Source organism: Miscanthus floridulus, chromosome 2 (genome assembly GCF_019320115.1).
Source record: "Miscanthus floridulus cultivar M001 chromosome 2, ASM1932011v1, whole genome shotgun sequence".
Taxonomy (NCBI): domain Eukaryota; kingdom Viridiplantae; phylum Streptophyta; class Magnoliopsida; order Poales; family Poaceae; genus Miscanthus; species Miscanthus floridulus.
In genome coordinates this window covers 21,781,727-21,852,445 of record NC_089581.1, presented here as the reverse complement: position 1 = coordinate 21,852,445, position 70,719 = coordinate 21,781,727, and the positions used below count along the sequence as shown (strand labels likewise).

The 70,719-nt window shown below is 47.3% G+C and overlaps 4 protein-coding genes across 5 annotated transcripts in view; all 4 read right to left on the bottom strand.

Annotated features, from left to right (window-relative positions):
- The window catches only part of LOC136519637 (putative 3,4-dihydroxy-2-butanone kinase), a 14,168-nt gene extending 4,456 nt beyond the window's left edge, over positions 1-9,712 (bottom strand). For both annotated transcript variants that reach the window (XM_066513028.1, XM_066513025.1), the window contains exons 1-11: positions 9,540-9,712; positions 9,387-9,460; positions 9,231-9,294; positions 8,950-9,062; positions 8,821-8,868; positions 8,566-8,637; positions 8,376-8,465; positions 7,096-7,269; positions 6,791-6,874; positions 6,128-6,183; positions 31-161 (exon numbers count right to left, since the gene is read on the bottom strand). In XM_066513028.1, coding sequence (XP_066369125.1) covers positions 31-161; positions 6,128-6,183; positions 6,791-6,874; positions 7,096-7,269; positions 8,376-8,465; positions 8,566-8,637; positions 8,821-8,868; positions 8,950-9,062; positions 9,231-9,294; positions 9,387-9,460; positions 9,540-9,678 — 1,045 coding nt within the window. In that variant the 5' untranslated portion in view covers positions 9,679-9,712. The remainder of the gene's footprint in view (positions 1-30; positions 162-6,127; positions 6,184-6,790; positions 6,875-7,095; positions 7,270-8,375; positions 8,466-8,565; positions 8,638-8,820; positions 8,869-8,949; positions 9,063-9,230; positions 9,295-9,386; positions 9,461-9,539) is intronic.
- A 17,943-nt stretch (positions 9,713-27,655) lies between these two features.
- On the bottom strand, positions 27,656-35,903 carry LOC136519613 (putative 3,4-dihydroxy-2-butanone kinase). Its single transcript, XM_066513004.1, has 20 exons — positions 35,751-35,903; positions 35,552-35,625; positions 35,405-35,468; positions 34,525-34,637; positions 34,389-34,436; positions 33,844-33,915; positions 33,671-33,760; positions 32,878-33,051; positions 32,647-32,730; positions 32,016-32,071; positions 30,995-31,125; positions 30,595-30,687; positions 29,883-29,947; positions 29,387-29,530; positions 29,260-29,303; positions 28,810-28,893; positions 28,645-28,712; positions 28,455-28,567; positions 28,285-28,380; positions 27,656-28,129 (listed from the first exon to the last, which is right to left on the bottom strand). Exons 1-20 carry the CDS (start codon positions 35,788-35,790, stop codon positions 27,998-28,000), a joined length of 1,785 nt encoding a protein of 594 aa, XP_066369101.1. The 5' UTR covers positions 35,791-35,903; the 3' UTR covers positions 27,656-27,997.
- Positions 35,904-40,187: 4,284 nt separating this feature from the next.
- Positions 40,188-44,182, bottom strand: LOC136519603 (uncharacterized). The gene is made up of 7 exons (XM_066512995.1): positions 43,358-44,182; positions 43,128-43,166; positions 42,948-43,018; positions 41,772-41,836; positions 41,603-41,692; positions 41,371-41,463; positions 40,188-41,005 (listed from the first exon to the last, which is right to left on the bottom strand). Exons 1-7 carry the CDS (start codon positions 43,774-43,776, stop codon positions 40,604-40,606), a joined length of 1,179 nt encoding a protein of 392 aa, XP_066369092.1. The 5' UTR covers positions 43,777-44,182; the 3' UTR covers positions 40,188-40,603.
- A 5,225-nt stretch (positions 44,183-49,407) lies between these two features.
- Positions 49,408-56,306, bottom strand: LOC136519598 (uncharacterized). Its single transcript, XM_066512983.1, has 8 exons — positions 55,766-56,306; positions 54,622-55,692; positions 52,319-53,597; positions 51,865-52,144; positions 51,051-51,158; positions 50,655-50,933; positions 50,104-50,247; positions 49,408-49,980 (listed from the first exon to the last, which is right to left on the bottom strand). The coding sequence occupies exons 2-8, from the start codon at positions 55,652-55,654 to the stop codon at positions 49,792-49,794; spliced, it is 3,312 nt and encodes a 1,103-aa protein (XP_066369080.1). The 5' UTR covers positions 55,655-55,692; positions 55,766-56,306; the 3' UTR covers positions 49,408-49,791.
- Between the last annotated feature and the right edge of the window lie 14,413 nt (positions 56,307-70,719).

Sequence of the window (70,719 nt, the reverse complement as noted above, 5' to 3'; positions counted from 1 at the left end):
TCAAACATATTGAAAAAACATATATGCTACCTTGCATGTCAAGTGAAGTCATAAAAGATCCAGTGTAGACTCTGTCAGTAGCAATATCATATTCCAGTTGCAACTCGCACACAGTCTTTCTAGTGGCAATCATCAACTCCATGATAGGAGTAGCACCTAATCTGTAAATTAAATGGAATCATAGATGCATGTTGCACTCATTTACATAATCCATTAACTCAAGGGAACGCTTGAAACGGTTGGAAGCAACAGTATGATGCATATGGAACAATCAAACAAACTCAGACCCTCATTTGAAGAAAGAATAGCAAATGCTTGCTCTGTTCCAAATTGTAGGTCATTTTTGTTTTGCCCTAAGTCAAACTTATTTAACTTCAACAAGTTTATAGAAAAATATATGAACATCTACCATACAAAATAAATGCTCTATCAAGACATATTTCATGGTAAGTTAAAAAAAAGAATTATTGCATGCCTCGCTTCGTAGTACTCGTAAAGGAGCTCGCTTTGCTATCATGCCGATTATGGGGTGGATCTATGGAACTAATTTGATGGTGTAGATGCTGTTGTATTTTCCTATAAATTTGGTCAAAGTTACAGAAGTTTTTTTTTTTTCGAACTACGCAGGAGAGCTGCGCGTCATTTCATTAAGGTAGAAATAAAATACACGAGTCTAAGTAGACCCTACTCAAGTACAAAACACCACCAACACACACCCATTCACTTAACTAAAACAGGCGTGCCACAAACTAAATTCTTGTCGACCAGACAAAAACCGCCTGCCTTATACCCCCACGGCCGGCTCCCTGACCAAGAGTTCCTGGAGCTTTCTTGCTCCAGCCCTGCACCAAAGATTGCCCTCAGTGCTGACAGCCCTAAGAACCTCCTGGATGCTTGGCGTGGCATTTTCAAACACACATGAGTTACGGTGCTTCCACACCTCCCAGGCTATCAAAATTATCAGGGAGTTGAGACCCTTCCGTTCCGCCTTGGGCACTGACGATATTGCCTTCCACCACCATTTAGAGAAACGAGATGCTGTAGGTTCTGGCGATAGAGAACTGAGACCCAAGTATTGGAAGATTCGAGCCCATAATTGACGAGTGAATACACAACCAACCAGGATATGATGAATAGTCTCCTCAGCCTGATCACACAAAGGGCAAGCCTCAGGATGGGGCAATCCCCTCTTCGCAAGGCGATCGGCCGTCCAACACCGATTGTGGAAAACCAACCAGATAAAAAATTTGCAACGAGGAGGCGCCCAGCTTTTCCAAATTCTTCTCCAAGGACCAAACCTGATGGCTCCCACAAAGAAGGCAGCATAAGCTGATTTACTTGTGTATAAACCAGATTGGGCTAGCTTCCAAGTAAATTGATCTGGAACCTGTTGCTGCAGAAAAATTCCATCCACCAAGTCCCAGAGTTGTAGGTACTCGACGAGGACTGGTACAGTGCGAGCTCCCCTGATGTCATCTACCCATTTTCTGTTCTGGAGTGCCTGAGCAACAGTACGCCTCTTGGCTGTACGTTTGGGGACAGCATTAAACAGGTTGGGGGCCAACTCAGCCAAGGTGTGACCGTTTAACCATCTATCTGTCCAGAACCGAATTTTCTCACCATTCCCTACTATGGCATCTACTGCAATATTGAAGAGGGCCTGAGCCTTGCGGGGGACTTGTACTGGAAGACCAGCCCATGGTCTTGATGGATCAGTTTTCTCAGCCCACAGCCATCGAATCCTTAAAGCGCAGCCAAGGAGTTCTAAGTTATGGATCCCAAGGCCACCATATTCAAGAGGCCGCTGCACCCTTTCCCAAGCGACCAAACAATTACCACCATTAGCCTGCTCCTGGCCTTTCCAAAGGAAGCCTCTCCTTTTCTTATCAATAGCCTTCAGAAACCATTTTGGCAGGTCCATGGCGATCGAAAGGTAAATGGGAACAGCTGTTAAAACTACTCGAACCATTACCAATCTTCCCGACCGATTCATTAATGAGGCTTTCCAGCCCGGCAAGTAATCTGCCACCTTGTCAATTATTGGTAGCAAATCCTCCTTGGTGGGTTTCCCAATTGTGAGAGGGAGCCCAAGATAGGTGCATGGAAATTCCTTGATGGTACAGGATAAGATATCAGCTGTAGTGGCCACTTCATCAACAGAGCAATGAATGGGAGAAATCGAGCTTTTGGACAGATTGGTTCGGAGTCCGGAAGCATGTCCAAAACGGTCCAGCAGCTCTTTCATCAAATACAAGTCATCACTTCTCGGCCTTAGGAAAACAACTGCATCATCAGCATAAAAAGAAACCCGATGCTGGACCTGCTGCATAGACAGTGGCTGCAACAATTGCTCCCGAGTAGCATACTCCATCAAGGAATTTAGGACATTCATGACAATAATGAAAAGCATGGGAGAGAGAGGATCTCCCTGCCTGAGACCTCGCCTATGAAAAATTGTCTCACCCGGCTCCCCATTCACCAAGACTTGAGTGGAGGAAGTTGACAGGAGCAGACATAAAAGATCCATCCACCGCTTCAAGATCAGAGTGATGCATAAATTGTGGATCAGAGTGGAGGAAGACCCAAGTCCTCAGATAGGCCTTTCTCCTGATGAGGCCGGCCCAGAGGTGACAGAGCCGATTCTTCTCGAGCCATTATTGGAGACTTTCCTGCACTGCGACACTCCTCCGGCGGCGAGCGGGGAGAACTCCGTCCTCCATGCCCACTCCGCTGGCCTACGTGACGACCCTTCTGGCCATCCTGGTGCTGGTGGGTCTGTTGCGCCGGCCCGGGCGGAGCTGATAAAGGCTCCTCTCCGGGTTTACTACCGGCATCGCCGCCGCACGAGGGCTTCCTCTCCGCCACCGGTGGCCGTTTCCCAGGGGGCGTCCGGTCTGTCTACTCCAATACAGAAGATCAGCATGGTTTGCAAGCCGGTGGACAAGCTGCTCCCCCAGCCGGTGATCCAAAAGCGAAGGAGGAAGACTCCCCCGCTTGGGTCCCTACCACGGCGGAGCCGGCGTGTCGCTGGCGCCAAGCCGTGCTCGCCAGGACCAGTAATCACAGAGGCACAGCAGAGAGTGATGCGGCATCTCGGCTTCGGGGAGCGAGATGTAATGGATCCATCAGCTCAGGATAGTTACAGTAAGCTCTTCAAGCCCTTCCTCTCTGACTCCCATATTTCTGCCATGGCTGCTATTTTTGGCTGGTCAGTTGGGGAAGGAGAGCGGGTGTGTTCCGTTGCTGTGCTGTAACTGGGAATGATCATTGGTCGATTTTCTTTGTTTTCACAATGAATCCTTCATCTATCCTAATTTGGAATGCACGCGGCCTCAATCAGAAGGCTCGTCGGAATTCAGTCCGGGACACCATCCTTTCTAGTAATGCAGATATTGTATGTCTCCAAGAAACAAAGGTTGCTGACTTATCTCAGCGTCTTTTTCTCTCGGTGTTTGGATCATCTTTCGATAATCATATTGCCCTTCCGGCCAATGGAACTAGAGGTGGTGTCTTAATTGCCTGGAAAGGGTGCTCTTGCCAAGCCATTGCTACCAGAGTGGACACCTATTCAGTTTCAGTCCTGTTTTCCGAGCAAGAAGGTCGCAATTGGTGGTTTACTGGGGTTTATGGGCCTCAAGGTGATGATGAGAAGGTTCTCTTCCTGCAGGAGCTCAGGGATATTCGCGCTCTTTGCAATGGGCCTTGGTTAGTAGCTGGGGACTTTAATCTCATTTATCAAGCCGCTGACAAAAACAATGCAAACTTAGATAGAGCAATGATGGGCAGATTCAGGCGCTTTCTGGATGATATGGAGGTAAAGGAGATTCCCCTGCTTGGTCGAAAATATACATGGTCAAATGAGAGGCAATCACCTACCTTGGTCAGGCTAGACAGAGCTTTCTGTTGTGTAGAATGGGACGGTATCTTTCCTGAATCTATTTTGCAAAGTACAACAGCAGGAGTATCTGATCACTGTCCACTCATCCTTGGCCTCAAAGTACTCACTGGTGGCAAACAGCGGTTTCATTTTGAAAGCTTTTGGACCAAGGTGCCTAGCTTTCAAGAAGCCGTTAAACAGAACTGGGAGGCTCCTGTGCAGTCAAATTGTGCAGTTGAGCGCCTATTTCTGAAGTTACAAAGGCTTAGCAAAGGGCTACAAAAATGGGGACAGAGGAAGGTGGGAAACATCAAACTCCAACTAAAAATGGCCAAGGAAATCCTCCATCGCCTAGAAATTGAACGAGATTCTAGGGAGTTAACTGGAAACGAGGAGTGGTTGCGGAAAAAGCTAAAGCTCCACTGTCTTGGTCTGGCTTCCCTAGAAAGAACAATTGCTCGGTTGCGATCTCGAATTTTATATCTCAAAGAAGGGGATGCCAATACATCTTTTTTCCATCAGCAAGCAAGGTTCAGGAAAAAGAAGAATTTTATCCCCAAACTGAAGGTTGGTGAGGAGATAGCAGTATCACAGGAGGATAAACAGGTTGCCGTCTTTAATTTCTATGAAAATCTTCTAGGAAAAGCGGAAGATAGAGATTACACTATTGACTTGGGTGAGATAGGCATACAGCAGCATGAACTTTTTCTTTTGGATGTTCCTTTCTCGGAAGAAGAGGTGTGGGCAACTATAAAAGACATGCCCATGGACAAGGCCCCAGGGCCAGATGGTTTCACTGGTAGATTTTATAAATCCTGCTGGAATGTTATCAAGGGTGATCTGCTAATGGCTCTTGATGCTATCTATCGAGGCCATGTGTTCAAATTCAGACTCCTGAACAGTGCCTTCATCACGTTATTGCCTAAGGTGCAGGATGCTGTCCAAGTAAAGGATTTTCGGCCTATAAGTTTGGTGCACAGCTTTGCCAAACTGGTGACTAAGATCATGGCGAACCGGTTGGCCCCTGTCCTACCAAATCTGGTATCCCCAAACCAGACTGCTTTTGTAAAGGGTAGGCGAATACATGATAACTTTATGTTTGTCCAGCAGATGGTTAAATGCCTGCACAAGAACAAGAAAAAAGAGGCTCATATTCTCCTCAAGCTTGATATTTCTAAGGCTTTTGATTCTGTTTCTTGGTCATTCTTGCTAGAAGTCTTGGGCCATGTGGGTTTTGGACAGCGGTGGATGGATCTTTTATGTCTGCTCCTGTCAACTTCCTCCACTCAAGTCTTGGTGAATGGGGAGCCGGGTGAGACAATTTTTCATAGGCGAGGTCTCAGGCAGGGAGATCCTCTCTCTCCCATGCTTTTCATTATTGTCATGAATGTCCTAAATTCCTTGATGGAGTATGCTACTCGGGAGCAATTGTTGCAGCCACTGTCTATGCAGCAGGTCCAGCATCGGGTTTCTTTTTATGCTGATGATGCAGTTGTTTTCCTAAGGCCGAGAAGTGATGACTTGTATTTGATGAAAGAGCTGCTGGACCGTTTTGGACATGCTTCCGGACTCCGAACCAATCTGTCCAAAAGCTCGATTTCTCCCATTCATTGCTCTGTTGATGAAGTGGCCACTACATCTGAGGACCCGGAGTGGAGGAAGTTGACAGAAGTTTGACTGAGGACAAAACCAAAATGACCAACAATTCGAAATGGAGGGAGTAGGTAGCATTGCCAGACTTCATATTACAACTCACACCAATTCAAGATCAGAGTGATGCATAAATTGTGGATCAGAGTGATGCATAAATTGTGTTGACGTAAAGCATAATTTTATTTGAAGTCCTTTTCGTAGAAGATCTTATGTTTTCTGCATGACATTTCTACAGCCGGTTATCGATCTTCATCTCCAAACAAAAGTTTGCTAAAGAAGAATAAGTGTATCTTTATCTGCACATCTTATGCCAATGCTACTATAAGAAAGTCAAGGGCATCAAGGTCCAGCCCCAGAATAGATGGGCCAAAGACCAAGTTGTGTCCTATTGCTCAAGACGCAGTGTCGATCTAGTTAAACATGATGTTCTTACAGAAGAATGTTTTAGCTGAATGATTTAATCATATTCTATGATTTGCATAGTACTCAAATTTATTGCTTCCAGTCTGAAGAAAGTAAAGTATTTACTAATCCTATATACTAAGTTGACAATTTTACTAAGGAGATGCAACAAAACAACATTAAATAGTGATATACCCATTAGTAAGGAGAATGACCCTGTCGCCTCTTGTAATAGGAACATATTGAGTTTCCTGTCAGAGTGGGCAGAAGTACATTTTAACAACACATTTAGTAGTTCTAAGTTCTAACAGCCAGTTGAACTAAAATTTTAAAAGATAAATTAACTAATAACATGAAATATCTACCATTACTTTTTTAAGTGTTAAGTCATCACTCATCAGTTTAGCTAGGACTAGTAAAACAATGTCTGTAAATAGGTGCAGCGGAAGAGATTAGGTGACACGAAGAATTGAATGATCGCAGAAGGCTGGACTGGACTGGAAGAGAAATGATTTTTCTTGACTAAATCAAGAACGTAGTATAGATGGGTAATAGCACAAAAATACGACAAGTTCCTTCTCAAGATCTCGCTCAGGAATTAACTGGAGCAGTTATCAACTGTCAGTGCAATTCCATTGAAGTGCTTTTTTAATGCATTTCGATCAAGAATACAGTCTGTGATATATACATGCATCAGTAAGTGAATGAATGAACCATATACAAATCACTTGATTTGAAGCACTAATTATATTAAACTAAAACTGGTGTTCCATATATTGTTTCTTCAAAATTTACATGATGAAAGAAACTGCAAGGTTAGCAGAATCAGGAAGACAAGTGGCAAAAGAGCTAGTATACCAGTGACAAGATCTGCTTAAGAACATGAGTCACCACTGCGTCAACAGGCTGAAGTTCAATGACAGCAGCACCAGGCTCTCCGTGCTAGAAACACAAAAGTACTATAGAATTAGTTAAAAGTACATGCAAATGCTTTAAACTGTAGGACAATAATAAGCCTTCTGTTTACTTAGAAATTTGAATAAATGGAAAATATTATGACAACACATAATCTCCAAGTATATAAATACTTAAGTACAGCTCTAAAGCCTGAATCCTTCAACTTATTTGTGACCTTACAGAAAAATATGTTGAAGTAAACTTACAATTCCAAGGCCAAGCTCCATTTGATGTGGACCTAAACGATCTGAGGTCCCCTGACCAGGCAGTGTACACACGGACAGAGCAACTCCCATTGTACCAACCAACTTAGATGCATGCCTTGCTTGTTCAGCTACCTCTTCAAGGGGCAAACCAGCAGCAGCAGCAGCTCCAGCTACCTGTGAACCAGATAGGCCAATATTACCCTTAATGAATCCAGGCAAACTTGTGAGAAATATTTCTCTCGAATGACGAGAAAAAACAAGGGAGAGGGCATAAGACCTATTCCCGATACACCCAACTCACACACCCACACCTAAAAACACTTACATACATGCCACGAGAAAAATACAAACAGACACAACCAAATGCTTGTGAGGAATCAATAGTTAACATCCCAATAATAAATAGTTGCAGAACAACAATGACAAAGCCTTAATTTGGTTTCAGAACAAGATCAAACGAAAACATAAAAAAGAGTTGTTCACAAGAATCCCAACCATGTGCACTGTAGCAGAAGATATATTTTGATCCATTTAGAACAGAAAGAAATCCAAGCAACTTAAGTTACAGTTAGGGATGAAACTAGATCAGAGATACTGAATACGGGTAGTAGTTCTTTTCTGGGATTGGAGACGAATACGGATAGTGTCAGATGCATCGGACATTGATATCTATGACATATATGTATCAGAAATCCAACTTTGAGTATTCGAATACAGATACGGTAGGAATATTAAATGTATGGATTCATAAACAGATTATCCAAGTAGGGCTTTAACCCTTTCAGGACAGACGGATATCGGGAAATATCCGTCCCGTGTCCATCCCTAGTTACAGTGCACTGTAACAGAAGATATATTTCAAACCACAACGACGAGCACTTGTCGCTCACTGATCTAGCATAAAAAAATCTGTACCTTCATGGCTTGACCAAAGTGATGAGTGATGGCCAAGCATCCAAATGACAGAATATGTAGCAAGCAGACAAGATAGCTATCTCAATGCAATGATCTAGATGCAAAAATAAGCAGGGAGTGCCACTATATTCTGTACTAAGAAAATTAATAGACAAATCGCATCATCAACAACAAATGCCTCTACTTGAATGTTTGTATAACACACATCAGAGACAACCTTCATTTCGATTATTTACAGGTAAATCAGAGAAGGCTCGATAGAAATCGAAGAAGAGAAGAAATGAAAATAATGGACCCACTATTTAACTGTTCAGCAATGAGAAAATGCCATACAACGAAAATAGGAGAGTGAATTAATGAATTACCTTATTCACAAGAATTGTCCCTGCAAGGCCTCTCCTGCCAGCTATGCCTTGAGTTGGTGGCAGAGCACAATCATCCCCAACGATAACCATCTGATGTTGTTGCAGGTACATATGAAAATGCATTCACCAGGTTTATCTAAAAACCAGTTTTATACAAATCAATATTTACAAGGCATAGAACATGTGCAACCTCCACTTTGTAGCCTTCAGATTTTGCTTCCTCAGCTGCTAGGCCAAAATTAAGCCGGTCGCCTGTGTAATTCTGTATTTAAGAAGGGTGATTCCATACTTAGTTTTAATGCACTAAGTAAGAGCTGCAGCACTCCACCAGCAAAAAATTCACAGGTGCCTTAACTGACATAGTCCTGTGGGTGTTCCTACTAAAGTCCCCCATCATCATTTAACATAAATTTGTGAAACTTGAAAGAGTTGTGAAGGCAAGTACCGTTACTACTAGAAGACAGCCCTTAGGACCTGTTACGGCTCGAATAGCCTGCAGCAGTAAAACACAGCATGAAAGCTTTGAAACCCATGCAACTTAAGTTCTTCATAAGTATTTTGTGAAGGAGCATACAGCCAAAATAGAGTTAACAGGTGGAGAAGTGAAAACATCTCCAGAAACAGCAGCAGTCAGCATTCCTTGACCCACAAACCCACCATGAGCTGGTTCGTGACCACTTCCACCTCCTGTGTACAAAAGACAAGTTAAACGATCCCATACTAGTTAATCATGTTTAGCTCGCAGATAACTGAAGTGTTGCCATTAAACTTGTTCGACATTTTACTCAAAAACTGAAATTAAAAGGGTCCCAAATGAAATTAAAGCCCATAAAAATTGCCAGGAAGCATAATTACCGCATATGACTGCAACCTTATCATAGGTCCCGACCTCGACATCGGAGCGGAGGACCACCTTGACCTGCATAGGGCACACACGAGTGCAAAATTAATCGCACAAACGAAAAAACTTTTGGGGCGCAAGCAGCGGCCGGCGGAATCGAGTCGCCTCACCTCGGGGAACCCATCCAGGTACTGCAACCCAGGGTACGTCTCCACTAAGCCCTCGATAAATTGCGTGACCACATCTGCGCCCTAAAACCCATCAGGCTCCCCAGAATATCGCGGGGACCGTCGAAACAACCCGAGAATTCTGCAACATCGTACCTTTGGGATCGTTGATGAGCTTCTTACCACAGGCCGCCATGGGTGCCCGGAAGCGCAGGCGCGTTGCGGGGCACGATGCTTTTTTGGTGCTCACCGGAGGGGAAGTGGAGTGGCGCTTGATGTCACTGTCAAGTGTCATCGGTGTCGCCGCGACTACAATGGTTGTGGGTTTTGGTTTGGACGTGCTTGTGTGATTACAACGCTGCCCCTATGGTGGCATTTTGTTCTCTTCTTCCCGCGAATGTGTCTGACGAAACTAATACACTTTGGCTTAGGACTATTATTTCTCACGAGTTGTTCTATCTCGTATAAACTACTGTCATGTTTCAAATCATATTCGACACATGGAGAGCATTGTTCTATCTCATATAAACAACTGTCATGGTTCCAAATCATATTCGACACATGGACGGCATAAGGACATTTGAGAAGTAACAAAAAAATATATAGATGAAAAAATCACTTTCATCCTTTAATACTCCCTTCGTAAAAAAAAATCAATTATGGGATCCGTGGCGGTCAACTTAACTTAATTTTGACTAAGTTTATAGTAAATAATATTAGCATTTATGTCTTAAAATAAATTCATGATGAAAATATATTCTATAACTAATCCAATTATACTTATTTTGTATAAAAAATGATAGTACTTTTTTATATAGCTTCAGTCAAAGTTTAAATAGGTTGACTCATCGATAAGTGAGAATTGTATTCTTTTGTGGATAGAGGGAGTATTAGATATAATCATATAGATATATTATCCTCCATCTTAGAATAGATCAATTTATAAAGTTGCCTGATTGTTTTATACTATCGCCAAGTTCGGCTTACCTCATATTTGGCTTGTTCGACTTCTTTTTTCAGCTAGAACAGTGTTTTTCTCCCACAACAATTCAATCGGAACAATGTTTTTCAGCCAGTTTTAATTAAGTTTAAGACCAGCGAACGGGGCCTATAAAAATATATTTCATGATTAATCTAATGATATATTATATATGGCGTAGTGTTTTTCTTAATCAAATTTAAAATGATTTGACTTAGGATAGCTAATAGCTCTAAGAGTTGTTTTTTTTTACTTAGAGTTGGTTAGTATTGGGATAGAGGAAGTAATAATACACATGCAGATGCTCACTAAACGCAAGGACAATCAAGCTTACGCGTCCATATAAATGCAAAACTTTTACTAGTCTAGCTCGGCGACTACAAGGGATCAGCACCCATGCTAAATTAGAGATTTCCGAACCCGAATTACCAAGTTTCACCAAGGAACCTAATGACTCAGTTCATTTTCTTTTCTTTTCTTTTTAATAGACATCTCTCCATTTTTTGCGTTTTATTTACGGACTACCAAAGTGCGGAACCACAAAGCAATTTGATTTTCATGTATACAAAGGCAAGTGCGCTTGATGTGTCCTGCGCCTCCTCTTGCTTTATTTTTTTAAACACGCGCCTCCTCTTCCTGCTGCTCCCCACATGTCGGGTATCAGTATTAGGGATACATGGACGAAGAAAGTCGATGGCCACGAACGCTAACTCGTTCGGATGGTCAAGAGCGTATTTTGGTCTCGCCCAACCCTGAGGGCGCAGGCTTCTTGTCGCCCGACCCTGAGGGCGCGGGCTCCGTCACGCCTGACCCCTAGGGCGCGCGCTCCATCTCGCCAGATCCCTTGGGCGTAGGCTCCGTCACGTCTGACCCCTAGGACGCGGGCTTCGTCACATCTGACCTCGAGGGCGCGGGCTCCGTCTCGCCAGACCCCTCAGGCGCGGACTTCGCCTCGCTAGACCCCTCGAAGGGGGATTCCGTCTCGCCCGATGGGGGTCCGTATCGCCTCCAACCACTACAGGTCTAAGAGTATGAACCCAGGGTCAAACTTCTGGCACCAGAAAGGGAGTCAGCGCGTCTTAACATGACCCCCGCCCAATACCTGAGGACTCACGTCGCCAACAGTGTCAGGCGTGCGGGCGCTATGCTACCTAATCCACGTACGACTTTCGACGGGGGTATCTGCTAACCATGTCGCCCGTCGGGATAGAATAGAGCGCCACGACCGGCTGACAACGCCCGCGTATAGCGCCAGCGATGAACAGGGTCGCGACGTGGAACCATCTGCGTCATCATCTATAGGATCGACGGGACCCACGTAAAGGAGATGAAGGGCGCCGCGACCCCAGAGGCCTTCTTCCTACTCGCTTTTCTCTCTCTCTCATGTAATTGGTGCCTTCCCCTTCATCTATAAAAGGGGAAGCAAGATGCTCCACGAAGGGCAGGCTGAAGGGCTCAACGAGCTCAACGAGACTCAACTCCGTTTGACCCTTTCACCAGAGACCTGGATCCTACTCCCTCTCTCGCCCTTTTGTAATCCTTACTACAAACTAGTGCCGGTAACACAAGCAGCAGCGGACTGGACATAAGGATATTTCGTCCGAACTAGTATAAATTCTTTTGTACTCCAAGCACACTATCCTGCCTAGACGTGCAAATCACAAATTTACTAGTCAGTGATTCAAAGCATCGACAGTTGGCGTGCCAGGTAGGAGCTTTTTGCGTGTCTCGTCGTCTACAGCAGGCTACGGATGGCTAGCCACGGCATCAGCTGGGTCCCAGGTGCGCACGTGTTCTTCGGGAGCCTGGATTTCTTCGTCACCGTGGAGGAAGAGCTGGCGCGAGCTCCCACCCCGTCCACCTTCTTTGCTCCACCGACCTCAACGCAACCGTCAAGGCCCTCGAAGAGCTGTAGCTGCACGTCCCGGAGGACCGTGCCTCCGAGAGCGACCAGCTCCTTGGCTTCGATTATGGGAGGCTAGAGCGCCAACTCGATGCCTTCCTAGGACCCCGACCATCCCGGGAGGACCTGCGCTGCCTCACCTTCTCGTTCGCCAACGTCATGATGCAGCTTGCCGAAGGGGAATCGTTCTCCCCAGAATACCTCACCCGGAGCACCCCCAACAGCGTTCTTGTTCGGTCTATGCAACGCCGCAAGGACCATTGGTCACCTCGCGATACAGCTCATGCACCCGTCCCCCATGGATGACGAATTTGTGGGTATGACGGACTACATCACAGAATCCTTCCACGACCTTCTCGTGGGAGATTCAAAGATGATCTCCAACTCTAACTCTAGCAAGAGAAGCCATCACCTCTTGCAAGAATGCTTCATGGTAGGCACCCCTGAGGGACGCGTCAAAATCATCCACGAGGGGGCTACTCCTATGGATGACCCCGACGACGGGATCGAGGGAGATGCGGAGATGCGGGGGCCTCGCCTCGCCTGTGGGTGGAGCAGCTGAGGGCACGACACAAGGAGATCGAGGATGCACGACTTTAGCTAGAGTAGGAGCGTGTGGAGCTCGAGCGCGAGATCGAACGCCATGGAGATGGTGGCCGTGCATGCGCCATCACCTGCGACGTAAATCGGAGGATCATCGAGGATGATGGAGGCCTCCCACACTTTGCCCGAGCAAGCTAGAACATAGCTGCCACAGCGGCCTTACTCTGAGGGCTCCCAAAGCCCACGACACTCGAAGACCGTCGGGCCCATCATGAGATCCGCAAGCTGCTCGAGCGTACGGCGGTGCAGTAGGTGGAAAGCTCATTGTCTCGACGATGCAAGCTTGATGCCAGTCAGCGCGTGTCTTTGGGATGACATGGCCAGGACATATTCGTCCACCAGGCACCACGCGATGGTAGGGGGCTTGCCATGGTCCCAGTGCATGAGCGTCTCAGCTCCAACCATGATGCACATAACACCCTGGACGCCCATAGGCGTGGACGGGCGAACAAGAGAGAGAAGGCTGGCCGCGGCTACCACCCTTGTCGTGGCAGACGCTACAACAGCGGCGAAGAATGGAGCCCGAGCCCTGATCTGCCAGGGCCCTAGGCTTTTGGCCGGCACATCCTCAACGTGACTTTCCCATTGCGGTATCAACCACCGACCAACATCCCAAAATACTCTGGGGAAATGAACCCCGGCCTATGGCTCGAGGATTACCGGCTGGCTTGTTAAGCCGGCGATGTAGATAGTGATTACTTTATTATCCATAACCTCCCCTTCTTCCTAGCTGATTTGACACGAACATGGCTAGAGCACCTTCTGCCCAACCGGATTCAAAGTTGGGCGGACCTGAATAAGATCTTTGTAGAAAATTTCTAGGGCACCTACACGCGCCCTGGGAACCCCTGGGATCTGAAGAATTGCTGACAGAAGTCTAGGGAAACTCTCCACGGGTACATCCAACGCTTCTCTAGGCAATGCAACGAGTTGCCCGATGTTGCTGACACTAACGTTGTTGGAGCCTTCCTATCCAGGACCACCTACGAGTCCCTAATCCACAAGCTAGGATGCAAGGGCCCTCGGACTACTAAGGAGCTCCTCGACATTGCGACCAGCCACACCTTGGGCAAAGAGGTGGTCGGAGCGATTTTCGACCGCCCTAAGGGCAAAGCGAAGCGGGACGAGGATGTCGGTGAGGGCATCTCCAACCACCTGAACAAGAAGGAGAACTAGCAGTGACACGGGGCTTGCTCATGGCTGCTACCGAGCAGAAAGGTAGTCGGGTGCCCACTAAGGGTGCTCCCGACCACTTTGAAAAGCTACTCGAGGGGCCGTGCCTGAACCATGCCTTCCCCGTCAAGCACCTGTACAAGGACTATGCCCTCATGAAACATTTCATGTTCGGTGGCTCCAAAAGGGGGGACAAGAGGAATAAGCCTGAGCCAACGACGAACGATGCCGAGGGAAAGGATGGTGGCTTTTCGATGCCAAATGGCTGCATCATGATCTTCGATGGGGCGGTGGCTTTTGACTCCAAGCATCACCGAAAGCTCGCGTGTCGTGAGGTCTACGCGGCCGAGCCAGCCATGCCATCTTTCCTCTAGTGGTCAGAGTCTACCATCACCTTTGACCGATCCAACCACCCAGAGAGCATCCCACAGCCTGGAAGGTACCTGCTCATGGTTGATCCGATCGTCGGTATGAAGCGGCTCACCAAGGTGCTGATGGATGGAGGCAGCGGCCTCAACATCATGTACGCTAAGATGCTTGATGCCATGGGCATCGACCGGTCGCACGTTCAACCAATTGGGACGCCTTTCCATGGCATCGTGCTAGGGAAACAAGCTGTACCGCTCGGGTAGATTGACCTACCCGTCACCTTCGATGATCCGACCAACTATAGGATGGACATCATCACCTTCAAGGTGGTCGAGTTCCATGAAACCTACCGTGCCATCCTGGGACGACTGTGCTACGCAAAGTTCATGGTCGTCCCCAACTACACTTACCTAAAGCTCAAGATGTCAGTCCCACATGGGGTCATCACCGTTGACACTTCCTTCCAGCGCGCTTATGAGTACGAAGTTGAGTGTTGTGAGCACGCCTTGGTGATTATCGCCTCCGAGGAGCTCACGGTCATCAAGGAGGGGACCACCGAGGAAGCGGTCGACCGGATCTTTTGAGCCCATGGAGGGCGTCAAGGAGGTCCTCATAGACCCTAGTAGCTCCGAGGACAAAGTGGTGCGCATCGGCACCACGCTTTCCTCCAAATAGGAAAGCGTGCTCATCAACTTCCTCTGCTCCAATAGAGATATCTTCACGTGGAAACCCTCAGACATGTCAGGCATTTCGAGGGAAGTCACCGAGCATGCCTTGAAGATCAGGCCAGGCTCCAAGGTGGTAAAGCAGCGCCTGCGTCGCTTCAATGAGGAGAAGCGCAGGGCCATCAGCGAGAAGATCTCGAAGCTTTTAGCGGCCGAATTCATCAAGAAAGTGTATCATCCTGAGTGGTTAGCCAATCTCATCCTTATACGAAAAAAGAATGAGAAATAGAGAATGTGTGTTGACTACACGAGTCTCAACAAGGCGTGTCCAAAGGATCCATTTCCTTTGCCACATATAGAATAAGTAGTCGACTCGACCTCGGGGTGCAAAACCCTCTTCTTCCTTGATGCGTACTCCGGGTACCATCAGATCATGATGAAAGAATCTAACCAGCTCGCGACTTCTTTCATCACCCCATTTAGATCGTTCTGCTATGTCACGATACCGTTTAGTCTGAAAAACACTGGGGCTACATACCAGCATTGTATGCTCAAGTGTTTCAGGGACCTTATCGGGCGAACCATTGAGTCTTACATAGATGACATTGTGGTCAAGTCCAAATAGGTTGACTAGCTTGTAGCAGACCTAGAGCAAATCTTCATGAAACTCCGAGCAAACGACATCAAACTCAACCTTGAGAAATGTGTTTGAGTCCTGAGGGGTATGTTGCTTGGGTTCATCATCTTCGAGCGTAGCATCAAAGCCAACCCAGAGAAGATCTCGGCCATCATGAGGATGGGCCCAATTCAGAATCTAAACAAACTACAACGAGTTATGGGGTGCCTTGCCATGCTTAGCCATTTTATCTCATGCCTCGACAAATGAGGCCTCCCCCTATATCGGCTTATAAAGAAAACCGACTGATTTGCATGGATACCCGAGGCTCAGGAGGCACTTGACAAAGGTCATGGAAACACTAATGAAAGCCTGATTTTGGTCCCGCCGATCGATGGGGGAACCACTCCTACTTTACATTGTGGCCACCACGCAAGTGGTCAGCGCTGCCCTAGTGGTAGAACAAGAAGAAGAGGGATGCCCTCAAGGTGCAGTGTCCCATATACTTTGTTAGCGAAGTCTTATACGATTCCAAGACTCGCTACCGCCAAATCTAGAAGCTCTTGTACGCCATCCTGATTGCCAGGAGGAAGTTGCGTCACTACTTTGAGTCACACCTGGTGACGGTCGTGACATCCTTCCCTCTTGGTGAAGTCATCCAAAACCAGGATGCCATAGAAAGAATCATGAAGTGCACACTAGAGCTGATGGGTCAGGGCATTTTGTATGACCCTTAAACGACCATCAAGTCCCAAGCACTGACCAATTTTGTTGTAGAATGGACTGAGATCCAGATGCCGCCAGCAGCCGTCAACCAAGAATACCGAATGATGTACTTCAATGGACCACTGACGAAGAAAGGAGCCAGTGTGGGACTAGTCTTTGTTTCGCCCCTTAGGGTGCGCATGAAGTACATGGTTCACATCCACTTCCCTACCTCGAACAATGCAGCCGAATATGAGGTGCTCATCAATGTCCTACACGTTGCCGTCGAGTTAGGCATCTGATGGCTTGACGTTTGAGGCGACTCACAGCTAGTCATCGATCAAGTCATGAAGGAGTCAAGCTGCCATAGCACCAAGATGGTTGCGCACTACCAAGAAGTCCGCCAGCTAAAGGACAAGTTCGATGGCCTTGAACTCAACCACATCTTGAGGCGGCTCATTGAGGTGGCCGACACGCTAGCAAAAATGGTGTCTAGGCGAGAGCCAATGCCGACGGACGTCTTCACCAATGATCAATACAAGCCCTTAATCCGCTACGAGGAGCGGGAACAGATCGGTGATGGGCCACCAACCCTGGGCTCCGAGACTGACCGACCATCGGCTCCTTCTGATCCCGAGGTCATGAAGCTTGACAAAGATCTAGTGGCAGAGGCCGACTCTCTAGCTGACTGGAGGACACCTTACCTCGATTACCTCCCCTGCGAGGTGCTCCCGATGAACAAAATAGAGGCCCGATGGCTCGCACTCCATGCTGAGTCCTTTGTCATTATTGAGGGGGAGCCCTACAAGGGAAGCCACACCAAGATCCTACAACATTGTATCCCCATCGAACAAGGGAGGCTACTGCTAAAGGACATCCATGGTGAGGTCTATAGACATCATGCCGCACCCAGAACCTTGGTCAGAAACGTGTTCCAATAGGGCTTCTACTAGCTAACCGCGATGGCCAACACCGAGCAAATTGTGCGCACCTACGAAGGGTGTCAGTACTACCCTTGTTAAACCCACCTGCCAGCCTAAACACTCCAAATGATCCCTATCATGTGGCCATTCATGGTCTAGGGGCTTGATCTGGTCGGATCCCTCAAAAGAGCGTTCGAGGGCTACACGCACTTGCTTGTCGTTGTGGACAAGTTCACAAAATGGATAGACCCTCGACCAATCGCCATGATCAAATCCGAGCAAGCCATGCAATTTTTTCTCGACATCGTCCACCGCTTTGGAGTCCTGAACTCCATCATCACAGACAATGGCACACAATTCACTGGGAAAAAAATCCTCTAATTTTGTGAAAACTACCACATATGCGTCGATTAGGCTACCGTAGCGCACCTCCGCACGAATGGGTAGGTTGAGCGCACAAACGACATGGTCTTGCAAGGCCTTAAGCCTAGGATCTTCAACCGGCTGAACAAACTCGGTGGACGATGGGTTGCAGAGCTTCCCACGGTACTCTGGAGCTTGAGGACGACCCCTAACCGGGTGACCGACTACACACCTTTCTTCATGGTGTACGATTCTGAGGTGGTCCTCCCAACCGACCTCGACTACGGAGCGTCGAGGGTTAGAGTGTACGACGAGCAGGGAGCCAAGGTGTCCCTCGAGAACACCATGGATCAGCTCGTTGAAGCGCGTGATGTTGCCCTACTCCGCTCGGCCAAGTACCAACAAGCGTTGCGCCGATACCACGGCCGTTGGGTGCGGGGTCGGGCCTTCAATGTCGGGGACTTGGTGGTCCGCCTCGTCTAGAGCAACAAGAACCGCCACAAGCTCTCTCCACCGTGGGAGGGACTGTACGTCGTCGTGGAGGTGCTCTGACTAGGCACCTACAAGCTCAAGACCATCAACAGCAAAGTCTTCATCAACACCTTGAACATCGAACAACTACGTCGCTTTTACCCCTAGCCTACGCATGCACTTGTAGAAATTAAGAATGATGTTTCTGAAATGCAAAAATATTTTTTTCTTTTTGATTTCGCTATTTGTCTCCTCGATCTTCAGTGACACCCGACCCCAGCAATGGCAAGGGGTCAGGCCTCACGCGGGGGCTGATACTAGTATATCTACCCAAAAACATTCTCTGTGCCCGATCCTCTCTTACATTAAGATCTAGAAGCAAGGGCTGCAGAAACAAACGCTGAGTAAAACTGGTCGGACCGCAAGAAACCTATGCCCCAGCGACTACGACGTTTTTGCTCACCAGCGTGATCAGAGTTTTTTTTACCGCACCCCAAGCTTACAGCCTTAACTACAAAAAGGGTCGGAACGTATTAACCATTTTATACACAAAAAGGGAGAAGAACCAAAAGTTTGTTCGGCCATGACAAAAGTTAAAAACTTGTCTACTAATTACAAGTTCACCGCCGGGCCTATCTAACTAACTAACCCCTCAGGGGATGACCTCATTCTCGATCTTGACAGATAGGTCCTACGCTAGGGGGGGGCAATGACTCCTCAATCTCCTCCAGCTTGGCCTTGAACTAACCGGGTGCGAAGCCCTGACTCATCGTCGCCAGATCAATGTTCTCATAGTGAGAACGAGCGATCACAAATGATCGATGAACACCAAAGTGAAGCGCGTCCCTCATGATCTCACGCACCGGATCTGTAATCTAGATGGCATAGACTATGAGCGAGCTCGTCTCCTACTCTAGGGCTAGCTCGAGGTTGTCGCAGACTAGCTGGATGGCGACGCGCAGGGTATCATGCTCATCACTCTCCTTTTGGAGGGAGACCTTCACCTCACTGAGCTCCTTCTCTAGGCCATGACTCTCTGTAACCCCCAGTCGCTCCTCGAAGGGTGCACCAAACAGCGGTTTGCCCCCTTGATGGGCCAAAAACCGCCACAGGTAAGAAGGGATATGGAGCTAAAAATGCTCCCATGGCCCATTAAGGCCTAGGAGTTTGAAGGTTGGCCCACCGATGGGTTCACAACTGCTCCAGGGCACTTTTAGAGTGAGGAGTGGTAAGGGATGGGCCTGCTAGCAGCTAGTACCTAGGCGCACGAGCGCCATAGGCATCCCAGCCCACGTTCAGGTCTTGGGCAGAGCACGGTCCATGGTGTCGGTGTTTTCAGACCACCGATGAGTAAATTTGTATTTGCGCGTCTGGCTCGGATGGTGTGCTCGGAGGACAAGGGTTTATATAGGTTCGGACGGAACATCCCTATGTCTAGTTCGCTGCTGCTCGATTACCGGCACTTGGTTTGTAGTAGGGGTTACAAATAGGCAAGAGAGGGAAAGGATCCTAAGTCTCTGGTGGAAGGAGTGAACGGGTGCTGAGAGCTCGATTGGCGCTCAGCTGTGTACTCATGTCATGCTCTTGTCTTCTGATTCGTTCATCATTTGGTCCCCTAGTAGGGGCGCCCTGATTTCCCTTTTATAGGTGAAGGAAAATCACGGGTTATAGTGGAGGAAAAAGAGAAGAACGAGAGAGAGAGAGAAGAGACAGAGAGAGAACGAAGAGAGAGAAGGCTTCTAGGGTCACCAGGTCCTTCTCCTTCATGCGGGTCCCACCAATCCAGTAGACGTCAATAGGGATGGCTCCACATCATGGTCCTGTTCATCACTGGTGCCATAGGCAAGCGTCATCTATAGGTCATGGTGTTCCACTCTATCCTAGCGGACGTCGTGGTGAACTGACGCATCTGTCAGCATCCGTACGAGGGTTAGGCAGAACAGTATCGGCACGCCCAACATTGTTCTTGATATGAATTGCTAGGTATGGCCCGTCATGGCCACGGGGCACATCAAGGCATGCCAGCCTCTTTCCTGGTGTTAGAGTTTTGATCCAGGCCCATACGCTTGGACCTAGAGTGGTTGGTGGTGGTATGGGTCCTCGTCGGATGAGATAAAACCCACATCCTTGGGGTCGGGTGAGATGGAGCACGAACCCAATGGGTCAGGTGAGTCAGAGCCCATGGCCTTGGGGTCGGGCAAGACGGAGCCTACGGCCTTGGTGTCATGCTAGATGGAGCTCGTGTTCTCAAGGTTGGGCGAGACGGAGCCCGCACCCGAGGGGTCGGGCGAGATGGAACCCGTACCTGAGGGGTCGGCCGAGATGGAACCCACGACTGAGGGTTAGGCAAGACAGAACCCGTGACCTTGGGCAAGACGGAGCCCACGGCCTTAGGGTCGCTCAAGACCTTTTAATACATCTTGAGCCATCCAGGAGAGTCAGCGTGGGCGCTAATCTCCTGGCGTTGAGTATCCCTAATAACGATACCCACTGTAGTCCCGAGCCTACGGAGGAGTATAATACCCCTTTGGAGGCTTTTCTAGACAAGAGGACTATGAGGGCCTTGGCCTTCTTTTTGTAGCCCGTGGCGTGTCCTGATAGGACGGTGACCCCCTTTTGTCGAGATTGATCTTCTTGGGGCATGTAACCGTAGTGTTCGGGATGTTGGAAAGGTTGTTCTTGATTCTGATCCCCTAGGATCCGATCGGTCCGCCATTGTACTACGACCGCACGTTCGGTCTCTTTGCGAGTCCAACTTCCCTCGAGCCCCCATGCATGGCAGGGGTCCGGTCGAGGGTCGACTCATCTTTGTGATCGTCGTCCCTCAAACGTTTTTTCGATAAAACGGAGGGGTTGAGCCGTGCCACGTTTTTCCTCGATGGATGAAAACATGGTGCTCGGTGAGCTGTTAACAGGCCAGTCCGAGTGGGGCCCTGGCTTCCTATTCGCAGGGGTCTAGCATGGGTCAGCTGGTGACTGACTCCACACTCTTGGCGACTAGTCCATATAGTTCTTAGGTCTATTCAGTCGGTCCCAAGGGCTCGTTGCCTTTCTTCGAGAAAAAACCATGGACTAGGAATCGACCAAGACTTGAACATGGGTTGGGATGCCCGTGGCGCTCGTGCGCCTAGGTACTGGCCGCTAGTGGGCCCATCCCTTACCATCCCTCGCTCTAAGGGTGCCCCGGAGCGGCTGTGCACCCATCGATGGGCCAGCCTTCGAACTCCTGCTCCTAAATGGGACGTAGGTGCATTTTTAGCTCCGTATCTCTCCTTACCCGCGATGGTTCTTGGCCCATTAAACATGTGAACCATAATCCAACATATCCTTTGAGGGCGCAGCCAGAGATAGCGTGTGCACGATGTTTGGAGGGGGGTGACATGACATGGCGCAGTGGGCGCGTCAATCTAGGTAGACGGTTCGCCTTCTTCCCCCGCTCCACCTATAAATAGCGTCCTCCCCCTTTGTGTTCCTGCACACCAAAACTACAAACTTACCTTCTCTATTTCTCCGCCGTCGTTGTTCAGGTTTGCCGTGCTTGCTAATCCACCGCTGGAGCCATAGATCTGTAGTTTCTGCTCCTCCGCCGTTGCCTTTGCTTCTCTGCAACCACCTCCATCCTCCATGGATTCATGGTACCGCTCTGATGTTACCCATGCGTGCATGGAGGGCCTCGTCAAGCGTGGTCTTCTCCATGGGAGGACCAATGTGGTCGAGTGGCTTGTGCCCGGCTATGAGGATGCGCCAGCTATCGGTGTTTTGAGTTACCACCAACGAGTAAATTTTTAATATTACGCGTCTGGCTCGTATGGTGTGCTTAGAGGACACGAGGTTTATACTGGTTCAGACAGAAAGTACCTACGTCTAGTTCATCACTGCTGCTCATGTTACTAGCACTGAAAGTTTGTAGTAGGGGTTACAAATAGGCGAGAGAGGGAAAGGATCCTAAGTCTCTGATGGAAAGAGTGAACGGGTGCTGAGAGCTCGATCGCTGCTCGACCGTGTGTTCGTGTCGTGTTCTTGTGTCTTTATCTCGTGTTTTGATCTATTCGGGGTGATTTGATCGGCCCCCCTTCAGGGGACGCCTTACTTTCCCCTTTATAGGCAAAAGGAAAGTACAGGTTACAATGGAGGAAAAGGAGAAGAGCGAGAGAGAGAGAGAGAGGAAAGCTTCTAGGATCGCCTCGTCCTTCTTCTCCTTCATGTGGGTCCCGCATGACCCTGTGGATGTCAATAGGGATAGCTCCACATCGCAGCCCTATCTATTACTGGCGCCATGCGTAGGCGTCGTCTACCAGTCATGGCATTCCATCTCGTCTTGGCGGACATTGTGGTGAACTGACGCGCCTATCACCATTCATATGAGGGTTAGACGGAACAACACCGGCACGCCCGACGCTGTTCTTGATGTGAACCCTCTGGTATGGTCCGTTATGGCCATGGGTTACATCAAGGCATGACAGTCTCTTCCCTGATGTCATAGTCTTGACCCAGGCCCATACGCCTGGACCTGGAGTCATTGGTGGCAGTATGGGTCTCCGTCGGGCAAGACAGAGTGCGAACCTAAGGGGTCGGGAGAGACAGAGCCCGCCCCTAGAGGGTTAGGCGAAGCAGAAATCGTGGCCTCGGGGTCAGGTGAGGCGAAGATCATGGCCTCGAGGTCGGGTAAGGTGGAGCCCGCCCCCACAGGTCAGATAAGGCGAAGCCCATAGCCTTAGGGTCAAGCAAGGTGGAGCCCTCCCTCAGAGGTTGGGAGAGGTAGAGCCCTTCCTCAAAGGTTGGGCGAGACAGAGCCTGCACGCCTAGGGGTTAGTTGGAGCTGTAATCGCGCTCTTGACTGCTTGGAGGAATCAATGTTGATGACCATTAGCTTCTCTTCTCCGGGTACCCTAGTATTGGCCCCCGACACCGATGCCGCCCAATGGCTACATCGTCTCCTTCGCACTCTTCCACGAGCGTGGACTCGCAGTTCCTTCCCACCCGTTCTTTTGGGGTCTGCTGCACCACTATCAGATCGAGCTACAGCACTTGAACCCCAATGGGATTCAACACATCATGGCCTTTATCGCGATGTGCGAGGGGTACCTAGGGATCGAGCCCCACTTCGAGCTATGAAGGTATTTCTTCTCCATCTCCTTGATCAAGAAGGAGAGAGGCCAAGAGACCCCGGTGCCAATGGGATGCATGGGCATCCACCTCCAGGGGTAGCGGGCGGCCAAGTACATGCCCTGTCAGCTCTCTAGATCCAACAAGGTGTGGCACTCGCATTGGTTCTATCTGAAGATCGACCCTACCGTTCCCTTGGCAATCTTCTCCGGGCATCTAATCGAAGAGGTACTGCCATCATGGCTGTGGGGGCCACCCATCAAGGAAAAGAAGAGGATGCATGACCTCCTCGAGGCCATCATGTTCCTAAAGACCCACGACCTCTGTGGGGCCAACGTCATCGAGGGGTATCACGTGAGGAGGGTGGCGCCCCTGACGACACGTAGCTCATCGGGACGATGTTCGCCCAGGGGCCGCTCCACGACAGCGAGGTCACGCAGCGCATCAAGAAGGCCATGGGGGAGGCCGACATCATGTTCCCAATCTTGGGGCATCCCGTGATACAGCCGGATGTGGGCTTCATCGAGCTACCGGTGGGGTTAGCCTTTAGGGACTCTATCGTGTCGCTGCCAGAGCACATAGCTATGAGGACGACGAACCAGGCTGCGGATGAACAACGGAAGAAGAAGGACGAGGAGGAGAAAAACGGCAGTCGAAGCAGCGAGCAAAGCTACAGCGAGGGAAGTGGCATCCAAGCTCATCTGAAGAAGAGGAGGAGGAGGAGGAGGATGACAGCATCTCTCCCGTCCCATGGGATGATCTTGCCACTGGGGATGAGGACCCGCCTTCACCATAGGCAAGGCCCTTCCCATGGCATGTCACGAGGTACGAGGGGGAGGACGCACCCCTAGAGCCAGTGGAATCAAACCGCCTCGTCCCATCCAGACCTTCGACGGCAGCCTTAGAACTGGTGGAGTTAGGCCCCCCGCTTCGTTCGAGCCTTACGGCGGCCCTAGAGCCGGTGGAAACAGGTTGCCCTACCTCATCCGAGCCCTCGATGACACCTTCAGAGTCGGTGGGAGGTGACCATTCTGATTCGTCTAAGCCCTCCGATATGAGGAAGGGCTCAAGGCGGCAACATGCTGATAAGGAGCGGCTAAGGTCGGGCAAGTGAAAGCTCTAGTTTGGTTTTGGTGAATTGATAAAACCCTGTGTGCTAACCTAGTTTATCAAAGTGATTATGAGATAGGTAGCACAACTCCAAGTGATGAAGCAAATAAAGATCATGACATGATAATGGTGATGCCAAGGTAATGATCAAGTGCTTGGACTTGGAAAAGAAGTAAGAGAAAAACAAAAGCTCAAGGCAAAGGTGAAATTCATAAGAGCTTTTTGGTTTAGTGATCGAGACACTTAGAGAGTGTGATCACATTTAGGATTGATAGGCGTACTATTAAGTGGGGTGAAACTCGTATCGAAATGCGGTTATCAAAGTGCCACTAGATGCTCTAACTCATTGCATATGCATTTAGGATCTAGTAGAGTGCTAACACCCTTGAAAATATTTGTGAAAATATGCTAACACACATGCACAAAGGTGACACACATTGTGTTTAGCACTTGGGAGCAAGGGTAAGAAACTTCACCGGTGGAGTGTTCGGTCAGTGGAAGCAGTGAAGACGCTGGCGTTGGTCTTCGACCGGACGCTGGCTGGCTACGTCCGGTCCCGCTGATGTGGCAGCGCACAGAGAAGACAATGAGTGACCGGATGCTAGGCGAGTCCGGTTAGGCATGAATTTCCACTTCTGGAAGCTTACTGGAAGTGACCAGACGCTGGGGTCCTGCGTCCGGTCGTGATTAACCGGGCGCGTCCGGTTGTGAGTGGAACCTTACTGGAAACGACCGGACATTGGTGTTGGTGCGTCCAGTCACAACTTAAATGCACTAATGACCATTGAGATCGGATGATCAGCATTTGAAGCAGGGGCCACGTGGCGTGCATTGCGCGACCGGATGTTGGGGTCCTACGTCCGGTCGATCTGACCGACGCGTCTGGTCGCCCTGATTTTTTAGTGAACAGAAAGCCAACGGCTCTATTCGTGGGGGCTCTCTATTTAAGCCCCATGGTGGGCTCAAGCTCACCCTCTTGGCCATTTTGCATTGACATAGCAACCTTGTGAGCTTAGCCAAAGCCCTCCCACACAAACTCTTTACATTAGTACGTGCCAACCATGACGGGCTATACCTGAGGACTCACATCGCCAAAAGTGTCAGGCGTGCTGGCGTTATGCTACCTAATCCCCGTACAACTTCTGATGGGGGTATCTGCTAACCATGCCGCCCGCCAGGACGTAATGGAGCGCCACGACTGGCTAACGACGCCTGCGTATAGCGCCAGTGATGAACAGGGTCACGACATGGAGCCATCTCGGTCATCATCTACAGGACTGGTAGGACCCACGTAAAGGAGATGAAGGGCGCCGTGACCCCAGAGGCCTTCTTCGTCCTCGCTTTTCTCTCTCTCTTTCTCTCGTGTGACCTGCGCCTTCACCTTCATCAATAAACGCTCCACGAAGGGCAGGCTGAAGGGCTCAACGAGACTTAACTCCGCTCGACCCTTTCACCAGAGACTTGGGACCTGCTCCCTCTCTCGCCTGTTTGTAATCCCTACTACAAACTAGTGCTGGTAACATGAGCAACAACAGACTGGACGTAGGGACGTTCCGTCCGAACGAGTATAAATTCTTGTGTCCTCCGAGCACATCATCCGGACCAGACGCACAAACCACAAATTTACTAGTCGGTGATTCGAAACATCGACACCACACCTCCTCTTGGTGCTGCATGCAAGAGAGAGGGAACACAGCGCACGTACCCGAATGGAGAGAGTGCACACCGCGCGTGCCCCAAAGCAAGAGAGAGAGGGATCACAGCGCGCATGCCCCAATAAGAGAGAGGGAGGGAGGGAGCACATCGCGCATGCACATGTGTTGAGCCGGCTGCATGCTCCACCGTGGGGGACCACACCTGATGGTGCCGAAGTGTCTTGTGCAGTGCGTGCTTGCCCGCGAGTCAGAGCATGTTTGGAGCAACACCTGTTGCAACATACTGAAACAATTAAAACATATGTTTGCAACATATGTGTATAACCACTGCAACATATGTAACATCTAGATAAAACACTTGGAACATACGTCTGAAATAGGTGAAACATTTGGAACATACACTTGCAACATATGCGTGAAAACATATGCAACATTCAGATAGAACACTTGTAACTTGCAACATGAAAACACTTGCTGCAACAAAAAACTGAAACAGATGAAGCATTTTAGAAAATATTGTTGCAACATATATGTGGAAACATATGCAACATCCAGACCAAAACGCTTACAACATACATCTGGAAATAGATGAAACATCTTGAATAAACGCTTGCAACATGCCTTTGAAACACTTTTCAACATGTGCAACGTCCGTATGAAACGACTGCAACATGTCTCTGAAACGTCTGAAACAATTAAAACGTACATTTGCAACATAGGGCGAGAGAGGCCTGAGCTGGTTGATTCAGGGCGACGGGGTGGGAGCCGACGACGAGCAGCTGCGCGCGAGCACCATCTAGCACCAGCACCAACGACGCGTGCAAGCATCACCACCACCAGTGCTAACGGCACTGGGCTTGGCTCGGCGGTGATGGTGGGGGGTGGGGGCGGGGAGTGCCATGGCCGCCGGGGTGGGGGAGATCGGTTGTCAGGGTGAGAGAGAGGGCGTCGCACCAGGGTGGGAGAGAGCCGCCGACTCTCCTGCAACATCGTCGCGCTACCTCCATGGATCTCGCCGAGGTGGGGAAGAGGGCCACCGGATTCACGTGTGTTGGGCGCTCCCGGTGGGTGAGGACGCCGGGGTGGGGGAGGGAGCGCCGCAAGGGTGGGTGGGGGCGCCGCCGCCGACCAGGGAGGCAGCCATGGCAGCGCGTCGGGATGGGGCAGGGCACAAGCGCAAAAGGGATAAAGATGGGGAGAAGAAAACGATGGATAAGATTTTTTTTAATAAACATGCAAACAGGGGTAAAAAGGCGTCGCGCGGGAGTGGAGTTGGCATCCGACTCGCCCGTGTATGAGCATTACAGTTTTAGGCTCCCATTCGCAGCAATGTTTTTTTTTTTTGAAGGAACATTCGCAGCAATGTTGCCCAGAAAGAAAGAAATCATGCAGCACGTCATTCATCCAGTAAAAATCATTACAAGTCGTCAACAGTAGTACAAACTAGCCCTCGATCAAGGACATCGTTTTATAAACATTATAGTTCGTCAACAGTAGTACAAACTAGCCCTCGATCAAGGACATCGTTTTATAAACATTATAGTTGTCCTAACGAAATGTGCACAATTGAAATGGGACTCGGGCAAAATAAACAACGATCATTCCCGCCAGCCACCACTGACAGCAAGAGCTCGATCAGCGGATAACCGTTTTTTAACGTTGCAGTTGGCCAACTGAAATGTGCAGTATTAAAACGAAACTCGGGCAAATTAAACAATGGTCATTCCCAACACTGACAGCATGCTGAGATATCACGGGAGTGCAAAAGCATAGCTTCCCTTAACTTGTACCGTCTACAACTCTTTGAACATCTCTTTGTATGATGTGAAGAGGGTGAGACAATATGGAAGTCGTTTTTCTCGGCCCATGCAAAAGCACAAGCGGAAACCAAATCTAAGGGGAGTGAGAAAATGCCCCGGTGATTTTTCCTGTCAGTCTATTTTGGGTCTAGCAATGAAGCATAGCATATGCGACTAGCTCTTTGAACCGTGCAGTTTGTTCTTCACTGCAAGGGCAGCGGCTCTGTACCATGCAGCTGCAGCCATTGCTCCAGGATCAGGGATTGAAGCCAGGAGATCCGGTGCGATGTATGATGACCGTCCAGCCTGCAAGTACAATCCAAATTCTTGTGTAAATATGTGAATTTTTATCGAAGGAAAAGGAAATAGGAGAACAATTCTTGTTCGATGATCCTGCAACAGTAAGGTTGTACAGAGCTTAAGCATAAAGTGTGTCAAGTAGGGTGAGTGAGAATATATACCTTTGCTTGCATTTGTTTGGTGGATTCAGCGCCAGCTGATGCTGCTTCAGAAGAAGCGATGAAAGCAGTCACAGGATCATCCCCAGCCTCAAGTCTCTGCTCAGCACGGTAATTTTATCAGATAACCATGGACAATTGTGCATGAAGATAAAGTGGAATCAAGAAGTGACCTGTTTCAGAACAGCAGAAGCAGGAATTAGGGCATCCAACATTGTGCGGTATCCTGCGCTGGCACCACCATATTTGCTAACAGCAGCAACAGAGGCCTCTAAAGCATCAGCCCCTGTAGAAAGGCAGCAAGGTTTATTTAGTATGTAAAATTCATGATATATGTTCAGAAAGATCAAGCACATTGCTTACATTTATTTGCAGTGACAGTTGAGCTCTGCTTTAAGCTTGCATACGCAGCCTTGCAGAGTATGTCATACCTGGAATATATTTGGAAATAGGAACTGTAAGTTTACTCTGTAGTAATCATACATTCAATAAGGAAAAAATGGGCACCGAAAACACAAATTATCATACAAGATTCCACTTGTTCCACCCATCACCCTTCGGATTGTTGCCCCAATTTCATTTATTGTTCCCGCTGCATCATTCATAGGGTAACTGTAATAGAGAAAAAAATGCACTAAGTTTTGGTCAAATTTTACATGAAAAAAAAACTAGAATTATATCATAAATTAGCTAACCCGATTATAATATCAGGAAAATGATACAGAAAAGACACTGGCTGGAAATGAAGTGTGATACAGTGATAGAAGTAATGAGAAAATCATCAGCATCATGTATATAATTTCCACTGGACAGGAAGCAGCGTTATAATTTAAATTATACTAAAGCTAGTAAAACCATGTGGGAGTTCATATATAGTCTTTTTATCACATGTCAGCAGCACAATTATCATATTTCTAATCTACGTTTCAAGAATAAAAAAAAACTTCTTGCCAATGATTTGTAGTGCTTTTAACTTACCGCTTTTTCATATCTTCAAGAATAGCTGTTGCACCTCTATACATCTGAAAAAAAAGCAGTGAATTACTCAATCCTAAAATAGCAATAGTCAAATAAGCATTGGATTGGTAAACACTATTTGACTCACTGTGGTTCCACAGTCACCATCACCCACTTTACTGTCCCATTCATTTAGGCTATCCTTGAGATTGATAATTTCAGTAGCACTTGCTTCAATAGCAGCCTCCAGGATACACCCTTGCTTGCTTAGCTCCTGAGATGGAGCAAGAATCTGCAGAAGAGAATAACTAAATCATGATAACTGAGGGACTGCAAATGGCAACTGATGAGCATGCATATGCCAATGTGATAAAAAAAAAATGCAGAACAGTCTTGAAAGTTCCATGAAAAGGACAATGACAACAGAGCCCACGGTTTTCCCACTCTCTCTGGATCTGGCATTGAGAAACTGAGACAAAGCAATACCACATAACAGCTTGAAATTAAAAAAAAATACACCCATAACCCCTACAGAACCAGCAAACCGCTACTGGCACTTCTTGCATGCTTCCACATTAGATCACAGGTGAACTGATGGCCTCAGAAAACAGATAGTAAAAATCCAAATAGGGAATTTGTTTTACCTCGTCATCCTTCATTGAAGGTGATGGTGGTAGAGGAACAGGAAACTTTGCTGGTGGACGGTTTCCTACAGTCAAGTGATCAACACTAAGTTTAGAAAATTGATTTATAATTGAAAGGTTCTGATAGAGCTTAAAATATTTTCCCCTGTGCTGAAAACATGATTCGGAAGTTTGATAGCAGTCTATGTGTCTCAATAAATCCCCATTTACCTGAACAACCTACACTTGTTACAGCCTCGAATGAATGTTCGCACAACATGGATCGTAAGCGAGTCTTTAGTATGTACTTAGAAAAGGAAATGCATGGCAAGTTAGATGATGGTAGAAGGGGAAAAATAATGGAAGGAAGATAACAGTATAGGTCCAACTTATACTCCAGAAATAAACTGACTACAGCATTGTTCTAAAATGTGATCATCCCACCCACCCACCTAGACTTCACCTAGGTGTGAGTTACATCCTTCCTCCTAGCACCTAATCATCCAATTAGCCACTCATAACCAACCAACCACCCGCTTAGCACTGATTAGCCAGTACACATGGAGCCCACCGAACACCTAGCACCTTTTAGAGCACTGGATTAATTTTTCAGAGCATTGTTAGAGATTAGAGAACAGTAGCTAAAGGCAGACACTCCATCCATTCCAAATTATAAGTCGTTCTGTTTTTTCTAGATACATAGCTTCAGTGGGAGCAGGCCAAATTAACTCACCTTCAGAACCAACAGGCCAAGCTGGAGCTTTAGTGGGAGCATCAAGTCTCTTCAAAATGCTTTCATCGGACTTCATAATGGTAATAGATAATCCTGCAAAGGGAAAGCGTCTGAAACAATATTGCCTGCCTACCTGGTTACTTAGGAAGCTGAGTCAACGTAAAATGCTGACATATGCATTGTGATTAGATAAACAATTCCACTTAAGTCAACTGCTCGTATATCAGATGATAATGAACAATATATAAAACATTTTTGTTTGTGAGCGTGACGGTTGGAGCAAAGCAGTTATCTTGACCAGTGAATGATTTACGAGGTTTGGTAAAATCATGTTAACTGAATGTAGAGATGACAAAGCTCATCCACAACATCATTTCGAGGAATCACGCAAAAAACTGACCTGCCATATCAAGTGATGTCATAAGTGTGCCAGTGTAGACTCTGTCAACAGCAATGCCATACACCAATTGCAACTCAGGAACTGCTTTTCTCGCTGCAATCATAAGTTCCATGATAGGAGTGGCTCCTAATCTGCACATTAGAGATAGGGTTAAAGAACAAAGTTACAAACTGTACTCAATTCAGAACAAACAGTGGGGAGAAAGGAAATAGCTACAGTGATAAGTAAATAAGTAATGTACGCTTTCAAAGAGATCATCAGAAGAAAGTGAATTTTAACCTCTAAGTAGGATTTGATATGGGTAGACAATATCATAACCACGCTGCCATAAGCTCTCAATCCTCTCATATATAGCGTTAAATACATTTTGTAACAACTAATAAGCAGAAGTAATTAATGTAGTAGGCAGGCCAAAGTTAAATTGAAAGAAAGAAAAAACATTTCTAATGCTATGTCTGAATCAGTCCTGTGAGCCCTTCCAGCTATTCCTAGTCTCTGGCCTATCTGAGTCGCATAATGAAGTACTATAGAGATGGTAATAAGTAATCTTTCAGGAATTCAAAATGGATGCCCCCTACCCCGGCCACCATCAGCAAACAAAGAAATTATCCATAAAAGACAATGACCTGGGTACAAGTGACATTATATGCAACCTTCTAACCAGATCCCTTTGACCTATGACAAGGGAAAGAAGTAGAAATCTCCAACTGAAACATACTCATAATTTTTAAATTCTTGTTGCTTTCTCCCATGTACGATAATTTTTTTCACTGCTTCAAGTCTAGTGTTGTATATCCGGGATAAGTTTGCAGGAAACAATTATCACAGTAACCCATAAAAAGAATCAGCAATGAGATCACCAAAACCAACTAACCAAGATTGAAAATGCAAACCTTAGCTCATCATGAAAGATGAAAAAAAAGATAGGGAACACATACAAGATACAATTAACCTAGTGCTACTGATTCCGCAAATATTATTCAATTTATACAGTGGCGAGAAATGTTCAGATTTGTATTACCCATTCACTAGGAGAACAGCATTGCAACCCCTTGTGATAGGAAGATACTGAGTTTCCTGCAAGGGTGCAAGGCCACCAAATGAATAATTAAAGGCATCCAAGCTAGCCATATTGCCATAGAAAGTCCCTATTTTACATAATGCAGTTACTGAGAGTCCCTATTTTACATAATGCAGTTACTGAGAGTGTGAAACAGATAAACAGTTGTATAATGTTTCACTTAAGGAAAACCATTGCAGGAGAGGATTAGTCCTCGTTCCTTGTAATACGCATTCAACCCCCATTGTCATCCTTACCTCTCCTGTAATGGGCTTGTCTTTTCTTAATAAAAACATGCTACTTTTTTGGTAAACGGAAAAAAAAAGGATATGTCTGGAACAGAAAGGAGAACTTCAAAGCTGAGACAAACTATAGTTTTTGCCTTTTCTAAATAATTAATCAACGCTACACACAGTTCAGCATTAGACTTCACAAATTATGCAAAATAGGGTTCTGAATTAATCAGAGAAATATGACCAGAAAATGTAGTGATATGCGTGGCTGCGGTGTGGGAAACAAAATAAATTTTGCATTTTGTTCAACAAAGACAAATAAATGAGGATTAAACAAACAATGCAAATCAAAAACTTACCTGTGACAATATCTGCTTAAGAACATGTTCTACCACTACATCAACTGACTGGAGTTCAACAACAGCAACACCAGGTTCTCCATGCTGGAAACAAATAGATGTTTTAATTTCAGATTTATCAATCTCAGAAATGTAGAAAACAAACATTAATGCACAAAACCTTACAACTACACCTAAGTATGCTAATTGTTTAATTATACGAGCATAATAACAGATGCGGTTTAAACTTACGATTCCAAGGCCAAGCTCCATTTGCCTTGGACCCAAACGATCAGAAGTTACTTGCCCAGGCAATGTGCAAACAGAAAGTGCAACTCCCATAGTACCAACAACCTCAGATGCACGTTTTGCTTCTGCAGCAACCTCTGCAAGAGATAAACCAGCATCTGCTGCAGCCCCAGCAACCTATGGATTAAATAAACAAACTTAAAATTAGAGTGCGATAAGAAATTTTACAAGAAATCATTGGCTGCTTCAAGTTTGAAATCCATGCGATACATGCCAGAATTTCTTCCAACACAAAGGATTTATATGCCAACAGTCAAGATTATTGAAAAACTAATTATTACTTATTGTTTCCCCATTCCAAGTCTAGCACCTAACTGTACAAGGTTTAGTCACTATATTTGCAGGGTGCAGGCTTAGATTAGAAACGTGTGTTTCATGAACAAGCAGTATATCTTTGATTCCAGTTAAGATCACGATTGGTTAGTGTTTAGTGTTTATCTTAATATAATGATACGAAGCTCTCCTGCGTGTTCAAGAAAAAGTGTTTAGTGTTCATGCAGATAGCACATCAGCTTACTTAAAAAGGCACTCCCATTATTTTAGATGAGCATAGTGAATAGTTAAATACTTAAATCAGAGGCAAAAGGCTGCTTGCATGAAAAAGCAGATCAAATGAGTGTGTTAGAGATTTTTGCAGGTCAACTTGGCTGAGTGAAAGAATGTAACATGCCAGTAACTGGGGATGAGCCTAAGAGGAAAATCTAGGATAGAAAATACAATGGCAACAACAAAATACCTTATGCACAAGAATTGTTCCAGCTAAACCTCTTCTACCAGCTATCCCTCTAGGTGGGGGAAGGGCACAATCATCTCCAACAATGACCATCTACAATTGGAGGATAAATGGTACATAGTCATTAAAATTAATATGATCTGCCACACAACATAGTAATATGTGTGTTTATCAACCTCCATCTTATAGCCTTCAGATTTTGCCTGCTCAGCAGCTAATCCAAAATTCAGTCTATCACCAGTGTAGTTCTGCAAATGTTTGGCAATTGAAGGTAAGAAGAAATGAAGCTTAGTAAGATGAGAGCAGTGCAATGCTTCACAGTTTACACTTATAAAATTGAACAAAATGGAGCACTGCAGTTTAAAAATAATGGAGAAAAGGTACCAGTATCCCTACATCAAGCATACACATTTATCCAAAACAGCCCACAGCTTGGCCCCATTTAAAGCAAATACAGATGTACCACAGCCTTTTTATTGAACTAAAATTGAAATGTCCCAAGCAAATTTCAGAAAAGCAAATGCTATCCCTCCTCTCTATCCATTCATGCATGAACACAGGACGATAGGTGGAGGAAATGGTAGTTATTAATGTGGTAATAAATAAACAATGCACAGTCCCAAAGCATCAGACACTCATATTGCACAATCCTCAGGTGTACTAAAAGATCCCTCTTATCTCATGATTTGACATTTTAAATTTGATATCACAGTGAGAGTACCTTTACTATTAGAAGGCACCCCATGGGACCAGTTACAGCTCGAATAGCCTACAGTGAGAAGATGCATTTAAATGTCAGTTAAGATGATTTAAGCTACTTAAGAAGCTAAACATAGTTTTACCAAAAAGAAACATACAGCTAAAATAGAATCAACAGGTGGAGAAGCGAAAACATCTCCAGAAACAGCAGCGGTCAACATCCCTGGCCCAACAAATCCAGCATGGGCAGGTTCATGGCCGCTTCCACCACCTATGAACAAAACGGCACTAGAATAAGTAATTGAACTTGACATGAAAAAATGGAAATATTCCAGCAACCATCAGCCATGAAAGTTACCAATGAAGATATTTTTTCATGCAGAAGTTCCTATTTGACATTTCTTAAAGATGGCCAAAGAAATAGTATGGCCATATGCTCATGTATACTATTAGTTCAAACAGGGAAACACAACAAGTGTATGAGAGATTATATACATGCAGACTGACATGACAACCGGCAGATTTCTGTATGATGATGTCATGGCATGCAAGAGGTCCATGCAATACACCATCATCTGTTCCTCTTCCAGCAGTAACACTAATGTCTCCAAAGCAGAGTACAACATGGTACTTAATGTAAAAAGAATCATAACTCCAAGCAACTAGCAAAATAACATTAGCAACTAGCTTAATATGTGAAACCTTGAATGTAAGGTGACATAAACTGAGCAAAAGAATACTATATCTCGCCAATTCTGGTCAAGATAACCATCACACTGAAGCAATCCTACTAACATGGCAACCACTTATTGCGAACTACCATCAGGTTCCTTCAAGTTATAGTGTACCATATCTAGTACTTGAAACAGGGGAATTCCTAATAATTTCGGATGTATTTAATGTAATATAGGAACTAACCATCACATTCACATGAAAATTGGAACAAAAGCGCAGTTCGAAGCAGAAACCATCACATTCACACGAAATTTAGAACAAAAGCATAGTTCGAAGCAGCCAAGGCAGAACACAGAACAGCACCTGAGATGACTGCAACTTTGTCATACGAACCGCGCTCGACATCAGCACGAAGAACGACCTTAATCTGCACAGATTTCAGGGGATTTCTGTCACTCAATGCTTGCCGAAACAACTCAAAATTGTTTCCTGTTGCGAAAAAAAATTCACCTGAGGGAACCCGTCGAGGTACTGCAGACCCGGGTAAGTCTCCACCAACCCCTCGATGAACTCCGTCACCACATCTGCAAAATTTTAACAAAACGAAGCCCAGTCGGGACCATCGGACGCGATTAAACCCTAGAAATCGAAGAAAAACTGTCTGAAATTTAGCGAGAAATAGGGGCAAATGGTGGCGACAGGCTGTTACCGTCGGGGTTGTTGATGAGCTTCTTCCCCTGCAAGGCCATGGCGAGGGGGCTCCCTGCGGCGGCGCGGGGTATGGCGATCGCCCGCAGCCGGGAGGAGCGAAAGATTGGGGGAAAGACGGCGAGGCGAGCAGTATGAAGTCGCCTGGCCTCGCTCGTTCTGTGGGCTTTTGCTTGCTCAGGGAGCTTATCCTTTTATAGAAGCGAGTTAGCAGTCCAAGGAAACTGAGAAAAATCAAGTTTTACCGTAATGCCCCTCTTTGTATAACCCCACACTTCTATTACTCTCTCAGTGTATCTGGTTTAGCTTTTCTATTCTAGATACATTAGTTTTGCTACGTATCTAGACATAATATATATCTAAATATATAGTAAATACTATGTATCTAAAAAAACAAAACATCTTGTAATTTAGAATGGAGTAATTTAGTTAGAAGTGATATTTCTTTATCATAATAGCATATTACAAGAAAAAGAAAATGATGTCACCAGGCAATCCTTCCCCCCCCCCCCCCCCCCCCCCCCCCTCCCCCCCGCATAGAGATAGATCATGCAATAATATATTTTTTTCTCCTAAGGCACATTGATTAGCATTTGCTCGCGACAAATCACGTGATACTTTTCGGTTGAAAGTGGTAGTAGTAGAAGAAAATAAATTGATGCTATACGGCAATACTTTATTCCTCCATCATATAGATAGATCTTATAATCATTGTATCTTTTCTCAAATGAGAATACTAATTGCATAGTGATCTAATGCTGCTCGTGGCGAATCAGGTTATACTTCTCGATTAAAGTGGCGTCTCTTTGTCATACTAATAGAAAATAAGAATTTGGTAGCATGCAACATATCCTTTATATGTCCTTCATATAGATGGGTCATGGGTTATGCAATCATCATATCTTTTTCTCAAAGGGGAACATTGATTGAATAGTAATCTAAGTAATGCTCATGAAAAATAATGTAGCACTTGTCGGTTGGAATTGATATCACAATATCATAGTAGAAGAAGATAAATCCCGCATAGGGATAGATAGTATCACAATTCCATGTTTTTATGAGTATTGATTAGTAGTTTATTATTACTATTTGTTTAAATTGTTTGAAAATTTCGATCATGTGCGCGTAAAAGGATATCTCTTTTTCATAGCAGTATACGAAAAGAGATTGATGGCATGAGATGATAGAGGTGGATCATTCAATCAACATATCTTTCTTTTCTCAAATGGAGACATTGGTTGCATAGTGATATGTATAGCTCGTTACAAATCACTTAAAAACTTCTCTACTGAAATTGGTAGTAGTAGAAAAAAGAAATTAATGCAGCAATATCCCTCCTCTATATGGATGAATCTCTTTTGTCATGGTTAGTAGAAGAAATGGATTTAATGGAAAAACAATTCTTTGTTTCTCATGTATAGAAATGGACCACATAATCTCCAAATCTTTTCTCAAACAAAGACATTGATTGCATACCTATCTTGTACTGCTTGACAAACATTGTAATACCTTTTTAGTTAGAAGTGATATTTCTTTTATCATTATAGCATATTATAAGAAATGGAATTTGATGGCACAAGGCAATTCTTTCTCTCGCTTAGAGATAGATCATGCAATAATCATATCTTTTCTCCAATTGCACATTGATTACATAGTGATCTAGCATTTGCTCATGACAAATTATGTGATACTTGTCGGTTGGAAGTGGTAGTAGAAGAAGAAAAGAAATTGATGGCACACGATAATCCTTCATTCCTCTGGTCCTCCTTCATATTGATAGATCTTCAATCATCATATATTTTCTCAAATGAGGACACTAATTGCATAGTGGTCTAATGTTACTTGTGGCGAATCAGGTTATACTTATCTGCTGAAGTGAAATATCTTTATCATACTAATAGAAAATAAGAATTTGATAGCACACAACAAATCCTTTATGTCTCCTTCATATAGATGGGTTATGCAATCATCATATCTTTTCTCAAAGGGAGACATTGATTGAATAGTGATCTAGTAATGCTCATGAAAAATCACGTGGAATTAATATCACGATATCATAGTATTAGAAGAAAAGAAATTGATGTCACGCGGAAATCCCGCATAGGGATAGATGATACCATCATTGCTTATTTCTCAAATGGAGACATTAATTGCATAGTGATCTTGTACTACTCGGCACAAATCACGTGATACTTCTCAATTGGAAGTGGTAGTTTTGTTTTTGAAAGAGCAGCAAAAGCATTGCCACAATATTATTAGAAAAAAAAGAATCGACTCAGTTTTTAAGGCAAAACCAGGCCCGAGAACCAAACAACCACTCGGCTAAAAAAGCCAACAAAGATCCACTACTAGAGGAGCACTCCATACTACTAAGAAAAACAACTAACCGCTTTGGAAACAATGGAAGAAAACTAGCAAAAAGAGGGAAGCAACCACAACAACCCACTAACAAAAGAGGATGGCCACACCTACGGCAAACTACTAACAACTACGGACAACTGATCAAATGCACCAAAGACAACTTAGAACAACTACCACCTCCGGAAGGACACAACCCAAGATGAACTAACAAGAAACCAAAAACCGAGAACACCTGGTTGGAAGTGGTAGTAATAGAAGAAAAGAAATTATGGCAAGTGATAATCCTTTATTGTTCATGCATATAAACGGATCTTACAATCTTGGTATCTTTCTCGAATGGAGAATTGATAGCATAGTGATCTAGTATTACTCGTGACAAATCATGTAACGCTCCTAGTTTGAAAGACATACAATCACCTTATCTTTTTTTCGAGAGACATTGATCGGATAATGATCTAGTAATGCTCACGACAAATCAATGCAAATGCTTCTTAGTTCGAAGCAATATATCTTTATCATAGCATTAGAATAAAAAGATTGATATAGCATGCGACAATCCTTTATCTCACAGAATAGACATAGTTTTTACAATCACAATATCTTTTCTCAAATAGTGACACCAACTGCATAGTGACTTATTGCTCATGACAAATCATGTAGTGTTTAAGCTCAATTGAAAGTGATACTTGGTGAAAACAATAGGGACAAGTTTTGGCGTTCATTTGATCCTATTTTATTTGTGCCTTCTTGTTTAACTTGTATATTGCGAAGAAAAAATCTTGCATAATATACCATAACAAACTAATGATACCCACAATGACACCTCATGGACCATGGTGAGGAGTACTGTACAAGAATAATCCTATTTATGTCTACATATTGCATCGATTGTGGACAAAATGTCATAGGACGGTGCCAGTAATAGCGAATCTGCACATACACCCTAAATGCTGCTTCAATTCCACGGGTTGCCTTTTTTTTATCCTCTAACCAACATTTGCACTGATCAGATGGAGGTTAAATGGTAACGTGTCAATTCCAAGCCACACTTTTTATTAAGCAATCAATAAAAAGAGGAGCTTCCCAGTTTGAGGTTTTTCATAAGGGCATTTTTCATTCACTGATGTGATGTGATATCTTACCGCCTGTGACCGGAAGGTTCCGGGTTCGAGTCGTAGTCTCCTCGCATTGCACAGGCGAGGATAAATCTTGCCACTGACAGTTTTTCCCATACCCGTAGAGCAGGAGCTCTCGCTCTTTAAGTGACGTGAGATCTTAAGTACGAGTATTGAGCTGCGAAGTGCGAAGACGAAGAATATTCGGTGGTAAGCATGTAATTTTCGGTGATGTGCGTGGCAACTGGCAAGGTGGACAGAGCAAAGAGGAGACTTGGAGCTTTCAGCTTTCTACTAGACTAGATAGCAAGGACAACGTGCACGCCGCATTGCGGCGTCGAGTTCACTAGTTGGCATCGCCTGCTGGCCTCATCATCGCGACTGCTGGAGTTACCCTCGCCGTCCGTTGGCATATCGGGCGGCGCTAGTCGCCGCGTCAATGGCCACGACACTCCTCGTTCAGCGCAAGTGGCAAACCAACCGTGAACATTCATTACGTTTACGTTGCTTGAAGTCAGGCGGAGTCCCAGCTCCCGCGGTCGCAGACGGCGACGTCTGAACAACCCCATGAACAGGAAAATAGAAATGGATCCCACTGTGCTGATTCGCAAAATTTGAAGGCCAGCGAGTTTACTCGAGCGATCACGGTTCACGATCTCGCCGTGCAAAGAAATGGAAGACTTGAAATCACCAAGATCACGAAAACGATGGCACGGTCGCACAACCTCCGACACCGGCAGTAGCTCGCGGTGGCAAGGTGGCCACAGCCGAGCTTCACCGCCAATCGGAACAGTCGCCACGCACCGTGCGCGCTGCACGGTGACCCTGCGGACAGCCAACTTGGCCACTTGGGACTTCTTACGCAGCACCAAGGCCCCGTTTCCGGATCAACGTTGCAATTGCAAGCTGCAAGCAGCAAAGCTAGGGTGCTAGGTGAAGTACTACTATGAACAGAGCAGACAGATGAGGAGACCGAGCCTGTTGCAATTTGCAACTCTGATATGGAATTGCGTTAATGCATTCCCAATTCACAAGAGGGAAGGCGTCTTCTATAGTATCGGACACCGCTCGTGCAGCCACACAGGGCGAAACGAACATCGTTTACATAATTCGTACGTATCCCTGACAAAAATCTCGGGATACACCGGGAGGCGCGAGTAAAGCCATCGCCGTAGGTAGTGGTAGTAACTGCTCTCGGATCATCAATCGCCACGCCAAGGGGGGCGAGGAGGCACACCCGCTCTCCCTTGCTCCGCGGCCGACCAGACCGCGTCATCACAGTCCGGAGGCGAGGCGTCTTCCGCCTGCGAGTCCTCCGCGCTCAGCAGATGATCGGAGCCGCGCGCGTTCTACGGCCAGCACTGCAATGCCAGCGTGGTCAGACCCTGGGGCTCAGCCACGCCACGATGTCGTCCATCACCTTGTCCTTCTCGGGCTCGATCAGGAGGTCGTGCAGCAGCCCGTCGTAGAGCTTGAGGGACTTGTCCGCGGCCGAGGCCTGCTCGTACAGCGCCCGCGAGCCCCTGGGGTCGGTCACCAGGTCGTCGGCGCCGTGCATCACCAGCAGCGGCACCGCGATCCGGTGCAGGTGCTGCTGCAGGTACGACGTCAGGCGGAGGATCTCGTAGCCCGTCCTCACGCGGATGGCGCCCGTGAACACGAGCTGGTCCGTGTATTTGGCACGCAGGGCCTCGGGGTCGCGCGACACCGGTGGGCCGTTCCTGTGGGACGCCGTGAACTGATACCTCGGTGCGATGAGGGCAAAAATCGGTGCCATGACCTGCAGTTGGCAGCAGAAACGTTTTTTTAGATGGGTGAGGGCAAATGGTGTCTGCAAACTGCACTCTCTTATCATAAGCACAAAATTGGTGCCAAGCCTGAAGTATTATTTTCTCAGACAAATCAAACCATAAAAATGTGGAACAATACGCTATATCTGAAAGTTTACTGACTCCGTGACACAATGTTTAGGAAACCACAAGGAACCGTGCTTCTGCTTCATTTTTTTTCAAGTATATAAATATACTGCAAGATTATATTGTTTAAGAAATAACAAGACAAATATTACTGAACATTCAATCTGCTTCATTTTTTCAAGGATGTAAGTAGTAGATTATATATTGTTTAAGAAAGAACAAGACATACCGCTATGACTGGGTGGGCAGGCTGAACACGGACAGCTGGTGATGTCAGGACAATACCGCTAATGAGAGTTTCTACCTCTGGATCAAGTGCAGCCTGTTAAGAATCAAAACAGCTGGTGATGTTAGTTAATGCAAAACATTTAGATTTATACAGCAGAAAAGAAATGTGCAACAACACTTTTGGAGAAGTAAGCTCCACAATAATGAAATTCATATGGCTCCACTGACGATACCTTCAGAATGATACCTCCACCAGTCGAATGGCCGAAGCAGAAGCATGGAAGACCAGGGTTCTCAGCTAATACTTTCTTGAGGTACATTTTCTATATTGATCAGAAGATTTTGAATAAGGATTTACACAGATAGTCTCAGACAGATGTGAAGATATTCAATTGCTCTTACCAAATCATTGACAGCATGATCAAGAGATTGCACATATCCATGGAGACCATCACTTCCACCATGACCTGTTGTAACACAACACAATCTACAGGTCAGATCAGACTAATATATTTATCACTGATTCTCACAGTGATGCCTGCAGTTCTAACAAATTCCAAATATTAGTTAGCTCAATTGTTTGCTGCATTATTGCTATTGCCATCTGGTTCCTAATCTAGAATCTCATTCTATACTCTTACAGCCTGACATAGTTAATATTTTACATGGTTATACATAGTAAAAACCTATAAGCAACTTCAAGCTAGAATGTAGTTTGTCTAATTCAACAAGGAGAAGCTAAACTGAGTATGGGAAATATTAGTTCATAAGCCATTCTTTATTTTAGAATTGTCAAATGATGATGTGTACCCAACAATCTGTACCCCTCAAACAGAGTTAGTGTCCAAGCCAACAATAATGAATGATCAACACTTCAATCACAATATCGAATGAGAAACCATTGAACTGGTGCACCTTATCTAAGCTCCAGATCACAACCAGATAATACACGATACAAGAAGGTAACCACAAAGTAACAATGAAAGCAAAGAAGCATCATAGATAAGCTCCCAGCTACAAACAAGATAACATTATTCATCTTAACTTCTCATGGTAAGTTTCTGAAATTTAGCTGGCAGGAAGGTCAGTCAAGGGCAACTCAGGGAGTCAGGGTCCTGAATTTTATTTTTGAAATGGGTCAATAAAATTAGAATCGGATTAATACGGAGTAAGGACAACCAAGGAATGAACAGCTAAAATGAAGCTCTATTTTGGAATCGAGCGATGAAATTTGAATTGATTAAGACGGAGTCGGACAACCAAGGAATGAACAGCCAAAATGAAGCCAACAAAATACCTGGACACCAAAGTCAAGTGTAAAAAATAGACGGCCTTGTATTTCACTTTCAGGATTTAAGACCAGAAAAATTGTGTTCATTTCGTCCTAGTGAGAAATTGGCATTTTTTTTCCATTTCTCGTTATCGCTGGTGAAAGATTCTGGCACCAGTTAATTAAGGTCACAATCACACAATCATCAACATTGATGAAAATCTAATCAAAACATACATGCATAAGTAGTTCGTGATAATATAAGATTTGAAGCATGACAACCAAAAAAGGAGGAAAAAAATGCTCACCAGTCCAGTCCATTCCGTACACCTTGATGCCGATGTCATTCAACCGCCTCGCTAAATGATCATACCTCCCACTGCCACACCAATCCAAGGAAGGTCAGGGTCAGCCATCCGCTACCAACAAAGCAGCATAGCCAGAGAACCGTTTCGAAAGAAACTGATAGGAACAGGAACCGTTCTTACCTGTGCTCGTTTAGCCCGTGCATGACAACAACCAGCGCCCTGTGTCACAAATCGCCAACAACAAAGGACGAATACTTAGATCAACAAGTCAATAGCACCAGAAGGCACCTTTCCTAGGAGAAGAAAGGAACAAAATTTGCAAAACACATGTGGGCAGAGTCCCCCAGGATACCTGGATTTTATTGGGTTCCTCTGTTTCGTGAGTTAGTGTCCTTGTCTCAGTGTCTCACCTTGGTTTAATGGTGGAGGAAGGCGGGTGCGGCCACCAGCACTGCGTGAAGAGCGTCTCGCCGCGAGCGGTGGCGATGAGCTCGTACTCCCGCCCGGCCTCCCGCGCCCGGCGCATGGCTATCTCCCTCCTTGCGGACGCCTGCCTCCGCGCGGCGACCATGGGCGAGCCGGCCGGCACCCGCAGAACCACCGATGACGACGCCTTCCCCTTCTTCCCGCTAGCCCCCGACGACGCGGAGGCCGCGGCATCGGACGCCGCGGCCGTGGGCACGCCCCCCGGCCGCGCGCGCGACCGGAAGGGCAGGAGCAGGAGCAGGGCCAGCGGCTGGAGAACGGCGAGGAGCCGGCGCAGCGCGAGCAGCGAGAGCAGCGCGCTTAGTCGGCCCGCCGCGTCCGCCGCCTGCATGCTCCCGGCCATCCTTGCGACCACCGTCTCCGTCTCCTATCCCTTCTTCTTCCTCGACGCGGGGCCGCGGGAACTGGGTGGGTTGGGTTGGTCGCCCCCAGAAAAAGCTCCCGATCCCGGAACGGTCGTGCCGGCACCGCCCTAAAAATGGACTCTCTCCAGCGCAATCCTCTTAAAAAAAAAAGAGCCGTGCTCGTCCTTTTTTCGATTTAGCACGCTCCTCTCCTCTAGCCGCCCGCCGCCGTTCTCGAACTGGGTTCTATCGCACGCAACGAAGGCGAGTGGCCGGAATAATCGGCGATGAAAAAGGAGAAGTTGAGTAGGGCTTCGCGAGTGGAATTGGGGGCGAAGGTTTTATAGCCGCCGCTCGCTCCCGCACCGGGGCGGGGAGGGGCAGGCGGAGGCGCCAAGGCAGGGAGAGCACCGGGAGTATGAATCGAACGAATCGTCTCTTGCCGAGCCGCGGCGGGCGGGGATCGTGGCCGCACACGGGCCCACGTGGCGGGGAACGGCTGGCCCCACACAGCAGCCTCCTTCCAGGCAAACGTGTGGACGGCGGTAGAGCGGCAGGCCGCGTGGCGCCACCGTAGCGGCTGGGGAACCGCTAAAAGAGACGCGCGGCGTGGGTCGGGCGTGGCGGGCCCCATGTGGCAGCGGGTTTGGCTGGGCGACCGGTCGCCGTCGCTTATCTCCTTTGTTATCTCCACCGGGCCTAGGTAGCGTCGCGACTCGCGCGGGACGGCGCTCTCGTCGTCGTCACCTCTAGATTCTCGCGCGGGGGCGGCCTGTGGCGTGGAAGGGCGGGGCGGACGGGAATAGGGGCATCTGGAATTTTCGGGAGCGTCGCCGCATATGCGGGCCACCCGATGTGCGGTGCCCGTGCCCTTGTGCGGGCACATCTCGGCGCGGTGCCACGACTAGTGCTCCATATTTTACTAGGGCCGACACGGGACAAGACACGGCGCAGTGAGGCAGCGACGCGCGCGGCGGGCGAGCGAGGCGGACCGCGCGTTTGCGAATTGCGATCACGAATTCACGACAAAAACCCGCTCGTCCGGAAATGTCGGGGTCACGGCGGATTATCTCGAGGGGGAGACCGGGAGAGGGAGGCGTAGGCGTGCGTTGCTTTGGGCAAACAAGAGGGAGGGAGAGGGACATAGGTGTCCGGAAATGTTCGGTTCTTGTTTGCCGGCGGTGGCGGACGTATAGCCAACCACGTACGAGCGCGATCTGGGAGAGGGGCCACGCCGGCTGCACGTTCCGGGACTGACCGACTGGTTACCGCAGCCGGCTTGCCCGCCGTATTTTTTTTTTTGTCAATAAATAGTCAGTCCACAGTACTTTTAGTTATGATTTATTAGGCAAGTGTAAAGAGCAAATATGCTCTCGTGCTGTGGTGGCTAGTCAGCCATGAACTACCACCACCCATGACCCAACGGATCCGTTAGCATGTTTGCGATTGAGGAATGTATGTACTTACTCAATTCGTAAACAGTTTGCTGTGTGATCATTACCTTGTTTAGCCAGAGAAATTCCTACGTGAGTCGATGTGGGCGATACATACAAGGAGCCGATTATGGCCCACCTTATTGACATTTGCGCAGAATTGTGCATGGACGGTACAAATTAATAAGGTGATAAAGGACCCTTCTTTCAATCATGAATTCATAACCCATGTGCACGTCTCTGTCGAGTTCCAATCGAAATGGAAGAACGTTTGAAATATGTCTTATTCATACAGTAGCGCTAGCGACATGATGCTCCTTACTCTTAACTATTTTTGCTAATAAGTATAATAAAACAGCCGCATCCCTCATTCGGTCATTCCATACATTGTGCTCCACTATGTAGTACTAACCGTACGTGCACTTGACGAACCCCTCTATCTAGAAGCGCTTAATTAGCAGCACTGCCGTCGGAGATGGACAATCACACCCAACTAGCTACCTGCGAGGCTGCGACGACTAATCTTAGTTCGTACGTATACTAGTACTAGTACTAGTAGTAATAACTCGCAGAGTAAGACCCCTTAATTTTCACGTGTGGTGTGCGCGACCAGGAGCATGTTTGCTGGGTCGTAAACGATCCTAAATTTCCAGTCAGAACAGTATTTTTCTCTCACACTAAACTAGTCAGCAGTAATAACGTATACGATCGTTTCAGCCCCAGCCGAACAGGCTGCCGGTTTGTCACAGCTCGGTCCTTGCGTGCGTGTTGTCATCTCAACTTCCACCATATATCTAACTTAGATATACGTTTTTTTTTTAATTTACTCTGGAGACGCCTTTAGTCTAGGTTTTAAGACACAAACCAGAACTAAAGGTACCTTTAATATGAGTTTGTGTTTCAAACCAGGACTAAAATGTCTCGATTTATGTCTAAAGCATCTCGCACGGATAGTCTCGGTAACCGTTATCATCCGGACGAAAGGATAAATTAGTTCCGGTTGCAATTTTTAAATGAGAACTCAATACTTTTTTTTGGCTATCCATGAAAGATCGTTTGTCTGCTAGCGGTGCCAAACGCACCATGACTCGCTCGATTTATCAGCGGGATTGGACTCACTCGGCAGAGCGGCTGCACGGCAGGAACGGGTCCAGCACGGCGCGCTCGACGAGTTTGAAGGAACCCAACCGCCAGCACGGACCACGGAGCAGAGGGCTAGCCTAGCGTTATCTGGCCGCGCGCGCGGCAGCTGATTACTCCACGGCGGCTGTGCTGTTGTGACGTGCCCAATCCCAACCAAGGCAGCTGACGACCGACGAATCTTTACCGCCGTGCGCCGCAAGCGCAACCACAGGCCACGGCTCGCGGCCGTCCCACCGGTTCACGTACGATCCCGACCGGTAGATAGCTAGCGCCCCTATGCTTTTCACGAACGAATCCATATCCGGCCGGCGAATCTCTTGCACGCAAACGCAAAGGTGCGGTGCGGAAACTGGGCTGCGCACGGGAGATGGGCCAGCGCGCCAATAATTTGCCCTCCCGCTCTTCTACCAACGTCGCTGTCTGTATACAGAAGAATAGATACGCTGCATGAGAGCGTACGTACGTCTTCTGTATTCGAGAAGAATGAACAGGGCCTGGAGTGGCTAGGTAATGCCAAACATTTTCGATGGACACGAGAGCTTTGCACCCTTTTGTGGTCAAGTTTGCAGTAAACTCCCGCCACAATATATACATTGGGAAACGTGTTGAATTCGGGTGCCTGATGCAAATGTTTCTGCCTTTAGGGACTGTTTGGAACTAAGGAATACAAAATAGAGAAAAGGAAAGAAACACAGGAATATGAAAGAAATGTATGTGCATAACAGAGGAATGGAAAACACAGTAATTCTAAAGGATTTGGTGTTTCGAACAAAGGAATATGAGTAGCACAAGAATTTAGGAGTTAGTGGTAAACATGATTACTTAGACTAAACAAGAGCTAGACCACAAATATTTTTCTTAAACAAAGCAGCATATGTTAGTTAATACAAAATTCAAAATATTCTGGTCAGCCATATATGCCGTGCCGATGCTTGCACAGACCATATATGACCCTACTTTAGAGTGTTAATTAATGAGTGCTTTATTTTTTTGTCTCATTGAAAGCCTGCACCAAGTTGCATTAGGCTTCGTTCGTTTCGCTGAAAAAATAAGCTGAAACACTGTTCCGGCTAATTTATGGTGAGTGAACAGGGCATGAGTGCCTTGGACTTCGTGAAGGAATGGAAAGCCAGAAATAACAGTGATGGTTTCATTCCTTCAAAACGTACAAGCGCAGGAGCCTTTCCTCTGGAAAGGAACTCATGAATCCTCCATTCCAAACACTACTACAGTGTTTTAACTGTAGGAATCTGATTCGTTTATAAGAATTCCTTTGAAAATCCAGTAAACCAAACATGGCCTTAGAAGATTGGTGGCTGACTCCTGACTGGCTGTCTGTGTCGGGAAATTAGAGCTCCCCCGCGAGGCAACAAAGGAAGGCGACGGCTATAATAATGTACACGGTCTGGAATATTTGGACGTAAATGAACTATCGCATCTTCGAGGGAAGATCGAACTCGCCGGTGATTGCTCTGGCGAAGGAGATGTCCTTCCGTGCTCTGCAGACTGGCGTGCGGCTAGTCTAGCTTTCCCAAGTCGTTGGGTAATCTTTTGGCTCTAGTAAGGAAAGTTGGGTAATCTTTTGGCTCTAGTAGCCCGTGTGTATTTTTGCTTATTCATTCATGCAGTAGGACCCTTCTAAGAGTATCTCCTAATTTAAAAAAAAAAAATTGGTAAAGCAATGGGTGCAATTTTTGCATTAGAAATTTCGAGTTATTTCTAAATCACCCCTAACCTCTTTTATATTTTCTTTCTCTTTTTGTATATTTGTGTGGAGAGCACTGTCCTACTCCTTATTTTTCCACATGCCCTTTTCACCTTCAAATTGGTTGAGCACGTATATTTTTCGCACGATTGGAACGATTTTTCCAAGTGCAGAAATATTCGAAATTGAGATAGAGAGTTGTTGAAGAGTGTTTTTTTTTTCAATCTTGCCAAACAATCAAGATTGAGAGTGGATATTGAAAACTCTTAGGCACTGTTCGGCTGGCTGGAAAAACAGCTAATACTGATGCTGATGTGTTGTGAGAGAAAAACAATATTATTTCGCTGAAAATGTACGGATAATAAGTTCAAGCGAACAGGGCGTTAGAGATGCTCTAAGAACACATTCTCTCTCTCTCTCAATCTGCAAATGAAAGTGCTCCTGCTATTTTTTTTAAAAAAAAATGTGCTGAAGAACGGAATAGATTCCAGCACGTTTAAGCTTCAGCTCTTCGTCTTGAGACTTGGCACTAAAGGATATCCTCTGAATTATCCAAGACGACACATAAACTAGTGGTGTTCCCAAAGGCGGTTAGGTCTATGTATTATGGTTATCCAATCTGCGTAAGCTTGACAAACACAAGAATGTGGTAAAAACAATTAACGTACGAAGTCAGGATGCACGGGAAAAAAGCATAGCAAGTCAAATGCCGGCCTCGACTGACGATTGATCTGGCGGAGAAAACAAGTCGTGGCTTCAAAAGCAGTAGCCATTCACACGATACATAGGCAACCATCAGCTTGGTAGAGTACATCAAGACATCAAATCGATCGCCCTTCAGGTTACTGTACAATTTCCCCCCAATTTTTTTATGACTGCCGTTGACTGTTAACCATCATCAGCCTGTTCGGTTGGCTGGTTCGTATTGTTGCTGGTTCATTTATGTGAGAGAAAAATACTGCTGGCTGATTCATTGAAACAATATCATGTGAGGGGGGCTGGCCAGCCCAGCCAGCCCACCCGCCCCAGCCGAACACGTCGCATATTATAGACACCGTTACCCGCAAACATTTTCTGACCCAAGAACATGTGACGTTGGACAGGATTCAAGCGCCAACGGAAGGATTAGGCGTAACAGCCAAAACAGACTAAAATGTTTAACCGGAACGTGTACATCACCTAGTGACCTTTTTTTTATAGAATTCCCCAGATACATCATATACAATCTCTAGATGACAAGTTGGCAATCCGAAAAAAGCAAGTAAAACTCGTAAGCTACTTCACAGACAAGCACAAAAGGCAAGTTCCTGAACACCTGGCAGTGCAATGAACGACATTCAGGGCTTGGGTTAGAACCGTAACAAGTGCACAGCATGGCACGGGGTTCAACAATGATCACACCATGTACAACATGACAGCCCTATTGCTAGAAATGAGTCCCAAGTACCTAAAAACCCAAAATGGCCTGTTACATCGGGGCTAGAAATGAAAAAAAAAACAAAGTTATATTACAAGCACAACACAGGGCATGCATTGATTGCACATGGCTCCTAAGACCCACTGATTGTGGCACCAAGACATGATCGAACCGAATCTGGATTTGCCTTTTGGACTTCGGCTGATGCCATGGCTCAGTCGTGGTAGAAAATCTTTCGTCTTGATCTATCAAAATTTCATGGTGCTTAGGTGTTGAGACAAATGTTAAGCCACCCAGGATCCAATTGCAATTTGCCTCATGAAGATATTGGCTCATAAGGAAAAGAAAGCCATGGATGTTTCAATGCTTCTGAGGCACTTGGGCGCTTCTTTGGGTTCACCTCTAGAAGGTACGCAACAAACTCAATAAACCCTTGATCAGCCATGGGCAAGCGGTGCCGCAAGGATGTCTTTTTCGGAATCAAGTATTCAAGCCTGTTACTTTCCTGAAGCACAATGAAATGCAAGTTTCAATTCTAATATCATAAGGAAAGATTTACTAAAATAAGGTATACTGCTCATGTTATAGGGTAAATTTACTGAATGACGCCCCTCTGAAGAGCACAAACCTGATTTCTTTCATACAACATGTGGTTCTTTGTGAAATATTTGTAGGTGTCCCGTCCCTGTGCAAGCATAGCTTGTTCTATGGAGCCAATCATGCCCATCACACGAGCAAGTAATGTTGCAGGAGAATCATTTTGGAAAAGGACCTGAAAAGCATAGAGGACGTACACATCAGCTTCCATGCACCATACAAGCATATAACAGAAAATAGATAAAACAGACACCTTGAAACAACGAAAAGAAAATAACAAGCTACAAAGCTTCTAATCATCACCTTCAATATGCTCCCCAGTCCCCACTTCTCTAATTATCAGCAGTGAGCAATGAATTCTAAATACATGATCTTACTGCAATAAGCACATCAAAAATAGAATGGAGCAGGGAGAAGAGGTATAAAATGAGATATCTTATTTTGTTTTATAACATTCCCCTCTTGCATTATGTGTTTGTTTCTATCTCCTTTACATTACCAGAACATCATGAACAACACATAACCATAAGTATAGCAGTAACAGTTAAAAACAATGGTAGCCAATATACAGTAACCACTTACATTTCCAGTGCAAAGTTCGGATAATATACAACCAAGTGACCATATATCTATCTTTTTGTCATAAGGCAAGCCCAGTATAACCTCAGGAGCACGGTAAGATCGTGATTGCACATATGAACATAGATGATCTGTCTCAAAGCAGCTGCTCCCAAGATCAATTACTTTTATTTCACATCTGCTGTAGCTCTTTACCAATATGTTTTCTGGCTTTAAATCACAGTGGATTAGACCAAGACCATGCAGAAACTGCAGCGCCTCCAGACACTGAATAGCTATTGACTGCCAAGGGGTACAACAAAGGAAAATATTACCTATGTGAAAAATTGTAGTCTCATGTTTCGTTATTGGTCATGAAACATTACGTCAATATTAGTGGATATCATAACTCGGTAATACCTGCAGTCTTGGCATTGTGAAATAAACCTCACCCCCTGATTCTCTGTTGAATTTCTGAAACTCATACAGGTTTGCCTTCAGAAGTTCACAGACTATCAGCAAATGCTCCTGCAAACAACATTTGAAATAAGTGGTACAGCAATGTTGTGACTTGAAAGTAATTTGTTTTGGAAAAGAGTCATCTATCAACCCTGAACTCTGAAACTCCGTTCACTTTGCAACGTATACTAAATGCCTATAAGCAGTATCTAGCCATTCTAATGGATGAATTTGAAGAATCAAAAAAGTAGTTTTGCTGAAAAGACAAAATTCACATAAGTCACTTGCTGCAGATCATAAACATGGCAGAATTTGTTACAAGATGTGATGTAATGTCACAGATTTGCAAACGTCATTGCATGGAAATAACAAAAAATGTAGTTATTCTAATGGATCGCCTCAGGATGATCTTAACATGTGACTTCAATATCTAGATTCTGTGGTCTATGAAGTGTTGTGGCACACAACCGTTGATATTCAGAGAGAGATATGTACAGATACATTACATGCCAAATCATGTGTATATATACATTACATGCCAAATCATGTAATTCAAGAAACATTCACTTTAACAGTTAAGGGTGGAGTACAAGACATGTATTGAATTAGTAGAATTTCAAACATACAATAATGCAACATTAATATTTACTACTACATCAACTCATTGAGATTACACATGTCAGCAACAGCAAGCAGTGGAGTTGTGATAAATTCAACACTTGATTGAAAAATAACACTGAAAAAGGATCTATCAAGAGTAAAAGCTCAAATTTACCCGATAGTAGAAGTAATCATACAGACGCAAAAGGTGGTACTTGTCAGCTGGATCATGCTTGTTAACATACTTTAGGAGCTTGATCTCATCAAGGCTCTGATCGAAAAAATCTTTGTTATTTTTTATAATTTTAACACATACATCCATTCCTGTGTGCAAATCATGTGCCTGGATGGCTTTGCTGAATGCAGCTGAACCCAAATACTCTGATACATGATAACGCCCCGCAATGATAGAATTGAGAACAACATGGAAATTTTTGTCTTCTTCAAAACCAGTTCTGATAATTAATAGGAGACAATGTTAGAAGACATAAAATATTTAAAAAACAAAGTGTAGGTGTCACACTGTGAACACAGGCACACCACAAGGACCATAGATAACTGGAAATCACCATATCATTTTTTATGCTTTAGTAAAATTAAAAGATGGAAGAAACATTTAAAGGCAGTACCTGTTTTTTCTATGCACAATCTTAAGATTGAACGTTTCAAACTCTTCCTCCTGCGCCTTTATCTGCCTGACTTGCTCTTGCAATGCTGCTGCTTCCTCATCATCCAAGTTGGTTCCAGTGTCTTCTTCTTGTGCGTCATCTAGTTTGTGATGCCGAACATTCGTTGTGTCCTCTGTTTCGTCATACGATGCACTTGAATTTCTTGATCTAACAACATCAGATGTCATTTCATCTCTAGAGCTCCTTAGAGAAGACTCACTGTTCTTTTTCCTCCATGTGGCAAGCATATCATCTGATACCATGCCATTTTGACAGTCATCAGGATCGTTAACGCAATACATTTCATCCTTCTTTGACCACAAAGATTTAGCATCAGAGTCATGATTTTTCCCAGAATGCAAAGGTGGAGGAAAAGAAAATCCACCATCAGCCACTCCTGGTGGTAGATTGCCCTTCTCAGCATAAATGATTTGGTCATGTTTAACTCCTTTAGCACCTACTTTCTTCTTTTCAGTATCCTGCTGAGAATGTCTTTTTCCACTAACGCTCAAGCTGCTCTCATTGAAATATTCAATATCCCCTTCACTGCTACCTCCAATCAGACTTTCTCGCACCTCACTGCCAATGTCAGCAGCATCACTGCTTATCCCAACACCAATTGACCTAACAGAGCCATGCTGATCATCCTCCACAAAAGGGTCATCAGGATGAGGTCGTTCCGAATCATTAAGGAATTTCCCATTCCCTAACATACCTAGTTCACTGTTCTGCGATACAAAGCCCTGCCAGGCTGGTTCAGAATGCATCAAATTAAGCTCTTCAGGATCTAAAAGTTGGCCATCATACTGAGCTATCATATCATTATCAGGAATCCCATGGACCATTGGACCCTCAGAAGTACCTATTTGTGCAATATTCTTTCCATGAAAATATTGCTCACCAGATATGTAGGAATCTTCCTCAACAAATGACTGGTCATCATCTTCATCCTTTGTAGGGCGATCATGACGATCAGTCCCTCTTGTGTGGCCAGTTGCCTTCTCATTGTCACTAGGATAATCGATCTCATGTGCTAAAAACCAGGTTTCATCCTCAATTGGTTGCCGGGTGTAGCCAACATCGTCGTCGTCGTCATACTCATCGGAATCCCAGTATTCACCAATTGGATATTCAAGTGAATCATCACCAAGTGTTGCAAAACCAGATACCAGATCAGAGGTATCTTCTGCAATACCTTGACTGACAGACAACCAACTACTGCCAATTGTACGTCTTCCACCTGAATATGTGAGTGCAAGGTCATTATTCAGGAGGCAAACAATATATACAGAAAAAATAAAATAATCGGCATTAAGAACATGCGGAATCATCACCTCACACTTCAGGGAAAAAAAGAAGAAAAAAAAAACGTAGAAGATCAATGGAAACCAAAACAACTATAGAAAGATGAAACGTCGGTCAATGATCTATCTAGAGGAAAAGAAAGAAACCATTAAGCAAAACAATTACAGAAACATGAAATGCCAGTCAATTATTCCCCTCCCTCCCTCTTTTTTTGTCTCTCTGTGTGTTGGGGGGGGGGGGGGGGGGGGGGGGGCGGGGAGAGCATTAAAAAGGACAGACCCAGTGCCGGAGGCTCCCACATGAGTGGGGTCTGGGGAAGGGAAAAACCGAGGCAAGCCTTCCCCCCGCAAAATCTGCGAAGAGGCTGCTTCGAACCCGCGACCTGGTGACTCAGTGAGTCAGCTCTCACCACTGCACCATGTGTGTGTGGGGGGGGGGGGGGGGGGGGGGGGGGGTGAGCATTACTTTAAACAATTGAATCGCAGCATATGGATTATCACTAATAATTTGTACACGATAGAGCAAGTATCACAAGCGATATATGTACTTGAAACTTCTGGAAAAACAAAAATCTAATAATTTTCTCACATGGTGGTGGCAATAGACGAGGCTTAAAAAAATGGGCCTGACGAAAATTTGCAACTCCGTGTATCATTTCAAATGGAAGATCGTTAATAATCATGTCAGTGTAAAAGATATGTACGCAACATTTCACAAGATAAGACGAGATTCTTATTCTGTATTATTATAACAAATGTACATCAATAAACTACATATCAACCAATGTCCTTAGTCGGTCACAAATATGATACACAAAACATGAACATTAGTCGAATGTTCAATTTTTTTGGCCTACAGAACTAAAGTCAACATTATGGCCTGGGAAACTTTTGCATTGATTGTGGTCTTACCTATTAAATAAAAGTACCATATCACTACTGAACTCACTAGCAACATACCTGAAGATGTTATTTCTTGGCCGATGGGAACATCGAGATAAGAGCCAATCATAAAGGCATGATCAGCACTAGATTGCTTGGCTCCAGATCCATGGTGATTGATCTTTTCCTCCCAATTCATGTTGACTAGCTTATCTTCAGACTTGAGCCTCACAGGAGGTAACTTCGGAAGCTCCTCACGCTGATTATCTCCAACAAGCTGTAAATCGAAGCATCGGTCAGACACCTGATCTGTATCTAGGGATTTTTCGAAGTAATATTGCCTGTTCCCCTCATCAAGCTGTCCTTTTGCTCCTTTTCCAATACCATCTGCATTACTGCTCCTCTTTACTTCTTTCTTCTCATTTTCATGGTGCATGCTATTGTAACTAGATGACGGGTTTTCCGAGGGGAATGGAAGCACTGTCTTCACTGTGCAACCATTCAACATCTCTTTTTCTGGTACTAGATTTTTATCCCTGGAATGACCCTGTTCATTGATTTCAGTTCTCCCAGCAGCATCAACTTTTCCCTTCCCTCTTCCAAAAGAGACTTTTTGCTCCAGCACTGGGCCAGGCTCTGGGCCAGGCTGTTCGGTCCCAACACCTCGATCCCTCTTCTCTACCAGCATCGCACCACGCCTATGTCTTGGCACCTCCTCCGACACCAGCAGCTCAGCTAGCTGTTCTGCAGTGCTGTTTGCAATGCTGAAGGTCCAAGGATACAGATCCCCCACGTTGTTCTCCTGAGGCTGAGCAATCCCGGAGCCCTTCTTTCCATCCGAAACGTTCAGCAGGGCTCCAACATCAATCTCCTTCACGATGAACTCCCTCGATGAGTCCGCACTCCTCACTGTCGCAGCACCCTTGGGCCCTACATTGGAGCCCACCAGGTCCTCCTGCTCCTCATCTTCTTTCAGCTCAGCGACGCGCCTCTGCGTGGTCACACCGTTCGAATCGGCATGGCCGGTGAGCTCCCCACGGAGAGCTGCCTCTGCCTTGGCGAACCGGTTCTTCCGCAGGAACTCAAGCACCAGATCAATGTTCTCCGACATGGTTCCCTCCAATACCAGCTAGCCCAGAAGCGAGAACCCTGCGAAGAAAGGCTTACAGTGAGGCCGAAGAAGAGCTGAAGGCAGCACCTTGTTGCAACCCAGCTCCCAGACCAGCCGAATCGAAGCTCCGGACGCTCGGGGACTTAGGAAACGGCCCAATGCTGCGGCGCCAGGCAGCCGTAGATCGGCGCCTCTGCCTCGAAAAGCCCCCTGACAAATCAAGCTTCCGTGGAGCTCTTCGGAACCGCGCGACCGCAACCAAGCTGAAAAGACCAGCGCAACCCACACCCTAAGCGCAACTCGCGCCAGTAGGGGAAGGCGCGAGTCCACGGGGGAGTGGACCGCGAGGCGACAGCCCCGGAAACCCTAGCGGCCGTCGCCGCACCCCGCGCCGGCACGAGACGGAGGCGGGCAAGCACGATGGGGGCAGCGGGACCCGTCACCGCCGAGAGCGGAGGGTGGTGGCCCGGCGGGAGCGGATCCGGCGGCGGCGTGGCAGCGGCGGCGGAGGAGGCGGCGGGGAAGGCGCATCGGGTGGGGGGATCAGGGCGCGGCCGGCGCGGCTGGGGGCAGCATATTCGGGGTGGTGGTGGTGGTACGCGTGCGCGAGACCGGAAAGAGCCCCCAAGACCCAGCGAGAGAGGAAAAGAAAGGGAAATGGGATTTATTTTTTCCCTCTCTCTCCTTTCTTCCTGTTCCAGCTCGTTTGGTGATGGTTTAGTTACTAAAATTTTGTAAAAATTTTTAAGATTCTTTGTCATATCGAATCTTTGCACGTATACATGAAGCATTAAATATAAATAAAAATAAAATTAATTACATAATTTAGATGAAATTCATGAGACAAATCTTTTAAGTCTAATTAGACTATAATTAGATACTAATTACTAAATAATAACGAAAGTACTGCACTGCTATTTTCCAAGAAATTTCGTCTAACTATGCCCGTGTCTTGCGGGATCGGGCGTTGCAAATTGCAATGCAAAATGGCAAATCGTAGCTCTAGCCTCTAGGGCGTTCAAGACCCCTGGTCCCGTGTGGTGTGGGTGTAGCTGGATGGGCTTGAGCTTGAGCCTGATGGACAGCCGGACAGGCGAAAGTGACGTCCGTGGCTGGGACTGGGAGAGGCTGTACCGCTGGAGTGGACGAACAGGAGGGAAACCGGTTCGTGCGACCGTTCGGCCGGCCGGCCGGCCGAAAGTGCTCGCTGCGCATCCTGGGTCTGTCCGTACATATACATATACAAATACAGATACAGGTAGAGAACCGTTGCCCTCACCACTGAAGGCAGTTTTTTCCTCGTTGAAATTGTGGCATACTACCTCCGTTCCATTGAAAAGTATCATTTTTTATTTTTAGACTTCTTTTTTACTATCGTCTTATTCAAAAAATTTATAGTAAATAATAAAATAAATAAATCATTATTAAAGTATCTCTAATAATAAAATAAGTCATAACAAAATAAATAATATTTATATAAAATTTTTGAATAAGACTGAATAGGTCAAATAAGAAGTGTAAAAGTTAAAAACGACACTTTCAGTGGGACGGAGGGACTATCCTATATGATGTGTGGAATAAGTTTTGTTATTTAGATAATCGTACTGATAGAGTTCCGCTTTAAGCCTCGGTAAAAAGTTTAGGATGTTTTCATACTTTTTCTCGTCTTTGTGTTACTGATGACTTTGACCATAGCTGTTCTATTTGAAATATAGTTGTGATGTATGTATTGATGTCTAATAAATGTATATGATTATGAAAGTGTTGTTCAAAACAAATATTTAATACCGTATTTATATCTCTAAACCAAATATTTTAAGAGTTATTCATGGCCTAAAGTTTTGAAAGATTGACCAAATTTTAGTCAAAATGTCATGGATTTGCGCTTGATGTGTTTGTAGTGGTGAGGAGCTAGGTAAGATAACAATCACTCATTCTTCTATCAACGTCGTCGACGAGGTGGTTACAAATGTGTTTCATAGTTTAAAGAAAGGGAAACCATAAGTAAAATAAGCGGTTGTTGAGATTCAACACTAGGGCAAGCAACACGGGCTTGAGGTGTTAGTAACTCTAGACCAGATAACTCTGGATCTCTAGGTGAAAACCAAATGGCCCCTATAGTTAGTCGATACGTCGCTCCACAAAAATTATGGTTATTGTCGGGGACCTAATACCGGGGTACCCAATGAGGTGGAATTAATAACCATCGAACGTTGACTGCTTCCGGTCAGACAAGAACGCTACTACACTTCTTGCCCGAACGACGGAAAGATTGGTTCCGCCTTGCCCGACACCCAAGGGCAAAGACTCCGCCTCGCCCGACGGCCGAGGGCAGGCCCCGCCTCGCCCGATGTCTGAGGGCAGGCCCCGCCTCGCCCGACATCCGAGGGTTGTCTCCGCCTCGCCCAACGGCTGAGGGCTGGCTCCACCTCGCCCGACGTCTGAGGGCTGGCTCCACCTCGCCCGACGACTGCACCCTGCTCCTTCATATAGACGAGCACATGGTACGATAGGACATTCGAGTCAACCGCTAGTACCGAGGGCCATGCCATGCATGCCTATAGGAAGGTACTATCAGGATACAACGGGACGGGCGCTTTAGGCCCTTTCCAACCTAACAGAGCCCGAACAATGTTGTAGGCGCCGACTTTTGTCCCACAGTGTTGTAGGCGCCGCCATCAGCCCTCGGACGTGGATACTAACGCAAGCATACGACAACCACTACGATCCAAGACAGAACTCACATCATCTACAGTGACGGACGTATGATCACTTCCCCATCTACTCTCCGAAGGGTCATAGCTCGGCTCTCTGGCATGCCGCACCATCCGCCGATGTAGGATGGGACGCACCCACTTGCTGAAAGAGGCCAGGGCACGACCCTATAAGGATCAGCGAACACGTCATCTCTGACACGGTCTGCCATGTTAGCGGGATAGGCACAGGGGAAAAGGAAGACCCGACTCCCTCGAAGGACCTTCTCTACCTTTAGTTTTTTTTCTCTTTCTCCCATCTATAACCCCTACTCCCCCTTGGTCTATAAAAGGGAGGGCAGGGCACCCCACTAAGGGGACAAATCGTTTTGATACGCAAGATGACGAATCAATTCCACACACAATACATAGCCAAGCAGCAACCGAGCTCTTGACGTCCTTTTGACCTTTCTATCAGAGACTTAGGACATGTCCCTCTCTTGACCATTTGTACCCCCTACTACGAACCTTTTTCGGTACTAATAACACGAGCAGCAACAAACTAGACGTAGGGACATTCTGCCTGAACCAGTATAAACCTTGTGTCCTTTAGTACACCATCCGAGCCTAATGCGCAACAATTATAAATTTACTAGTTGATGTTTGTTCGAAACACCGACAGTTGGCGCGCCATGTAGGGGCCTTTACGCGTTCCAAATTAGGCCTCGGATGGCTAGCCACACAATCATGTGGGTCCTGGGCGCACACGTGCGTTTTGGTGACCTAGACTTCATCGTCATGGTGGGAGGAGAGTTGGCGTTGGCCTATGTCGCCATCCAATCTCTCCCCTCCATCGACTTCAACTACGGGAGGCTTGAGCGCCAGCCCGGCATCTTCCTTAGACCTCAGTCGTCTAGGGAGGACTCGCACTGCCTCACCCTCTCTCTGGAACACTTCGCACGGAGCACCCCGACGACGCTTCTGTTTGGTCTCTACAACGTCGCGCCGACCGTTAGCCACCTTGTGGCATAGCGCATGATCCTGTCCCCCATGAACAACGAGTTCGTGGGGATGATCGAAAGCATCATGGAATCCCTCCATTGCCTCCTCGTGGAGGAGCTGAGGTCGGACTCTGGCTCTAACTCGAGCAAGGGGAGCCATCACCCCTCCCGGGAATGTTTCATGGCGGATACCCCTGAGGGACACGTCGAAAGCGTCTCTATGGAGGAGGCTACCCCGGTAGGCAACCTCGATGGCAAAACCAAAGGGGATGCAGTGGCCCCAACTCACGTAGGGGTGGAGCAGCTGAGAGCCCGAAAGCGGGAGATCAACGAAGCCGGACAACAGCTTGTTTGGGAATACGCGGAGGTCGATCAGGATATCGAACACCGCGGAGACGGTGGGCGCGCACGTGCCGTGGTCGATGATGTGAATCGAAGGATCATCATCGACGATGAAACCCTTCCTCGCTTTGCTCGGGCAAGTCAGAACATCGCCACCACAACAGCCTTGCTCCATGGCCTTCTAGAGGCCGCAACGCCCGAGGATCATTGGGCCCACCGTGAAATTCGCACGTTGCTTGAGCATGCGGCGGCGCAGCAGGCAGAGAGCTCGTTGTCTCAGTGACGTGAGCTCAACACCAGCCAGCACACGCCCTCGGTGCATCCCGCCAGGGATGCATCAGTCCACTAGGCTCCACAAGGCGGTGGGCAGCGCGCTGCGGCCTAGATACATCACTGTCTCCGCCATAACTGCAACGCACACAACACCATCGACACCCGCAGACGCACCTACAGCGACCCAAGAGAAGGAGCCCATCACGGCAGATGCTACGACAGCGGCGAGGACCAAAGCTTGAGCCTCGACCTGCTAGGCCCTCAGGCCTTCGGCCGGCACATCCTCAACGCTGCTTTCCCACCAAGGTATCAACCACCTACCAATATCCCTAAGTACTCTGGGGAGACAAACCCCGGACTTTGGCTCGAAGACTATCGGCTTGCCTGTCAAGTCGGTGGTGCGGATAATGATGACTTCATTATCCGCAACCTCCCACTGTTCTTGACTGATTCGGTGCGAGCATGGTTGGAGCATCTACCGTCCAACGCAATCCAGAGTTGGGCGGATTTGAAGGAGATCTTTATGGGAAACTTCCAGGGCATATACAAGCGCCCTAGAAACCCATGGGACCTCAAGAACTATCGTTAGAAGGCTGGTGAGACCCTCTGTGGGTACATCCAGCGCTTCTCCTGATAGTGCAACGAGCTCCCTAACGTTGTCGACGCCGACGTGATAGGAGCCTTCCTGTCCGGGACGACCTGTGAGTCTTTGGTTCATAAGCTGGGACACAAGGGCCCATGAACCACCAAGGAACTCCTGGACATCACCACCAGCCATGCCTTAGGAGAAGAGGTGGTCAGAGCGATCTTCAATCGCCTCGAGGGCAAGGCAAGGCAGGACGAGGGTGCTGACGAAGGCACCTCTAATCGTTTCGCCAAAAGGAAGAATAAGAAGCAACGACGCAAGGACTCACTCATGGCCGCTGTTGATCACAAGGGTGGTCGAAAGCCCACGAAGGGGACTCCGAACCACTTCAAAAAATTACTCGAAGGGCCATGCCCTTCTTGTCAAGCACCTGCTCAAGGACTGCAGCCTCATGCGGCGGTTCTTGTCTGGAGGCTCCAACAAAGGGGAGCAGGGGAAGGACCCTGCCCCCACTATGGACACCGCCGAGGAGAAGGATGATGTCTTTCCAATGCCAGATGGCTGCCTTATGATCTTCGGAGGATCAGCGACCTACGTCTCCAAACGTCGTTAGAAGGTCGCACATCGTGAAGTCTACACGGCCCAACCGGCCACACCTCCCTTCCTCTGGTGATCGGAGTCTGCCATAACCTTCGATCAGACCGACCATCCAGATACCGTCCCGCACCCGAGGAGGTATTTGCTTGTGGTCGAGCCAATCGTCAGCCCAAAGTGACTCACCAAAGTACTGATGGATGGAGGCAGTGGCCTCAACATCATGTATGCCAAGACACTCGACGAGATGGGCATCGACCGAGCGAACCTCCGCCCAACCTGAGCGCTTTTCCATGGCATCGTGCCTAGGAAGCAGGCCATGCCACTTGGGGCAGATTGATCTGCCCGTCACCTTCGGGGATCAGTTCAATTACAGGACTGAGACCCTCACCTTTGAGGTGGTTGGGTTCCCCAGAACCTTCCATGCCATCCTAGGACGTCCATGCTACGTGAAGTTCATGGACGTCCCCAACTATACATACCTCAAGCTAAAGATGTCGGCCCCTATGGGGTCATCACCGTCGGCACATCCTTCCAGCGGGCCTACGAGTGCGAGGTCGCCTTTGGGGAACTCGCGGCTCTCAAGGAGGGGGTCTCCGAAGAAGCGCCCGACGTGAAGAAATCAACCGGGTCATTCGAATCGGTAGAGGGCTTCAAGGAAGTCCTCATAGATCCTAGCAGCTCCGAGGGTAAAATGGTACGCATTGGTACCACACTTTCCTTCGGATAGGAAAGCACGCTCGTCGACTTCCTCCACGGCAACAAAGACATCTTTGCGTGAAAACCCTTGGATATGCTAGGCATTCTAAGGGAGGTCGCCAAGCATACCTTGAAGATCCATCCAGGCTCCAAGCCGGTGAAGCAACGCCTACGTCACTTCGATGAGGAGAAGTGTAGGGCCATCGATGAAGAGATAGCAAATTTGTCAGCCGCCGGATTTATCAAGGAAGTATACCACCCAGAGTGGTTAGCCAATCCTGTTCTTGTATGAAAGAAGAGCGGGAAATAGAGGATGTGTGTAGACTATATGGGTCTTAACAAGGCATGCCAAAAGGATCCGTTTCCTTTACCACGCATAGATCAAATAGTTGACTCTACCTCGGGGTGTAAAACCCTCTGCTTCATTGATGCATACTCCGGCTACCATCAAATCACAATGAAAGAGTCTGACCAGCTCACGATGTCTTTCATCACCACCTTTGGAACGTTCTGCTACATTTCAATGCCGTTTGAACTGAAGAACGCTGGGGCTACGTACCAGCACTGTATGCTCAGATGCTTCAGGGACCTCATCAGGTAGACCGTTGAGGCCTATGTTGACGACATCATAGTTAAGTCCAAACAGGATGACCACCGCGTTGCCGATCTTGAGCAAACCTTTGCAAAACTCTGGGCGAATGGCATCAAACTCAATCCCAAGAAGTGTGTTTTCGGGGTCCCAAGGGGCATGCTGCTCGGCTTCATTGTCTCTATGCGCGGCATCAAAGCCAACCCGGAGAAGAGTTTAGCCATCACAAGGATGGGCCTGATTCAGAACATAAAGGGGATTCAGCAAATCACAGGGTTCCTCGCCGCCCTCAGCCAATTCATCTCATGCCTCGACGAATGAGGTCTCCCCCTTTATCGACTCTTAAAGAAAGTCGACCGCTTTGAGTGGACATTCGAGGCCTAGGAGACACTTGACATGGTCAAACTACTTCTGACAAGGCCCCCGATCCAAGTTCCTCTAAGCGAGGGAGAATCCCTCCTGCTATACATAGTGGCCACCACACAAGTGGTCAACGCCACCCTGGTAGTAGAGCGAGAGGAAGAGGGGCACGCCCTCAAGGTGCAGCGCCTTGTGTACTTTATCAGCGAGGTACTATTTGACTTCAAGACCTGCTACTCCCAAATCTAGAAGCTCCTTACACCATCCTCATCACTAAGAGGAAGCTACGCCACTACTTTGAGTCACACCCCATCACTTTCGTGACGTTGTTCCCCCTCAGTGAGGTCGTCCAAAGCCAGGACACCACGGGAAGAACCATGAAGTGGGCACTTGAGTTGATGGATCAAGGCATCACATATGCCTCCTGAACGGCGATCAAGTCTCGGGTGTTGGCTGACTTCATTGCGGAATGGACCGAGGTCCAGACACCACCAGTGGTTGTCGATCAAGAGTACTGGACGATGTACTTCGATGGATCACTGATGAAGAAGGGCGCCGGTGCAGGGCTAGTCTTCATATCACCCCTCAGGGTCTACATGAGGTACATGGTTAAGCTCCATTCCCCTCATCAAATAATGTGGCTGAGTATGAAGCGCTCATTAACGGCCTATGAATCGCCATCGAGTTGGGCATCCGACGCCTCGACATCCAAGGCGACTCCCAGCTGGTCGTCAACCAAGTTATAAAGGAGTTGAGTTGCCATGATGCCAAGGTGGCTACGTACTGCCAAGAGGTCCAATGAATGGAGGACAAATTTGGTGGCCTTGAACTCAATCACATCCCAAGGCACCTCAATGAGGTGGCCGACGCGCTTGCAAAAGCGGCGTCCGGTCGAGAGCCGGTGCCATTGGGCATCTTCGCCAGCAACCAACACAAACCCTCGGTACACTACGAAGGGTCATAGCGGGCCGATGATGGCCCGTTTGATCTAGCCCTAGGGGCTGACCAACCGACGGCTCCGTCCGGCCCCAAGGTCATAGAGCTTGAAGAGGATCCAGCGACAGAGCCCGACCCTCTAGATGACTAGAGAACACTCTACCTCGACTACCTCCTCCATGACACGCTACCGACGGACAAGACAGAAGCTTGATGGCTCGCACATCGCGCTAAGTCCTTTGTTCTTGTAGAAGGAGAACTCTACAAACAGAGCCACACCGAGATCCTACAGCTCTGTATCCCCATCGAACAGGGGAAACTTCTGTCGAGCGATATCCAGGGTGGGGTCTATGGTCACCATGCCGCGCCTAGAACCTTGGTTGGGAACGCATTCCGATAGGGCTTCTATTGGCCCACTACAGTAGCCGACGCCGAACAGATCATATGCACCTACGAAGGGTGCCAGTACTACGCTTGGCAAACTCACCTCCTGGGCCAGGCACTCCAGATGATCCCCATCACATGGCCCTTCATGGTCTAGGGACTTGATCTAGTTGGGCCTCTCAAGAAGGCGCTTGGGGGCTACACCCACTTGCTTATCACCATAGACAAGTTCACAAAATGGATCAAAGCTCGGCCAATCTTTGTGATCAAATCCGAGCAAGTCGTGTTGTTCTTCCTCGACATCATCCATCGCTTTGGAGTACCAAACTCCATCATCACGGACAATGGCACACAGTTCACTGGCAAGAAATTCCTTAGATTCTACGATGAACAACACAACTAGGTTGATTAGGTCGTCGTCGCGCACCCCCGAACGAACGTGCAGGTCGAGCGCGCAAATGACATGCTCCTATAGGGCCTCAAGCCTAGGATCTTCTACCGGTTGAACAAGTTCAGTGCACGCTGGGTCGCTGAGCTCCCTATGGTGCTCTAGAGCCTGAGGACAACTCCTAGCCGGGCCACTGGCTATACACCTTTCTTCATGGTCTATGGTTCTAAGGCCATCTTCCCAACCGACCTCAACTATGGAGCGCCAAGAATCAGAGCATATGATGAAAAGGGAGCTGAGGCATCCCACGAAGACGCCATGGACTAGCTAGACAAAGCCCGCGACATCGCCCTCCTCTGTTCGGCCAAGTACCAGCAGATGCTGTGACGATACCACAACCGATGGGTGTAGAACCGAGCCTTCAACGTTGGGGACCTGGTTCTCCACCTCGTGTAGAGCAACAAGGACCGTCACAAGCTCTCCCCACCCTGGGAAGGGCCATACGTCATCGTGGAAGTACTTTGGCTAGGCACCTAAAAGTTGAAAACCATCGATGGCGAGGTCTTCACCAATGCCTGGAACATTGAGTAGCTATGTCGTTTTTACCCTTAAATAAACGCATACTTTTCCTTATCAGTTTTTGTCTTCAAGAATCCCTGATCTTTACTGATATCCGACCCCTGCAAATTGCGAGGGGTCGGACCTCACTCGGGGGCTGATATAAGTAGGTTTATCTTGCAAACACTTTATGTGTTATCTTTGCAAACATTCTCTGAGTCTTCCCTCTTTTCTCATGGCAAGTCCTAAGGGCTAGGATTTTGAGAACAAAATCTAAGTATAACTGGTAGGACTATGGGAAACGCACGCCCCAGTGGCTATGGCCTCCTTACTCACCAGCGTGATTAGAATTGGCTCGCTCGCACTCCTAGTTTTTTGCGACCTTAACTATGGGAAGGGTTAGAAGACACCAAACCTCTTTTACAAAAAGAGGGAGAAGAGCTAAAAAGTTGTTTACCGTAATGAAAGTTGAAAACTTGTTCATTTTTTTGCACAAATTCATCGCTTACAAAGTGATTTCATCACCAAAAGGACTAATGTATTTATAAATACAAAAGACTGTTCACTCGGGGGCTCCCCCACAACTTATTCGATTATAGTTTATGACCAGTTCTACTATGAGCACTACTACGATCTCCACGCCACGCTCTCCATCGGTGATGTCCTACCGCTCCACGGGATCCTTGAGGGCGTCGTCATCTGCAATGTTGAGGACCACATCGGCAACTATGGTGCCCTCACCAGGGCATCCAAGGACTACGCCATCATCACCAGCCACAACCCTAACAACGGCACCTCTGTCGGGGCGTCTAGGGACTATGCCATCATGATCAGCCGCAACCCTGACAACGATGTCTAGACGGGGGGCATTTCCCGCCAAAGAAAGGCCGCCATGGCTGATGGATGTCTCTGACATCTCATCAAGCTTCATGAATGGGCTAATCTAAGTGGCCACAAGGGCAAAGCCCCCCACTGACATAGTCCTAGGTGGCTTCCCCACCGGCAAGACTCGCCCGGAGAAGATTCACCGGAAGAGCTTCTCGTATGGCTCCATCCCAACGAAGGCCTCATGAACGATGGCAAAATCGATGACGCTCAGCACCCTCTAGTGTGCCTCCTCCTTTGGTGGAAGCGACCCCTTCTCGGTGAAGGCAGCCAACACTGTCTCATCTATGTTGGATCACCTCCTGCTCGACATTACGCTCCGGATTAGCGAATAGATCAATGAGTTTCTCTCTTCCTGGCATTACCCTCTCTCACTTAGGAGCTGCTATGATGCACGAACGCATTCGGTGAGAAGGAAGAAGGAGAGGAGGTTGCAGCTCAGGAATGGGCGAAGGAATGGGGACGAGAACCGCCTCCCTCCCCCTATTTAAAGAGGAGATACAATAGCAGAGGAAAGGCAAAAGGTTGGGACGAAAAACCCTCTCCCCTCCCCTATTCAATGCAGATGGGAAATCGATGCTGGCGGAAATTTGAGGGGACGCACCTAGACCGACGAGACACACTCTAGTCGACGAGACATCGCCTGGTCAAACAGGACGTTGCCTAGGCATGAGAATCAAGGCGCATTCGCATGCAGGCGACTCTCCGCTTCCCTAGGCAGGACCATGGAACGACCCAACAATGGAACCCCCGTCTAGGGGGCCCAATAGGACTCCTAGGTCAATCGAACGGCCCAGGTAAAACGATGAACGAACGACCACTGAAAGATAAGCATCTCTGTTTCCTTACTTTACATGTTAATTTCATTACTGAGCTTTCGACCCCAGCAACGGTAGGGGCACGGACATCGCTCGGGGGCTGCCGAGAGTGCCTACTTGTTTAGACATCCTCATCGTCTGACCCCTCCTTACATTTAAAAACCGGAGACACAGGGTACAGGTGTAAAACTTTGAGTAAAACTAGACGAACCGCTAGACCCTATGCCCCAGCGGCTACGGTGTTTTTGTTCACTAGCATAATCGAATTCATAGTTCCTCATACCCCAAGCTTCTACATCTGCCTTCTTGAGAAGGGTTCAGAGGGGTCCGCCTGTAGAATCTCCTTCAAGGAGAAATTGTCAGGTCGCTTAAAGTCAATCGAACGGCTCGAATCGCCACCGAGAGATGGAAATGAAAAATTGCGATGCTCATGCACGTCATGCCGGCCCTATCGCGAATGTCAGACTCAAACCCTGCATGAGCATGTCTAGTAAGAGCCTCTCATTGCTCATACCACCAAGGTAACACTACCGACCCCCGCTCTCATTTCAATTAAATCGTACATTAACCCATACATCTAAGCGTTGCACATGCGATCGTCGCATCTCAACGCTTCATGTCGCGCCATGAAGTGGCACCTGCCTCATTCGATATGAGCAACAATTGACCGAGGTTCGAAGGCTGGCCCAAAAGGGCTCAAGGCCGCCTCACGTCAAACAAAGCCAGGGGAGAAAAACTGAGAGGAGCCCCAACGGCCTTGCCCGACCCCACTCAGAAGCGGATAGGGACATCTCGACCTTTCTTGTTTGATTCTAACCTCGAGCCAAACCTATAGAATCTTCATCGAGGAGAGGCCAACAGGGCACTTGAGCCTATCGAATGGCTCGGGCATCTGCCAGGAGGCAGGTTACGAAGTAGTGGAATGCCACATGAGGGCTCTGTCGACCCCGTCAGCAAATGATGGACCCAGATTCTACACAAACATACCCATTAGTGAGCTCATCGAGTGCGACACTCGAGCCATCGAGGCAAGTGTCATCAACTCAACCCCTCTGGTTGTGAATACCGAGGACAGGGTGATGCACAAAACACGACTGACCCCTATCAGACCCTAAGGGGCTCGGGGGCTCAAGCCAATCGATCTGAGATCGAGAGACCGAGGTTTGAAGGCTGACCTATGAAGGGTCTGATGCTGCCTCATGTCAAACAAGAGCCAGGGGAAAAACGCAGATGAGCCTCAGCGGCCTTTGCCCAACCCGCATTGAGGCGGATAGGGTCATCTCAACCTTCTAGTTCAATCCAGCCTTTAGTCGAGCCCGTAGAATCCCCATTGTGGGGGAATCTATTGGAAGGCAGGTCAAGGAGCAATGGAACGCCACCCGAGGGCTTCACCGACCCTGTCACAAAGCAACAGGATCAGATTCTGTTCGAACATCTCCATTAGCGAGCTCATCAGGCATGTCACTCGAGCCGTCGAGGCAAGTGATGTTGCCTCAACCCCCCCAGTTGCGGAAACCACGGATGGGGCGACAGTCACAAAACAAGCCAACCCTTGACCGAACCCCCACCACGCGTGGGGGCTCGGGGAAGGTCGAGCCAGCAATAAGACCAAACGCACGGTCACGGAACGATTGCCAAAATCCTAAGTAAGGGGTACGTGTGAATACAAGAGTAAGTTCGCTACCCTCGCTCTAGTCTCTAGTAACATCCGGCCCCAGTGACCGCAAGGGGTCAGATGTCACTCGGAGGCTGATAAAGGTACGAATACCTCCTTTTTTTGAAATAGTCATTGCATCAGACCTTTTTCTCGTATCGAGACTAGCAGCAAGGTTTGTGGGAACAGATAAACGAGCACGCCTGGTAAGATTGCAAAAAGCCCATGCCCCGATGGCTACGGTTACTTTGCTCACTAGCACAATCGAAATTTTCCCTTATACACCTTGGGCCCTACAGTCTTAACGAACAGAAAGATCGGATCACATAAACCTTCTTTCTCGAATGCAAAAGGGAAGAAAGTAAGCTTAAGCGAATGAAACAAAATTGCAAAAATGAAATTACAAATATGTTTTTGGACACAAAAGTACCAACACTTGTCCACATATTACAGATAAATATTTATCAAACTTATTCAACTAACTACTTCCTCAGAGGGAGAACTATGTCTTTTAGCCTGTTCGCCAGGTTCCGCGCAATGGGAGTCACCGCCTTCTCAATCTCATCTAGCTCGGAGTTTTCGTAGCCAGGCGCGAAGCCGAGGCTCATTACCTCCAAGTTAACTTCCTGATCATAATGAGAGCGGGCAACAGCAAAGGCTTGGGTGATCCCGGCATAAAAGGCGTTCTTCCCAGGCTGGTCCACCCGCGCCATGATATCCACGGCATGGGCCGCAAGTGAGCTAGTTCCCTCCAGCCGTGCCACCCCCAAATCATCGAAGACCACCCTGATGGCGGCGCACAGAAGATTGTGCTCATCACTCTCAGCCTAAAGAGTCCCCCGCACCTCAGCAAGCTCCATGCCCAGCTTGGTAGAGATGCTCTTGGCCTCCAGCCTTCGGGTCACCGTGGCTCCAAGATCTGCCCGGAGGGAGTTGACCACCTAATGCACCTCGTCACGCTCTCAGACGGCCTGGTCGCGCTCCTTGCGGACTGTGTCGCGCTCTGAATGGAGTCTTTCTATGGTCTGGTGCAGCTCGTCTCGCTCCCTACGTAGCCGGGCGATCACCTCGGCATCCTGATTCGCCCTCTGCTGTAGGGTCGCGGACCTTTCCTCGGCTTCTAGCTTGAGGTTCCGCTCCCTCTCCAGCTCTTCTAGGAGCTCAACGGCCCGCAGGCTGGCCTCAGCATACTTCTAGAGCAGCTCGTCTCGCTCCTTTCGGACCCTAGCGGCCACCTCCTCATCCTACTGCACCCTCACCGATAGATCCTGGAACATCCCATGGACCTCCTCTGCGTCCCGACGCGCCTCGGCTTCCCGCTGTTGGGCGGCAGCAAGCTGGGCGCTCACATCTCCACATAGCCGAGCATCCTTGGTGAGGTGGTCCCATTCCACCTTCTACTCGTGGAGAAATCGGGACTTCTCCCAGCTACAAGCAACGAGGGACTGAAAAGAAGACTAGTGTCAAAAATACAAAAATACATGAAGAAGAGGAAAGCAAGAAGATCAAGCGGATACCCAGTCATTGGGAACGATGATGTCACACAGGACGCCCTGGCCTGGTTCAGGACATCCATCATCACCAAGATCCCATCGTCGAGACTCCCTCACTCTATGGTCTCGGTAGCATCATCGAGCGAGAAAAGAGTCAAAGTTGGATCTCAGGGATCCATCCACTGGAGTGGCAGCTCACCCAACGCAGGCGAGCGGCTGCCCCTTAACATTAGGACTGAAGGCGATCTCCCACTGGTCCTCTCCACCACCGCCATGGCACCTGAGGACCCTCTGGCCGTGTCTCCCTCCATCCAACCTACCTCAGGCTCCGTCACCTGGGCCGCCGAAGGCATGGATTGCACTGCCCCCTCGGACACCATTGTGGCTGCATCCAACTGCTCTAGCTTGGCATGATCATGGCCAGCTCTTCTTGCGACATCGAGGCCTCGACTTGCGGCGCCACGCCCACTATAGAGGTGCCACGAGCACGGGCGGCAGCTCCGTCCGCTCCAACATAAGTGGCGGAGTCACCACCATCATTGTCTGCTCGGCGATCCCCGAGGGCGCTTCTTTAGCCCCGGCGCCTGCTTGACCCATCGAGGGCATGGGTGGCACCATAGGCGACGTCTGACCGGCCGACGAGGCCACAACATCGGCTCTGCTCCTGCCCGAAATAGGAGCGACATCAGGCGACGACACCCATTCCGCCTGAAGAGCAACACTCTTCTTGGGTGCCAGTGCCAAAGAATGGCCCCGTCGCAAGACTCTGCAAGATTTAAAAGGCATAAAGTCACACTGCAAAATAGAAAAAC

What these genes read in the sequence shown, in the direction of transcription:
- LOC136519613 (XM_066513004.1), bottom strand. Translation starts at nt 35,790, where the DNA reads ATGGCCTTGCAGGGGAAGAAGCTCATCAACAACCCCGACG. An exon ending in GACATCACTTGATATGGCAG is followed by an intron (nt 30,688 to 30,994) that starts GTCAGTTTTTTG and finishes TTCCCTTTGCAG; the next exon opens with GATTATCTATTACCATTATG. An exon ending in CTTCTGCTGTTCTGAAACAG is followed by an intron (nt 28,381 to 28,454) that starts GTCACTTCTTGA and finishes CGTGCTGAGCAG; the next exon opens with AGACTTGAGGCTGGGGATGA.
- LOC136519603 (XM_066512995.1), bottom strand. Translation starts at nt 43,776, where the DNA reads ATGGCCGGGAGCATGCAGGCGGCGGACGCGGCGGGCCGACTAAGCGCG. An exon ending in TCCTCCACCATTAAACCAAG is followed by an intron (nt 43,167 to 43,357) that starts GTGAGACACTGA and finishes TTTGTGACACAG; the next exon opens with GGCGCTGGTTGTTGTCATGC. An exon ending in GTACGGAATGGACTGGACTG is followed by an intron (nt 41,837 to 42,947) that starts GTGAGCATTTTT and finishes GTGTTACAACAG; the next exon opens with GTCATGGTGGAAGTGATGGT.
- LOC136519598 (XM_066512983.1), bottom strand. Translation starts at nt 55,654, where the DNA reads ATGTCGGAGAACATTGATCTGGTGCTTGAGTTCCTGCGGAAGAACCGG. An exon ending in ATGATTACTTCTACTATCGG is followed by an intron (nt 51,159 to 51,864) that starts GTAAATTTGAGC and finishes TGTTGTTTGCAG; the next exon opens with GAGCATTTGCTGATAGTCTG. An exon ending in TCACAATGCCAAGACTGCAG is followed by an intron (nt 50,934 to 51,050) that starts GTATTACCGAGT and finishes ACCCCTTGGCAG; the next exon opens with TCAATAGCTATTCAGTGTCT.